Source organism: Mustela putorius, unplaced genomic scaffold, assembly GCF_011764305.1.
Source record: "Mustela putorius furo isolate JIRA1106 unplaced genomic scaffold, ASM1176430v1.1 tig00000174_pilon_pilon_pilon, whole genome shotgun sequence".
NCBI classification, from domain to species: domain Eukaryota; kingdom Metazoa; phylum Chordata; class Mammalia; order Carnivora; family Mustelidae; genus Mustela; species Mustela putorius.
This window is the reverse complement of record NW_025421304.1, coordinates 11,085,255-11,157,343: the sequence shown is the minus strand read 5'-3', so window position 1 is coordinate 11,157,343 and position 72,089 is coordinate 11,085,255. Positions and strand designations below refer to the sequence as shown.

The window sequence follows — 72,089 nt, the reverse complement described above, 5'->3', positions numbered from 1 at the left end:
ACCATGAATCATGGACCACTACACGAAAAACTAGTGATGTACTGTGGGGTGACTAACATAACACAATTAAAAAAAATGCTACTATAACTAATATGTGCGTTTAACAAGGTTGCAAGATGTGGTATCATTATGTAATTTCCATTATATTTACATATGGTAAAATGAATACTTGGAAATTAAAATGTAAAAAGATACTGTTGCTAACAGCATCAAAAAATATGAAATACTAAGAAGTTACTGGGCATAACTGAACTGATATCGTTTTAAAAGTCAGGAATACTTGGGCATAAATCATGTATACATCATTACAAAATTTCAGAACCATAAAAATAAAGGATCCTGAAAGTTTTCACAGGGACGAAACAGATCGCCTGTAGAGGATTGAGAATCAGATTGGCGTTAGACTGCTCAACAGCCAAAACATAATGAAGCAAGAGGAGAAGGGGAGGGTGATGTTATTAGTTACATTCTCATCCAACACAGCAAGAAGTAGCTAGACATTGTTTAAAGGTGGCGAAAGACCAAACAAAAGTAGGAGCATATTCTATAGAAATATGGAGCTTACCACCAGAGGGCCTACAAATAGAATGGGCTAAAATTGGCTGCCTTTGGGAGTAGGACTTTGCGGGGAGGAAAATGGTGTAGGAAATAAATACCATGGACACATGATGACATCTGAACCCAAAGCAAGGTAAGTAGACTCTAACGTCACATGGAAGCACTTTTCAAAGTATGGCCATGACATCTGTCACTGCCGGTTTCCAGTTGTTTTCTTCTTCTTCTTCTTCTTTCTTTCTTTTTTTAAAGATTTTATTTATTTATTCGACAGAGAGAGATCACAAGTAAGCAGAGAGGCAGGCAGAGAGAGAGAGAGAGGAGGAAGCAGGCTCCCTGCTGAGCACAGAGCCCGATGTGGGACTCGATCCCAGGATCCTGAGATCATGACCTGAGCTGAAGGCAGCGGCTTAACCCACTGAACTACCCAGGCGCCCTCCAGTTGTTTTCTTCTTAAAATAAGCATCAATTCCACTGAATACATTTCCCCATCCTTCCTACTCTCCCTCCCCCCACCTTCCTCTCCCTGTGAAAAACAGCATTTACTGGGAGTGACTCTGACGGAACCGTTCTTACTTGTGAGGCTCACTGGTCTAGGACCAAACAAAACCCAGCAGAGTAATGACACTCACAAAAGCCTGCAGGCGCCCAAAGGGCTGTATAGTCAATCAATTCAACTGAAGGTGATGTATTCAATCAATGGCACTTTAAGGGGAGATAAGGCAAAGCCTGTGTTTTGGAAGAACAGGCAACTTGGCCTCAGAATTATTAGGAAAACAACTAGGGACATATCCTGTGCTCTCTCTTAGACTAAGCAGACTCTACTCCACTGGGATACTCCAATCCATTGGCCATACCACTATGTTCCTGAATGTGGGATAGTGGTGATTCCCGACATGATTTGGGGCAGCACAGCCTCAGACCTCATTTCAATCCTCTCTCCATTCTATTTACACCAAAGAGAAAATCTTAGTTTGGTACTATTCTGTATTTAACACCTTCTTCCTCTTTGTAATAGTTGGCTAAATCTCCCCCTCTGTAAAATCTTTATTTATTTATTTTTTACTTTCTTTTTAAAAATATTTTTAAATGAACACATAAGGTATTATTTGTTTCAGGGGTACAGGTCTGGGAATCATCAGTCTTACACAATTTACAGCACTCACCATAGCACATACCCTCCCCAATGTCCATAAACCAGCGACCCTATTATTCATTTATTTTTAAAAAGATTTTACTTATTTGAGAGCGAGAGCCGAGTTGGCGGGGTGCGGGATGGGCAGAGGGAGAAGCAGATTCCCTATTGAGCCGGGAGACTGATGACAAGGGTTTCAACCCAGGACTCTGGGTCATGACCTGAGCCAAGGGCAGATGCTTAACTGACTGAGCCACCCAGGCACCCCTCCCCCCTTTTTAAATAAAGAGTTTTTTCTACTTATCTATTTATTTATTTGAGAGAGAGAAAGGGAGAGCATGAGCAGGAGGAGGGGCAGAAGGAGAGGGAGAATCTCCAGCAGACTTCCGACTGAGGGGAGCCAGGTTCAATCTCACAATCCTGAGATCATGAGCTGAGCGGAAGTCACAGAGTTGGACTGAGCCACTCAGGCACCCCAGCTAAATCTCCCCTTTTAACAACAGCTCGTGGGCCACAGGTGCAGAGTATTTCCCTAGTACGGAATTACTGTGTTTGTGTTTATTTTCACGGTTATGATCTATTTTACATATGACAAGTAAAACAACTGTGGTAATGATAAAGGTTAAATTTATCCTTTTCAATAAATTTATTTACAATCACAGAATAGGTGATTTAAGAAGAGTATTAAGTAAATAACAGCACAGGAGGAAAGTTATTATGGCAATATTTGTAAAGGTGGTTTTCAAATCACTGAAGTTTCAGAGACAGCAGTCTAACCAAAGTTCTGTCTTGGTTTAGCCTCCTTTTCATGTCTCCTTGCAGGACAGTGGAACACAGAGGGACGAATGGCCTCCTTTAGGCTGGATACCAGCAGCATTTTCTGGGTGAGAAACTCTGAATTTGTGCATGCTTTTTAATAATCTCCCAATTAAATGCAACTGTTGTGAGATATATCCCAATTTGAAGTGCACAATAAAACCCAGAATACAGCCTTGGGAGTCGTGGGCCCATAGTTTCTGAAAAGTAGATGGCAGGTAAACTGCTGAGTTGGGTTTTTTCCCCTTCCCAATTATAGCTTTAAAAAAAAAAAAGTAACCTCCCACATATAATTGCACTTGCCATCCCCATAAATACGCTCCCTCAAACTTTAAACCCTCAACCTAGATAAAAATGTGGAGGAAAAGTCGCACATCCCAGGTAGGCCGCTGCAAACGGATTTTAGTAGCAATTACGCTTTCCTTCTCACATGAGCCTCGCCTAAAGCTATGAATGGTGGGTGGCAACAAGGTCATCCAACCTCTCCTGGATATGATTAGTTGGAAAAGGAACCAGTGTACCATGTGGTCAGGAGGATAATCGCAGCATGTTGACAAGGAAATTTGGGGAAAAGAAGAGAAAGATTGAGAAGAAAGAGTGATGCATGGCTGGGTCAGTTGGTTAAGCATCCGCCATTAAACAACTAGACAGATTGTGCTCAGGTAATGCTCCCAGGAAGAATCCCTGCTCGGCAGGGAGTCTGCTTCTCCCTCAGACCCTGTCCCTGCTCATGGTTTTGCTCTCTCTCTGAAATAAACAAAGAAACAAACAAACAAATAAATAAAATCTTTAAAAAGAGAGAGAAAAAAGAAATCTAAGTAAAAACCAATGGTGACAAAAAGATAGCATAAACAAATTTAAATGAAGGCCACGGTCTGAGAGATAGCGATGTATCTGGCAGATACAAGATTACAACACAGTGTGTGTGTATATATATATATATACACATACATCACACACACACATACACACACATACACACTGTGTATATATATGTCCATATATATACATACACTCACACACACACACATATATATACTGTGTATATATATATACACATATATACATATATATAACAAGTGGCTTAATCTCATTAGTAATGAGAGAAATAAAATAAAAAGACACCATTTTGCATGCTTTCAAGTCAGACATTTTAATGTCTGATAATACAGGGGAGGATGCAGAGACATGTAAACCCTCATACTTTGCTGGCGGAATGTAAATTGGTGCCTCCAGTTTGGAGAGCTCCCATTAAACCACAAAATGTGCATGTTATGTGGCCCAGCGATCCCGCCTGCAGGTATGAACCTAGAGGAGCATTCTTGTGTGCAAGAAGTCAAAGACTACTGCAGCATTTTTCATAGCAGAAAATTGGAAAAACAATTAAATGTGCCTGTCTAAGATAAAAGTGAAATAACTACAGCATAGGCACACCATGAAATATCATGAAGCAATTAAAACAAATGAAGTAGATCTATATGGGTTAACATGGAAAGATCTCCAGGAAATATTAATGAGTTAAAAAAAAAAGCAGAAAGATATACAGAATATTATACCAATGTAGGGGGGAAAAAACCTTTTTAAGAACAATCCTGTCTAGTTGTTTAATGTTATTGATTTGCAGGCATTGTGCTTAAATGTATATAAGACATTTCCAAGGATGCAGACTAAACTGAGCCTGGTTGCTAAAATGGGGTGTGGAGGTATTAGGTATTAGGGAACCCATATTGGTGGTCAGGATCCAAGGGGACTTTAACTTCTCTGTAATGTCTTAATTTTTTCAAGGAGCTGATATTTATGTGTTACTTGAGTAATCTAGATTAAAAAAAAAAAAACGTTTAAAAAAATAACAGTAATGCTCTGTAAAAGACACAGAAGAGAGAGAAATCAGCCAAGCAATAAAGAGTGCCTATTATCCTACTGAAATGCATAAGAACATCAAGTGTCTTAAATCCATCACGGGGAAGGCTGTCCATGTGGGGTTGCCCTCCCTTTGTAAAGGAGTCCTCTCCGTGACTTTGCAGGCTCCCAGGCTTCTGGGCCATGTCTTCCTCACTCAAGGTGACTAAGTTTGCAACCTTGGCAGCAAGACTTAAAGCCAGTCTAAGAGCCCTTGATTGGAGGAAACACAAAATGAAAATACGCACATGGCATGAAGGCATCTTTCTCTGCTCTTTTATTAAATTGTTATATCCTCATGCAGCACTTCAGCAGGCAAAATCAAGTCCCCTAATGTGGTTTCCTTGCAATAATACTGTAAAACAATACAAAATGGCAATACCTCCACCATTTGTTAGGGTGGAGGTCTCAGATCTGCAGTCTTTTCTCAAGAACCATCATTTGGTCAAATGCAAAGCTATTAGAAAGTAGAGCCTCTTCCTAAATGTCTTGAAATTCATGTCCTTTTTAATTGCCTGGAATTTGTGTCACTCGTGTGAAGAAGCTATAAACATACACAATCATAAAAACGCATTTAGACACCCTGAACAAAATCAATGCCATATTATTTTAGTTTATTATTCCTTGTAGAGTTCACACTGGTCTTCCTACTTTGATATTTATTTATACCAAAGAAGCGAAAGAACATAAATGCCACACTTGGGATAACGCTAATGCTAGAATTGAGTAGAATACATACAGCTTCTGCCTTAATTTAAAAAACTAAAGCAGTCTTTATGAATCAACCTCACATAATACAGGACAAAACTGAAGGTCACTGTATTATTCATTTAAAAAGGCACTGATAAAGATTAAAATTAAGGTTCATGAGATTTGAAGAACTGTTAGTTTGCATAAATGGCTTCTTCCTTCTTAACAGGGCATGAAGGAGTGGGCGAAATGATAAATAGCATAAGAAAGAATATACTTTTTTTTTTCTCCCCCTGGGCTTTGTTATTCTTCTCTCTTTGGAACCTCTAAGCTCTTTATTCAAGAGGTCCTCTGCTATTCACAACTTTGCTGCTCTTATGAAAAATTAATGATTGCTTTCTCTTCAACAGAAAACTGCCTTATTTTGCAGAAGATTAACAAAGAGGACTTGGTGCAGAAGTGAGTCCCTCAGCAGGAGAAGCTTCTCTCACACCAACCCATTTATGGCTGAGGGAAAATAGCCCCGTTAGTTCAAGGATAGCAGGTAAATAGATGGTGTGCAGCCTAGTAAGATTGTAGAACAATGACTACATCCTCCACAAAAGGGACGTGCCAACAGAACCAGCCTGCCCCCAACGGCAAGCTGACCCCATACCCTGCCCACTGACTTCTTTACGCAGCACAGGCTGTGTTTGCAAGCTATTGTGTGGTAGGCGGATTTTCTGCTAGGGGGTTAACAGGTGACAACAGTTATCCCATATGCAATAGCAAGAAAAAAAAAAAAAGAGAGAGGATGCTTTTAGATAAGCTGCCAATGCTCAGAAAACACTTCTGAAAACATCATAGGTAGGATTGCATCATTCTTGAATGGAGGAGCTGCGGGGAGGGGGTAAGCTTGTTTCAGAATGATTTACCAAGGTAAGGAGAGTGTGTAGATTGCCAACATAAAATCATTCGAGTTCGTATCCTGTTATATGTGTACATCAGTCTTCATTTTAATATCCCGCTATTGTCGTCAAAGGAATTTCTGGTGAATTCCACTTTCACCATTTGAAATCTTGTATTTTTCTATCACTTTACATGTTAATTTCACTCAATCTTTAAGGATAGCATCTCCTTTATAGTTGAAGAAATTGAAGCGTTGGGAAGGTTGTGTCAATTACCAGTCAGTTAGTGGGGGGTGTCGAGTCTCAAATTTAGCTCTTGTCACTCCAGACCCAGCGCTCTATGGTCAGCTGGTGGGAAGGGCGTCCACAACCAGGCATGCAGTCGGGAGGGGGGGGCGGGGGGGGGACACGTGACACTGTGGGCAGAACAAAGGGTTCACCAAGCTGCTCTAAATACATATGAATGAGTGAATTCAATTGATCCACCATTTGGTATTCCTATCGCCTTGGCCTTCATGGAGCTTACAGACAACTGAGGGAGGGAGAAGTGAACAGATATTTATACCAAACAATTGTACAATAATGCTTGTGAAGGGCCAGACTTTGGAGATGTGGTTCAAAGTTTTATCTTCTGTGTTTCGGTTTTTAAATTGTTTGAAATAGGCAAGCCCTGAGCTTGGGGGAGTGAAAAAGGTGTCACAGAGAATCTATAGAAGCATTCTGGGTTAATCGATGCTCCCAGCAGTTTTTGTATTTGTACATTTTCTGGTATCACTAATGGCCTGTCGCACGACAGTTAGGGGAATTAGCTGCTCTTCAGCTTGAATATAGTTTCCAGAGAGCACTAAATCTACAATGTGTTTCCTCATTTATAAGGATCTTGTAAGATCTGAGAAACAGTGACTGCCAGCATCTATAATGTGCTTGCCCTGTGCCAATTACGACTCTGGGCTGCTCTGATGTGTGATGATGCTTATCCTTCATACCAGTCCCATGACCAGTGCTATCATTACCCCCATTTTATGGAGGAGGAAACTGAGAAACACAGAACAAAAGTGGCTTGCCAAAGGTTTTTGTTTAGTAAGTGGTAGTGCTGGGATTCAAAGCTGGTGGACTGGCTCCAGCCTACTATGATTTCTGTCTGAAAAGAGACATTATTTCAAATGTTTTTAAAATAGTCTGAAATCATTTGCAGCACAATAATAGGTGGCAGATCTCAATAACTAGAAAAAGCCAGGAAAAAGAGTCCTGAATAAATGCTTTCAAAGGGTATACAATAAAAGGCAAAATCAATTCTTACCTTAAAATCTATTACAAGGATTTTACCACAGTCAACATTTTATTATAAGATATTAAAAAATCATTACCACAACAACACAATATTCAAGACAATATAAAAATGAACTCTGTTCCTTAAGGAAAATGCTATAAATATGCACAGATAATATTTTTCTCCCAAAAATGACAATCAGTCCATAAATCATCAAGTCATACACATCAGTTTTCATCTCTTTTCCTAGAACTTAACACATGAAGACTTAGTAAAATTTGCAATCAGTTCAGCAGGAATGAGAGAAGCCTATTAGAGTCTAAGATTTAAAATGTGTGTATGACAGAATAAATCACAAAAAGGTTAAAAGACAAGTTATAAATGAGGAGTAGATACCTGCAACATATCTAGGAAACAAAAGATTAACCAGAAGTTATAAAGAACTCCTATAAATCAATAAGATAAACAATTCAACAGAAAAAAAAAGCATAAATGACATATTTAAGGATTTCACAGAAAAGGAAATGTGAGCAGCCAGTAAATAGGGAAGGATGGAGAACTGCACTAATAATTAGGGAAACACAAATTGAAATCACAATAAGCTACGTTTTTCAGATGGGCAAAACTTTTAAGTTGGCCAGTATCAGGTGCTGGTGTAAGTGTAGGAAAAGGAATGCTTTTATACACTCCTAGTGGGATTGTATATGGAGGTATTGTAGAAGTACCCAGTAAATGGGAAAATGAATAAATTCTATGATCTTATGATGTTTGTCCCAGAGATGCACTAGGGGGGATGGTCACTGCAGTATTCTTTGAAATACACTGGACATAAATATCCATCAGCAAGGAAATGGGTAACTAAATGGTGGGATGTTTATATGATGTAATAGGGACACCAATCTAGATTTAAATTAGTAAAATTTTACAAAGCTCAAAAACCATAATAAGTGAAAAAAGTTGCAGGACAGGATTGTTGATATAAATATCAAAAAACCCACACAAAAATATTATGTATTTCCAAGAGTTTGCATACACACACACAGACACACAGACACACACACACACACACACACACACACACACACAGTTGACCTCTAAACAATGCGTGGGTTAGGAATGCCAAAAATAGTAAAAAATCTACATATAACTTTTCACTCCCCCAAAACTGTACTAATAGCGTACTGTTGACCAGAAGCCTCACCACTAACAGTCGACTAACACTTACTTTGTGTGTTATATGTATTATGTATTATATGCCTATGTATGATATGTTGTATTCTAACAATAAACTAAGCTAGAGAAAAGAAAATGCTACAAAGAAAGTCACAAGAAGAGTATTCTACTCTATTTATTTTTAAAAACTGTGTATAAGTGGATGATGCAGTTCAAGACAATGTTGTTCAAGGGTCAACTGTATACACACATAAACATATGCAAACACATATACACACATACACACATATACATATATGTACATATACATGTACACTATATGTGTGTGTATATGTGTATCTCTCTCTCTCTCTCTCTCTATATATATATATATATGTATGTAAAATGACTGGAAGGATATATACCAAATTCAGATTTCTGTGTATTTCTGGAGAGTTAAGGCAAGGGGACTGTAGTTGGAGGGACACACAAAGGGAGATTTAACTTAATAAGGTTGTTTTTCTTTTCTTTTTTTTTTAAAGTAAGAAACCTATATAACATAACTTATATAACTCTTAAATAAAATTATATAATTTAAAAATACTATATACATTAAAAAAGACTAAATCAAATATGCCAGCAATTAACTCCAGATGGTGGAAATACATCTATTTGTTCTTTTCCTTTTTAAAAAAACTTTCATATTTTTTCAAATTTCAAAAATAAAAAAATGTAATTTAAAAATCAATAGAATCGTAACCTATACTTTTCAGCTGAACCTGCAGTGTTACACTCTACCTCTTGTCATTAGCTCTTCTCTGTTATCACTATTTTTTTTTTAACAAACTTTGGCTCTTAAACAGGACAAATTAGGATCAGAACACTTTGATCCTCCATTTTTTTCAACAAAAGGGAACATGATGTGTTTGGATTTTTTTTTTTTTTTTTTGCTTCTTTGAGAGAGTTTTGAGATCAGAAAGCTATATGTTTCATTAAATCATGGGTGACACTTTGGAAGATGAGCTCATGGGTTGCAGCATTTCATGGAATTCCACAAAAATTCCACAAAAATGTCCACAAAAAAGTAAATTCCATAAAAATTTGAATAATAGTTGCAACAGAGCGTTGAATAACTCTTTGCCACTCTGCCAGTCAAAACCGACATGCGCTATAGTATAGCTGTTCAGAGTTCAGCTGTCCAGGACAGTAAGGAAAAGCTCTTATTTAATTAGAAATTAAAATTAATTGAAAGTAAATAAAATTTAAAATACAGTTCCTCACACACACTAACTACATTTCAGATGCTTATGCGGCTAGAGGCTACCTTATTGGACTGTTCAGATATGGAACATGTCCTTCATGGCAGAAAGTTCTATCAGACAGCACTAATATAGAGCACGGGTTCCAGATTTCCCAATTCTACTACTTATGAACTACCTGGTCATAAGCCAATTTCTTGATCTATTTTACCTCTGCCTCACTTGTAAAGTGAGGAAAAACCTAACACCCTCTTCACGGGCTTGTTGTAAGGATTAAAATGTAGAGCTTATATTAACATAATCATCATATAAATAGGAAGCTATTCTTTTCTTTCAGCTGTCTTACTGATGGTAGGAAAATGCCACAAAGGTCTTATCATGTATCACTTCCAGAGCATCAGGAGATGGCAGAGGAAAAGCAATGTTCTAGTCAGACGGAGAAGATCTTTATTCACCTTTGGGCTCAACAGTCAGCGTGGCTCTGAATGTTTTCCTAACACTGGGACGTAGTTTAATAACCTTTTCTGCTGTAACTCAAAAAAATTTTCATTCATTCATTCATTCATTCACTCAACAAACATTTATTGAGTTCCTGTTCTATGTCTGACACTGTTCTAGGTTTTGGGCTGTATCAGTGAACAGAATAAGTAAGGATGTCTACCCTTCTAGAACGTATATTCTAATGTAAAACATAAACAATAAGCATGATACATAAATTGATTATATTGCATGATAGAAGGTTAAAAAAAGGTACTATGGAAAAAGTAGAGGAGCTACAGGAAACCTGAAGTTGGGATCAGTTTACAATTTTTAACAGGGAAGGGTAGGGCTCACCTAGAAGATGTCATCTGAGCAATTACTTAAAGGAGGTGAGAGAGTGGGCACTGCAGATATTAGAAGGAGTAACAATAGCGTGCCAGGCAGAGGTAAGAGCTGGTGCAAGGGCCCTGAGGTGGGAGCACAGCAGAGGCTGGGGTGGAGCAAGTAAGGAGGAAAGGGGTAGGAGAAAGCTCAGAGCTGGGTGATGAGAAGGAGGTCCGCTGGGCATTGCGAGGACCTGGGCTTCCACTCGGACTGAGATGGGATCCTCTGGATGGTTCTGAGCTTGTTCTGAAGGATCATGATGACAACTGTATTGAGAACAGACCACAGGGGTGAAGGGTGGAAGTGGGGACAAAGTGAGGAGGTCCCTGAAAGAACCTCTGCAGCAGGGGATGATGGTCTTTGGGTCATGGTAGTAGCAGTGGAGGTGGTAGGAAGTGGTCAGATTTGGGGTTTTGAAATTACATTCCAACAGGTTAGATGTGGCGCTTGAACAAGAGTAGTGAGAATCTGTTGCAGTCTGTATAAAACTTGTGTGCTGTCCTTATTTGATACTTTGAACAAAAAGCCCAATCCCAAGACTTGTATTTGTTACTAGGAGGTAACTGCCAGGAGACAGTAAGTAAAAACAACAGGGGGGAGAAGAGTATTATCATCTGCTCCTGCTTATCTGAAAAGAGGGAGGAATACACATATGCAGGCATTTCCTCATATTAAAAAAGTAAAAGGATAAATCATATTTTTAAATGGTTATTTATAGGGAGAGAGGGGGAAGAAAACACGGGGAAGGTAGACATTAAATATACTTAATTTTGTAGATTTGACTTTGCAACCATGTAAATATTTTTATAATTATAAAATAAAATTACAAAATTATTAAAAATTTAAAGCAAAATAACCATGAATATATTTGGGAGGACAGTGACACAGATAAAGACTATTCTAAGTGACTCTAAAACACAATAATTTATGTCTCTGGTGGGATATACCCTAGAGAAAAAGAGAAAAAAACTTAGCTGTTTTCATTAATCATACTGTTGATAGTAGTTTTTGTATAATTAATCTGAGGCTGATTGTGTGTAGTGTGGGACATAGCAAATTAGTAATTACATCAGGGTTATTCAGAACTGGGATTTTTGGCATAAAAGGAGACACTTCATGGTTGTAAGATCCATAAAGTAAAGTAAAAACACTTATTGGGGCACCTGGGTCACTCAGTTGGCTAAGTACCTGACCCTTCATTTCAGCTCAAGTCATTATCTCAGGGTCATGAGATTGAACCCCACATTGGGCTCCAAGCTGGGAGTTGAGACAGAGATTCTGTCCCCCCCACCCCCCCGCTCCTCCTCCTCTGCTCATGCATGTACATATACTCTCTGAAACATAAAACCAAAAAAAAAAAAAACCTCACTGTTGTCTTGAATTTGAATTGGATATATCAGAACGGATTCATCACTTTAAAAACAAAACAAAACAACCAACCCACACATTTTCTACCTTTGTCCACTGCAAACAGTAACCAAAACAGAAGCAATGACCTTCTATCCAGAAGCTTCTACCCACTTACTATCCAGATTTTGTGGTCTCCAAAAAAACACTCCCCATTGAAAGGAGCTTAAGAGAATTAGCTGCTTCCAGATCTGGGGCAGAATGTATATAAGATGAGCCTGGAACATACCAGAAAGCAAAGAAGCTATCAAAGAGAATCAGTATGATGTCTAAAGAATTCCAGAGCCAACTTGAAAATCCACTGGGCAAAGAAAGAACAATTTAAACATCAATAAATACAATAATTTCAATTGAAGTTATATATTTAAAATAATATGCAAAACATATCTAACACAAAGACTCTTAATAATATTCACAATTATTTTATACTATTATAATAGTAACCAACACAATGTTCATTGGTTACCTTTGGAAGACGTAAGGGAAATAACTCATTATCTTGACACTGGTATGTAAAGGAAAGAATAAAAGACCCTCTCCTACCTTTCCTATATGAATTAGGCTCCAAGGCAATCAAATGAGTAAAGAGGGATTTTTTCTTTAGAGAATATTTCAGTTAATAAAAGAAGAAACAACAGAATTAGAATATTGCCATTTTTGTAGTCCTAATAAATGAATAGATATAAGCAATAATTGTCAATGGCTGTTAATATCACAAAAACAGGGACTGTAAGACCTTGCAAACTTCCTGATGAAGGTATAAAATACCACCTGTGAAATAGTCTTGCTACCCACCCCCTCCCGGAGGCAACAGCAACATCACTCCTGTAAATGATGAAGTCAATTCATGGAAATGGAGGAGACGGAGAAACAAGATGGACAACACCAAGAGGGGGCAGTGGAATCCTGACACTGTTGGGCAAACACCCAGATTTTTTCAGCAACAATGCAACAGCCACCAAACCGGAAAAATAAAAAAGAGATGATGGAGGATTAAAGAGACATAGCAAATGAATTCAGTACCGGGCTAACTTAGATCCCAGCCCAAACAAACCTACAGCAATCAGAAATAAGATACCTGCTTCCTAAAAAAAGACCATCAGGAAAAAGTGAACACTAAATGTATATCCAATGATACAAAGACACTATTAATTTTTTGTTGTATTCTTTTCCTGGTAATGTTTGTTAGGAGTGATAATGTTATAGAGGCACAGGCTAGAATAGTTACAGAGGAAATGATAAGATGCCCTCGGTTTACTTCAAAATAATCCATTGTGTGCTGGGGGTGCTGGGAAGTGGGGAGGAGGATGGGCACAGGGATATAAGGGAGTAAAAATGAGATTGGAACCAGAGTGAAAATTTACTGAATTTGGGTGATCAGCATGTGAGTATTTTTTCCTTATAATTTTGCTGTTGTAGCTGCCTCCTCTGATAAGAGGGCATAGCCCTCTGGATTCCACCCGTCTTCTCATTCCCATATTCACTCTACCAGCAATACCAAAAACCCTACATGAGGAGTATTTTTTTTTTAAGATTTTATTTATTTATTTGACAGAGAGAGATCACAAGTAGGCAGAGAGGCAGGCAGAGAGAGAGAGGAGGAAGCAGGCTCCCTGCTGAGCAGAGAGCCCGATGCGGGACTCGATCCCAGGACCCTGAGATTATGACCTGAGCCGAAGGCAGCGGCTTAACCCACTGAGCCACCCAGGCGCCCCATGAGGAGTATTTTTGAGGCCTCCTTCATTCCATTCTCCCAGCTACGACCCTAATTTCAACCACTACCACCTCTCAGCTGGTCCACGTCGACTTTCTCTAAGCGGATTCCATGTCGCATTCTACAAAGTAAGTATAGAGAAAGTAACTGTGTTGATACATTTGGCTGGGGCTTCACACCAGTGTTGACAAGAGTGGGATTTAATGGTGAGGAGGAGTTGACCGGACAAGATGGGGAGGGTATTCCCTGGGAACAGCAGAAGTATGAGGGTCTCCATCAGCCCCACTGGTGTAGGGATACTGAGCAGCTCAGTGTGACTGCAGACAAGAAGCAAGGACCCATAAGCCTGGGAATGACAGATGACAAGGGATGAGTTACAAAAGGTCCTGGATGCCAGATCATGTTTTGCTTGTCAACCCAAGGGTGATAGCTGTCATGGAGGAATCTGCTACAGAAAGTGACATGATAAGATTTCCATGTTCAAGAGAGCACTCTGGGGGCAATGCAGAGAAAGATGGGCTGGAGACGCCTGCATTTTGGACTGAAGGACCAGTGAAGAGGCTACTGTAACCCTCCAGGGCGAGAGATAACAGGTGACTGAACTAGAAGTGGAGTGGGAGGAAGGCCAAGGCATGTGCAGGGTGAATCAGTAGACTGAGTGGTAAGTGAGCAGGAAGCCTAGGTCCCGCATTCCGAGAGAGGATTGGGGCTTTTTGGGGACAGGGTAGGGGGCCACAATGTGTTAAATATTGCATATGCTGGTTTTGAACTGCACATGTAAGTATTACATATGTTCACTGGTGGGAAAGCCAGGCTGAGGCATCCAGCAGCCAGCTGGATATTTGAGGCAGGCTGAGTAAGAGGATCTGCATGACAAAAATTTACTTTTCTACACAACATGAAGCCCGAAGGAAAGTATTAAAAGAAAATGATTTTTATCAAATTCCACGGCAACATAGCAACAGCAGAACAAGCCATTATAGGTAGTAAATGTGGAAAGTCGCTGAATCATTTTAGAAGTAAGCAGTCCAAACTGGCTTTCAACAATCTTTCACCTTCCTTCCCTTCTTCCTTGCTCAGTTTCTTTCTGGTCCCTCCTTTTCCTTCTTTCCTTCCTTTGTACAAGTAGCAGTTAAAATGGGGATGGAAGAAGCTCAGTTACCCGACGCAGGTGGCTGTCATGGACACGACCCAGGTTTGCAGCTTTGCAAAGGGGACTTGTTCTCACAAAGTGTGATGTAGCATGATGTGCTCTCCGTATACGACTGCCTGGACCTTGGAAGAGCAGTGCAGGAAACACCATTTCAAGATCCCATCCTCAACAACTCATAAGGACACAGCTTATACTTATGGGCTAGGAAAAAAAAAATCTTTTTTTTTCTGCCATACTGTCAATATTGGTAGGGGGTAGGGAGTGAACAAGGGATGGAGAAAGAAGTGAACACAGAGTAAGGGTGACTTCCACTCTTTGTCCTGTGTATTTCTCTATCATTTGCATTTTATTTTTATTAAAGATTTTATTTACTTATTTGAGAGAGAGAGAGAGACACCGAGAACGAGCATGAGCTGAGGGAGAGGGAGAGAGAGAAACAGTCTTCCCACTAAGCAGGGAGCCCAATGCAGGGTTTGATCCCAGGACCCCAAGATCTTAACCCAAGCTGAAGGCAGATGCTTAACCAATTGAACCACCCAGGCATCCCTCTATCATTTGCATTTTAAAAATAAGATCTCAATTAATGTAGTTTTTAAAAGTAAGAAATGAATATTCTTCTCTTACCTAAGTATCTCACGATGTACCCCCATTCCTCTGATTGAGACTTTGGCATAATGAAAAACCACTGATTTCTGTATTTTGCAAAGGAGCCCATAATATACTTGAAAACATGATGAAGGTTTTCCCACAGTATTCTTTTCCAGAGTAAATAGCCAATAATTGGTTGTTTTTGCACAAGCTACCATATACTTCAAAAACCTCGAGGGTTACATTGCATGAATCTTTGTGGGGGCTTATAACTGGTAATGCCATGGGGCTCATTTTAAAGACAATTCTTATACCCACTTTCTTTAGAAGGCTAGATATTAATGAGGCAGAGGCAGAGATGAGCAGCAGGGAATCTCATGTGCTAAGAAATTATGTGTATAGGATATCTGCATGGAAATCTGGAAAGGGAGAATCATGATATGTGTGCACAGGTCACATGTCCTACTCTTTTCTCCCAAGTCTGTGAAGGAAAAAAAATGGACTGGTTGGCATTCACTAACCTTTAATGATAGAGATTGTTGAAGCATACAATAGAGCATTCTAAACGGCAAACAGGAGGAAAACAGAATCTTGTTAAACTCCATAGGAGAAGGACACTTTAAGATCATCTATCTTGTAGGCTGCGGTACTAAAAATGTAAAGTGACCTCCCAAAGGAGATACCGAATAAAACGAAAAGAAAAAATGTTGGTGACATATTGATTAAACCTCGTGTGCTGCATATCTTTATTTGCTCCTCCAAATCCACCCCCATCCTTCTCCACCACGCTCTGCTCCACCAGACTGACAAGTATGAACAGCCAGAATGGGCTCCCCATTCTCTGGCCTCCCACTGCGGCCAATGGGAGCGTTGGCAGGGGTTCACAGGAAAGGAAGGGGAAGAGTCAGGGCATTTATAACTCTGCTCTCTCCCTGAAGGGTTGCTGAGAGGTGGCTCTGTCTCTTTTGCATGGTCTAGGCTCCCATCAAGAGACACACACACGCACCCTCTAAGTATCTCTCCCCCCACTACCTCTAGTAACTGCTCCTTCCCCTTGTCTCTTTAGACCTAGGGTGGTAACAGCTCTTGTTATTAGTCCTAGAATACTACACTGCCCCTTATGGTTTCCCTATAACCTGCTAATCCTTTGTCTTTTTTTTTTTTTTAATAAACATATAATGTATTATTAGCCCCAGGGGTACAGGTCTGTAAATCGCCAGGTTTACACACCCACAGCACTCACCATAGCACATACCCTCCCCAATGTCCATAACCCCACCACCCTCTGCCTACCCCCTCCCCCTGACCCCCCTCAGTTTGTTTTGTGACATTAAGAGTCTCTTATGGTTTGTTTCCCTCCTGATCCCATCTTGTTTCATTTATTCTTTTCCCACCTGCCCCCCCCCCGCATTGCATCTCTACTTCCTCACATCAGGGAGATCATATGATAATTGTCTTTCTCTGATTGACTTATTTCGCTAAGCATAATACGGTCTAGTTCCATCCACGTCGTCACAAATCTGCCCATCCTTTGTAAATATCCCCTTTACTTAATTTTTCAACAATCCTCCATTTTAAGCATGCCAATTTTTTTTTTTTTTTTCCTGCTAAGACTCAGACTATGCTAGCAAAGGTAACTCTTAGTCAGGTCCTTGGTGTCCTGAAAGAAAGTTCTAATAACACCTGTCATTCTTTTTGCACTTTCTTTAAACTCACATCCTTCCTGGCATCTGATCTGTCTGGGATTTCCCTACCTCATGGTTCTTGATGGGTGACAGAAACCAACCCCTCCGGAAGCCCCATGCTCACTTTCCCAGCCTCCCCTGCAGCTAGGCTCAGATATGTGATCCAGGCTCAACCGACTGGATGGAGTTTGACTCCTGACATGACATGGGACAAGCAGGGACTGCAGAGAATCCATTTTGGCTGGAGCAGCAGTAGAACTGGGAGCTCCAACAGTTTCCAGAGGGAGCAGCGGAGTCTAGTGTGTCAGGCCTGGGCTGGTGCAGGTGGTGGGTCTGGTAGAACCTGTACCCAGCAGCAGTGGCCACATGGCTCCCTGCAAGGATTTTCTGTACTGCTCGACTACTGGATTCCCTCGCCGCCACCCCACCCCGCGTCTGTCTCTGTGGACCTTCCAGAAGGCCTGTGAGTAACCCAACAGCCTTCAATTGATTTCTTTTTTTTTTTTTTTAAGATTTTATTTATTTATTTGACAGAGATCACAAGTAGGCAGAGAGGCAGGCAAAGACAGAGGGGGAAGCAGGCTCCCCGCTGAGCAGAGAGCCCCATGAGGGGCTCCATCCCCAAACCCTGAGATCATGACCTGAGCCGAAGACAGAGGCTTTAACCCACTGAGCCACCCAGGTGCCCCAATTCATTTCTTTCTTGCTTGAATGAGTCAGAGTTGTTTATATTGCTTGAAACTAAGAACTCCGCCTGCAAAAAAAAAACAAAAAACAAAAAAAAAAAAACCAAAAAAGCCAAATCTTTTTGACTTAAAGATTTTGGCATCCTAAAAATTCTATCTCGTGTTAAGTTAAAAATAAGTCCACATTTGAGCATTTCCTCTGTTTCGATTACTATGCTAGGTGTTACAAGGCTAATTAAGATCGACAACCAACAAGAAAAACACTCTAATGGAAACTTAGCTGTTGGAGTACAGATGCGGAAGTGATTAATCCTGTCTGGGAGGGTTTTAGACATTTCCAGATAGTGACAATTTCCAGTAGTGAATTGGGTGGGTAAGGGATGGTGATGTGAAGTTACTTGGCGTGTCCAGAGAATGAAAGTGAGGTCAGAGTAACTGGTGTGGAGCAGAGCAAAGGGTCACTGGAGATGAAGCTGAGAAAGTGAACTAAGGGCCAGTTACAAATTGTCTGAATTTTATTCTCCAAGCAAGCAGGAGAAGCCATGCCATGGACTCTGAAAGATGGGTTGGAGAGAAGAATAGAAGCAAGAACCCCAGCTTGGTCTCACAAACGGCTATGATCACAGCAGAGGGAATGGGATTGAGAAGGAAGGCAGAGGTTTGAGAAACAGTTAGAGATGCAAGTGAAGTTTGCTGCTCTGCTGGCCATAGGGGGATGCCAAGATGGTCTCAAAGTTCTAGCTTGAAGGAGTAAGTGGGGGCAACTCATCATGTAGTACAGGTTGGGTGTGGAGGGAGGAGAAAGCAGCACACCCAGATCTTTTCTTAAGGATGTACGAATACAGGCATTTTCATATACCGGGATCTTGCCTCTAATCACTGCTCTGGACAAAGAAAGGATGGAGTTCCTTCAAACCTGGCTGCTATCACTTTATTTACCTGCTCTTCTTGGGGCTATTATACTTGCTAGGGGTATACCACAGCCTTAAATTGCATGATCATCTGGGATGTTCGATGTTGGTAGTGAGGAAAACATTATTCCTTAGAAGGACTCAAAGTAAGCTATTTAATTCTTTCCACACTAACCTCTTTCTTCTTATAGGGTGCAAGTGTGACCAAGATCCACTTATCTAGTCCACTCCCAGACCCACACGAAAGCCATTGGGAGGTCACTGGACCACAGGGTCAACACTAGCCCTCTCCCTAGCTCATCTGCTGTTGACCTTCTGCATTCCATTCTTAAACCTGATTTCTCCTTCCAGATGCAATTCTGAGAGCTGACAGTTGCAAACTTGGCTTCCTGATACATCCTCTTTTATGTAAACTTATAAACTTCAAGAACATATTTGACTCTTTCCCTTGTGATACTAAGCCTCATTCTGGATAGCATTTTACCTTTGTTGTGAACAGTAAAGTTCTGCTAGTTGCTTTATTGTTAAGAAGTGCATAGACATGGGGTCTGATGGATGGCACCTTTAGACTTGGATTCTAAGAAGGGGCTACCACTGTGCACTTGGCTAAAGGAAACACATTTTTACCAGTGAATGGCTTTCATTTATCTAATTCTCAGCCAGCACAAAAAGCTAAGGCCACGTAATAAGCACTACCCTACAATGCTACACATTTCTGAAGGCACAAAACAATGACTGGTAGCTGTAGAAATGTTTTCTGGAAACCAAATATAAGAACAGCTTTGTTACTGCTTACCTACGGAAACAGAAGACACATAGTTCTTTATTCATTTTTGCTCCCTTCTTGAACAGTCGTCTATAAGGTGGTGTTATTCTCTACTAGACCATGAGCTCTTTTGAGGACAGAATCAGGTTCTAATCCATATGTAAACTGATATCATCTGGCAGAATGAATGTAACACGACAGGGACCAAATAATTGATTGGTTGAATTAATCAATCATACAAGGTGAGAGAACTCACACTGGATGGGGAGAGTTCCTCTCAGCCACGATAACTGGGCAAGTGAAATTGTTTTGCCACTGGCAGTACCAGAAGCAGAGTCAGTGACTATTATCATGGAATAGGGGAATTCCGAATGAATGGATAAATTAGACTCCTGGATAAGAAAGTAGTCATCAAGCCAACAGTGTCAGGATTTTTTTAAAGTCATAACTGGGCTATCTAAGCAATAAATTATAAAGGCTGAGCATGTGAATAAAACTTGATATTGTCATAAATTTTATGACAAAGTTAATCAGGTACATATTTAATGACATGCATAATTATTATCATGCAGCACTGTAATAGACATTAATAACAAGCAGTCCAAGACAATGCCTGTAAGAGTCTGTACTTGTGTTCAGCCAAGCCAACTGGTTGGCATTTTCCCTCCCTCCTTTTTAATTGTTAATTCTTTGTACCTACTATAACTATCAGTAGTGAAGGGCTTTTAGGATATATGAATAATTTAATCCTCAGTGCACAGACACAGAAGCCCTTACTAAAGAGTCTCGGTAGTAGGCTCTCTGCACCTCTACCACCTTCTGAAGCATATGCGTGCTCTGCCCACAGCGACACCTCAATGTATTCCCACTCTAATGGCAGGATCTCTGCCTTTATGAAACAAAGAAACTAAAGAAAACCTCTGTGACCTGAAGGGGTACACTGGACTTGTTGGCATATAACAACCCTCATCTTGAGGCTCTCACCAGTGATGAAAGGGAATTTGTGGTAAGATCATTACTCCTTAGCCCTCAGGGCAAGGGGCAGTCCTGCTGAGGTGCTCCCAGAGGTGGCAATGGGCTGTCCACAGTGCTAAGTGACTTATGAATGGCCCCTCTGACAGTTTTCCTTCCCTTGTTTCACTTCTCCACTCTCTCACCAGTGCCTCATGGAGTCAGCTTGAATATATGTCCCTTGTGCCCGAATCCTTTTCTCCAGGTTTGCTTCTGTCCCCCAGATAGTATTCTGTCTTACTTTGGGGCTGCAAGTCGGATACATTGCCGTTCTCTAATGGCTTTCTTACTCTATACACACACACACACACACACACACACACTCTCTCTCTCTCTCTCTCTCTCTCACCTATCCTTTCTGGACACAGCCATCTGCTAAAGAGCTGTGCCATAAGTCTGTGCTTCTCCTGAGGGCAGCTCTTGTCATGTCATGGGATCCAGGAAGATGAAAGAATGTGTGATTATTAACAGGATGGAGAATGCTCTCTGGGTTCCTGACAAGTTGGAAGGGGGTGAGGGCAAGAGTCCACCTGGCTCAGCAGAGATGGGAAGAGAGAGAGAAAGAGAGAGAGCGCACGTGAAAGCAGGAGCTTCTCAGGTGCTGATCTGCAACAAGTATGCAGTCCATGTGTCTTCGGGTAATAGGTCTCCAGTGGTCCTGACATCTAGACCAACTCCCAGCTGATTCTTCTCAGGGAGGAAACCAGGACAGTCCAGAGACTTTCATTCTGCAGTTAAAATTTTGGCACAAGCAGCTTGATGAAGTCACGAAAGCACATTCATGCTAAAGTGTAAATGACTCAGAGTTTCTTTTCTATTTTTATGGTGGGGAGATGCTGATGAGCAGAAGGATACTAATGAACAAAAAGGAGAAGAAACATCCCTGTCGAATAAAAGCCAGAGCAGGGGGAAGGTAGTGGTGACCAAGACAAAGCACCCCTGTTACATCCGGCCAGCACTACCTGTTCCAACTCTGGGGGGCGGGGTGGGGACAAACAGATGCCATGTGTAGAGGTCCGCCATCCCTGCTGCAGTAGGGTGCAATTCAGAGGGATACAAAGACCACAAAATGTTTCCATCCAAACTAGAAAGACCAATATATAGAACACACCCTCGCCAGGGGTCAGAAGAAACCTGAGGAGCTGCACTGTTGTAGGAAAGACGACCATCTGGTACAGAGTTTATAGACCAGTGCCACTGTTCATTACCCTGTCATTTGGGATAGGTCACTAGAAATCTCTGGACTTCAGTTTTGCCATCTGTAAAATAATAATAATTCTGCCCATACTGCATATTGGTGATGAGGCCCATGGGATGCATGTCTGGAGGAGATGGGCTGCATAATGGTTAGGACCAACACCTCGGGAGTCTGGCTAGTCAGGTGGAAACAGCACATTCCAGCAGGGCCCTGGGAGGCTTTGGGCAATCTATTTACCCGCGGTTTCCTCATCTGCAAAATGAGACTTAAAAAATAATTGTTAAGATTATTCCAGTGATAGATTAAAACATGGCATGTAGAGAATTTAGCCTGGTACTTGGTACTTGTAGTAGCTGCTAAAAGCAATATGTAAAATAGACAGTATGACAAGGATGTTTAAGGTGCTGAGGATAAACCATTGTTGAAAGTCCTGAGTCCAGAGGGTGAAAATCAGAGCACAAGGAGGTAACTGACTTGAATATGTAAACGTGGTATGCTTCTCGTTGCTCTGGACACCGTGGGCGTACCCTGCAATTGACACTTGTTTAGTTGCTCAACTAGCTGTCACAAGGCCTAGCATTTAGTTCTAGTTATCAGATTATTTGTTTTGAATGGTATTTGAATTACCACGTTCTAGATTCTTCTGGTTGGTAAAGTCTCCTTTGTATTTTGTGAAGAGGCTAAAATTGGTGTATGTATATGTATACCCATATATATATACACACCAATTTTAGCCTCTTATATATGAGTATATATATATATATATATACACACATACACACACACACACACCAATTTTAGGCTCTTATATACCAATATAAATTGGTGTGTGTGTATGTGTGTATATATACACATATATATATAACACTGGTGGGTGCAAAGGTGGGGAGGGGAAGGGGGCAAGAGAGTAAAGGAATTCTTGTTAAGCGATGAGAAAGAAACATTCGTATCTCAATGAGATTTTTAAAATCTGAAACTTTAATCTTTGAAATGACAAGGTAATATAAATTGATCCACAAATAAACTCACTAGGTCATCAAATGCAGTTAAATCCCCAATTGGTAAGAGCAGTGAGTACAATTTACACATTTAAGTCCATTGGCTCACCTGGCACGGTGTCAATTTACTTCTCAGTAAAGTCAATACCAGTTTTGTAAAAGGACATATATATATATATATATATACATATATATATATATGATTTTATTTATTTGACACAGAGAGAGAGAGACAGCGAGAAAGGGAACACAAGCAGGGGGAGAGGGAGAGGGAAAAGCAGACCCCCCCCCGTAGAACAGGGAGCCCAGTGCGGGGCTCAATCCCAGGACCCTGGGATCATGAGCTGGGCCCAAGGCAGACACAATGACTGAGCCACCCAGGCGCCCCTAAAATTGGTATATTGATTTATAGAATAGGTGTGTCATTTTTCATAAAACCATGGTTCACTATAACATGGTACCTGTTGGAAAAGACTTCTAAGGGCAACTGGACTTTGGGGAGAACCAATAAATAGAAGAGATAGGACACCGTTTTAGGTATTTTTCCTTATCAGATCATTCTGCTTTAAACATTCTGGTTTAAACTGCTGCCATTCTCTTTCCTCCTACTTTGTTAAATAAATGCCTGAGTACATTTTAAATTTACAGAGTTGGTTAACAAAAGAAAATGTAATTTGATAGCCAAATTCATATTAAGAATTATACACTAAGAATTTATAAAATGCATAAACTAAATACGTACACACTTTTTTTTCTTTTGTACAAGTATGCTCACTTCTGCTCTACTCCCAGGCACATTCTATCATGCTTAGGTCCTCACATAATATGAAGATAAGCAGATGCATTTTTAGGAAGCAAAACAAGAGTAAAACAAAAACACACCTTAAGCAAAATCTTACGCATCTCATATTAATTATTAACCAAGTTTTAAATTTTAATAAATTCAGAACGTTCAAAGTTTAGATGTCTGGGTGTTTCTACCCCAAAACGTGATCTCTGAGGGACTTCCATGTCTGTGTAATACAATGATCACAAGACACTTTCCAAAATCACTCATCTGAATACACCACATGAAGAAAGGTCATATTCTATCTTGTTCGAAACCTGTAGGAAAATGAGCTTGGTATTTATAAGATGAGGCTTTCTGAGTAGTGTCATAGACATGTCAAGCCAATCAGCTTGCAAATGTAAAAGGAACACTGGTGGGTGCAAAGGTGGGGAGGGGGAGGGGGCAAGAGAGTAAAGGAATTCTTGTTAAGCGATGAGAAAGAAACATTCGTATCTCAATGAGATTTTTAAAATTTGAAACTTTAATCTTTGAAATGACAAGGTAATATAAATTGATCCACAAATAAACTCACTAGGTCATCAAATGCAGTTAAATCCCCAATTGGTAAGAGCAGTGAGTACAATTTACACATTTAAGTCCATTGGCTCACCTGGCACGATGTCAATTTACTTCTCAGTAAAGTCAATACCAGTTTTGTAAAAAAGCATATTGGTAAATTGTATATTTATGTGTAGGTGTCATCATGCAACCTGGTACAGAGTAAGCATTCTTCCTGGGATTAAGAAATTTGGATGGTACCGGGGGCCTGGGTGGGTTCAGTCTTTCAAGCGTCTGCCTTCGGCTCAGGTCAGGATCACAGAATCCTGGGATTGAGTCCTGCATCAGGCTCCTTGCTGAGTAGGGAGCTTGCTTCTCCTTCTCCCACTGCCCATCCCCCTGCTCATACTTCTTCTCTCTCTCAAATAAATAAAATCTTAAAAAAAAAAAAGAAAGAAAGAAATTTGGATGGTGTGAACATTAGAAAAATAATGCCTTATTGTTAAGCTGTGACCAAGACTGAGGCATGTCAGTGTTACTTTCATCCACTAAAAGGTTAAAACCTAGATAATAAAAGATAGTTGCAGTACCAGTAACATTTCCCAAAATGTCAGATCACAAAAGTATCACTTACATAATTGCTTGTAGTTTATTCCTTTGCTTTCCTCTTTTCTCTGTGCATCTTTGTAACATTTTTTTAAAAGTGGAACTATAATTGTTGTCATGTGAACAGCTGTAGAAATGATTAACAGGTATGGAAAAACATAACAGGAATGCCAATAATCTGTTTCTGGCAGTAATATATATGGAACACTATTTAGGAACCCAAGAAGAGAAAGAAGCAACAAGGGAGAAAGGTTTATCATCGTAAAAACTAAACCTCATTCCTCCATAGGAAAAAAAAAAAAAAGATTTCATATTTAAAGTCAGTGAGAGCTAACTCCTATCTAGAAACACTCCCCCACATCACTGGAGTCAGCAGGAGTGCCTTGCTGGAGGGGCAACGTTGCAGGACAAAGTGGACAGGATTTTGGAGCCAGGGAACAGAAAATAACCCACCTCTGCCACCTTGGGCAGCTCAGTTTAATTCTGCCAGGCTACATTTTGGCATCCAAAAATTGGATATAACTACCTAAAAGCTTTATATGAGGTGAATATATGTTTCTCTGTGAAAGGTTTGTTGGTTTTTAAATAGAGAACACTGTGTAAATGCAGGCTATTGTTTTGTAATGCCAATTGTCAAATATACTGCTTAATTCTATCCAACTATACAAACCAGTATAGGTTCCTAATGGTCTTTTCAACAAAGATCTATGAATAGAGTGATTTTCCTAATGGGATTAACCTGATGTTTTTCTTAAACTTGTAACCTTGAGCCCACCCTACAAAACAATGCTTTGACTATAGCAATGCACATAATAAAGGATATCCTAGCTTCTAAGATGTCACACATTCTTCTCCAAAGAGAACTACTCTTAAAAGAGATATGTTTTGGAAAGAAAAGACTTCTACTTCTAATTATAAATGATTTGTTGATAAATGCAAATCATAGTCTGAGAGGCATTCCTGCAGGCATTCTCACGTGTATTTTGCAAGTTTAAGGAAGAGGGTTAATGTCCTGATGAGATCAATGCACCTTATGTCTATTTTAATACTGTTAAAGGAAATTCCCTTCTTGGCATTTAAGAAAACTGCATCAAAATAAGTTCAAGAATGGGAAAACACCAAAACTGTAAAGAAGGTAAAAATAATTGTTATCTCAACCAAAGATAATAATCAATCAACATGCTGATATATACTCTACCGGTCATCTTCTATAAATACATCTTCTAAAAATGCATCCTGTAAATATAATTTTGCACCTGGTTTCTTCCTATTGAGTATCAAATAGACTTTTCAGGAGTAATTGTTTGGAAACTGTCTCAAGTACATAAGGAAATATGTTTCAATTGAAATTATTCAGTGGCCAATGGAAATATCATGAAAAGTTCCTATTTTTTCTCATCTCATTGAATAGAAACAATGTTCTCATTTCTTTTTTTTTTAAAGATTATTTATTTATTTATTTATTTATTTATTTATTTGACAGAGAGAGATCACAAGTAGGCAGAGAGGCAGGCAGAGAGAGAGAGGAGGAAGCAGGCTCCCTGCTGAGCAGAGAGCCCCATGCGGGACTCAATCCCAGGACCCTGAGATCATGACCTGAGCAGAAGGCAGCGGCTTAACCCACTGAGCCACCCAGGCGCCCACAATGTTCTCATTTCAAAGGAGTGGGAATAACCAAACTGATTTAGGACTCTACTTATCTTCTAGTTAAAAAAAAAAAAGTATAGCCCCATCTGGCAACAATATTATGGGGAACAAAAGAAACAAAAGAAGAAGAAACCATCTAAATTTACACCAGGGTCATTTCTTCAGGCGACCAAAGCCCATCTATTTCCCAACTCCATGCTTCAGGCTTAAAATGGATTTCTCTGAGGCAATGACAGAATTTTTGCTAAGTGACTAGGATATAAACACCCTTTTGGTTGCACAGTGAGACATATGCTCTAAAGAAAAATGGTTCAAAATAGGCAAGTGGGTTTCTCTAGAATAAATGAGAGCCCTTGTAGGCAGCTTCTTCTTCAGAGCCTCAGTCTGCATTCACTTGGTAACTCTGGCTTCTCCACGGGCAATGGCAGCACACTGTTTTCATGATTCCTTACTCTAATGAACTGCTATAAATTTTTTTTCAGTATTCCAGAGAGCCCTAACTTCAGCCTTTAGGCAATGCTGAGGAGGCACCCTATATTCTAGACTCACCTTTTGCAAGGTGTACTCTCAGCATTGTGGGAGATGTCCATGGGAGAATATTCTATTTAAAGAACTACTGTCCTAGCATAATACAAAAAAATCACTTATGAAGATGCAAGAGACATGGAAAGCTCTCAGTTATGTTTACACAAGCACAAAGTCAGAGCCTCCCTTCCCTATTTCCTAAGGCGGTAGGGAGGAGCCTACTCAGTTGGGAGGAAGGACATAAAAAAAGTATTCATGTAGTCCTTAGAGTGGGAAGACTGAGGCTCCTCCCAAGGGGAAGTATACATACACTTCCTGAGCGCAAGAATGTGCAGTAAGGTCAGACAGGCATTGACAGAAAGTGGGGAGGGAAGACCTTAGCGGGAGAACAATCTCCATGCCCCTATTTTTTACCTCAAGCACAGACATCCAATTCTTCTCTTAGCATTTTTTAAAATGGAGTATCTTTAAAACAAGGAATATTTAAAGGGCACATTAAATTTTATTTTTAAAACTTTTCATAGACTAAAAATAAGTAAACCACTCTCAATTGACAAAATGTGCCGATGCAACATAGTAAATACCTTCACTTTTCATTTATAGGCAGCCAGATTCATAGTCTTTGAAGTCCCTTGAATTTCAAAATTGAAAGGACAACATAAATTTATAATGTATATGATTTTCTGATTATATTTTGAGATAGAAATGAGAAAAAATTTTAATGTCATTTAAAAAAATAGCCAACTCCTGAGTTGGGATATTTCAGGATATTTCACACACACACGCACACAAAACTGTAGGCTCATAATTGTATGCATCAATGAGATGGGGACAATTTAGCTTCTTTACTTATGGTGAAAAGAACATGGTTGTCACAAAATCAAATTTCTTCCCAGATATCTTCCAGGGCAGGAAGTCTTCTGTTTTATTCACTAATAAATTCCTAATCCCCACAATAAATACTTGTCACATGTGGGTGGCCAAAACACATTAGGTGAATTAATAAATAAATATTGAAAATATAAGTTTGGTGCATGATGTGTTTGTGAACCTGGGTCAATTGTGTATATTGTTACTGGAGTATATAAATTGTCCTTGTTTAAAATATGTGCATAAGGACTTTCAATGGAATATATCTACGCAGTATAGACATTTTAACAATGTTTATTCTTCTGATCATGAGCATGGAATGGTCTTCCATCTTTTTGTGTTTTCTTCAATTTCTTTCATGAGTGTTCTGTAGTTCCTTGAGTACAGATCCTTTACCTCTTTGGTTAGGTTTATTCCCAGGTAACTTATGGTTCTTGGTGCTATAGTAAATGGAATCGATTCTCTAGCTTCCCTTTCTGTATTTTCATTGTTAGCGTCTAAGAAAGCAACTGATTTCTGTACACTGACTTTGTATCCTGCCATATTACTGAATTGCTGTATGAGTTCTAGTAGTTTGGGGGTGGAGTCTTTTGGGTTTTCCATATAAAGTATCATGTCACCTGCCAAGAGAGAGTTTGACTTCTTCATTGCCAATTTGGATACCTTTTATTTCTCTTTGCCATCTGATTGCTGTTGCTAGGACTTCTAACACTATGGTGAACAAGAGTGGTGACAGTGGGCATCCTTGTCATGTTCCTGATCTCAAAAGGAAGGCTGCAAGCTTTTCCCCACAGAGAATGATATTTGCTGTGGGTTTTTCATAGATTTTATGAAGTTATGTTCATAACATAAAAGTTATGTTCCCTTTTATGAAGGAATGTTCCCTCTATGCCTATACTAGAAGCATTTTAATCAGGAACAGATGCTGTATCTTGTCAAATGCTTTTTCTGTATCAATGGAATATATCTACCAAAATCAAAGACATTATTGCCTGAACTTTTGTGAAGCAACAGAAGAAAAACCACTGGCAAACAGCTAGGTGGGTGCCTGGTCCACCTCAAGATGAGTCTGGAGCAAGCCTGGGCAGTGGAGGTGACTGCCCCGAGGTTCTAATTTTGGCATTCCTTCTACCTGGGCACCCAGGCAGGAGAATGGTAGCTCTCATGGATTGGATAGCACACGCCAGGTTCAGGCTAATGTGAATTATCTCATTTCATCCTTAAAATCAACCCTTAGGATAGATGCTCATTTTATTCTTACTTGTTTGATAAGAAAATTAAACACAGAGAGTTATACAGCTTATCAAAGGTCTCTTTCCTACTAGGGATGGGCATGAGGTTCTAGACTCTGCATTCTGACTTTAAATGAGCCAACACAAGTACCATTGTGTTGCATGGAGTGTCTCAGGGAGCTTACACTCCCTGGGCCCCAGTCTGTAAAATGTAGGCAGCTAACTTGATAAAAATTAAGGGGCAACATTTAAGATTCCAGACACTCCATGGTGGGGGGGTAGGCAAAATGGGTGAAGGGAGTTAAAAGGTACAAACTTCCAATTATAAAATAAATAAGTCCTGGGGATGTAATGTATAGCATGGTGACTGTCATTAATAATATTGTACTGTGTATTGGAAAGTTGCTAAGAAAGAATACCTTAAAAGTTCTCATCACAAAAAAAAAATTTATAACCATATTTGGTGATGGATATTAACTAGACTCATTCTGATGATCATTTCTCAATATGTAAAAAATACTGAAAAATTATGTTGTATAAGTAAAATTAACATAATGTTATGTGTCAATTTTATTTCAATTAAAAAGGACACTCCAGGTTAAAGATCCAAAATTATTATATTTATTTATCTAAACAGGCCATAGAAGTCTCACTGAAATAATACTCTGTCATCTTGATATTGTTGGTGCATAACTATTAGGATCAATTTCATAGTAAGTGAGGATGGACCATTCATGAAATTTTATAATACAGTGACGAAACCATAGATAAATTTGGTACATCAATAGTTACTTTAAAAGAGTTACCCTATGCAGTATGTTACTACAACAACCCCAAGAAATAGTAATTCAACTGGGCTGCTTTTCTGGACCAGTAAACCCCAAGATTTAATAGACACTTTCATTAAATTTATTCTAAATTTTGTTGCCACTTATGGATAGTTTACTTGCCAAAGATTGCTTTCTAATTGCTTTATGTTTCCTAAGTAGGCTTTATACTGTTTTGGTAAGGACTTCAAACACTACTGGGCAGTGTGAAATGGATAACTGAATTAAATGGCTAGGGCACACCTGGTTGGTTCAGTCCATACAGCATGTGACTCTCAATCTCGAGGTCATGACTTCCAGCCCCACACTGTGCCTAGAGATAACTTAAAAAATAAAAATCTTAAAAAAAAAGTTTTTTAATGGACTAAAAAAGAATTCCCTCATTAATACCTATATATTGGAATATACTTTATCATGGTTTCCTTTCAATCTGGTATTTTAAAACCTAAAATATTACTTATGTCATATAACAACAATAAAATCCTCATTTGTTGAGAATGTGCACAGATAAAAGTTTACAAATTTAAATAGTAAATAGCAGTATTGTCATACTTTCCCCATAATAAAACACATTTTGGTAAGGTTTTCACACTTTAAAAACTCAAAATAGCTTTATGAGTTTACAAAATGATACTGTATTTTTCTCAAGATATTAACATATTCTTGTATTGCAGTTGGATAGGATGTAATTTACTTGGAGTATTTAGCATTTATTACTTTAAAGAATATTTCTTTTAATTGCATGGAGCACTGGGTGTGGTGAAAAAATAATGAATACTGTTTTTCTGAAAATAAATAAATCAATTAAAAGAAGAATACTTCTTTTCATATTTTCACTTTAATATTCTGAAAATAGCATAATTACATCTATCAGAGGTTAATTTTTAAAGCTTGACATGAATGGTTTTATTTGAAATATACAATCTTAGTAATGTCATCTATCTAAACTGGTTTTGTAATAAGTTACAGTTTAATTCATAGTGATTTTTTATGATACAAGAAGTAATTAAACCTAAGGATTCCGTAAGAGGATGAAATGTATCAAATCTGTTGGTTCTGGAGGTGAAACAAGGTTTTGTTCTGGTACAGTGTATCACTGAGATCCCAGGAGGAAACAGAATTAAACTCAGTTCAAATGGAGAGATTTTTTTTTTTTCATTGACATGTATGGTTATTGGTGTCTAGTTTTTTTTTTTTTAATTTTTTATTTTTTATAAACATATATTTTTATCCCCAGGGGTACAGGTCTGTGAATCACCAGGTTTACACACTTCACAGCACTCACCAAAGCACATACCCTCCCCAATGTCCATAATCCCACCCCCTTCTCCCAAACCCCCTCCCCCCAGCAACCCTCAGTTTGGTTTGTGAGATTAAGAGTCACTTATGGTTTGTCTCCCTCCCAATCCCATCGGTGATGCAACATGGGGGCTTAAGTGGGTAGGAGAAGAATAAATGAAAAAAATGGAGAGATTTTTAAGGAAGGGACAACCTACAGAGGTGTTGGCAGGGTCAGGGGAATCAACATGAGATGCTAAGAACCCAGGGACTGGCAGATCCCCCATCCTCAGGCAGAAAAGAGAGTGGGAGAAGAACGCTGCTCACATGAGAGCTCGAGCCCAAGAGAGAAGGAAGGATCACGGAGCTTCTCAGGGTCATTGCTTCATACCACCTGCACTGATGCAGGGTGAGAGCAGGAAGAAATATCCCAACTTTCTCTCCCCTTCTCTCTGATCCTCTGGTTATACCTTCCATTGGCCAAAACAGAAGCCAACTGGAAGGAATCAGCTTCTTGGGGCCAAGAAGAGGAAGAAGGCAGGGAGTTGCTCAGTGGTAGGGGAGCCCAACAACATACCTATCACTGAGGCCTTGATGCAAAGGAGCAGAACTATGCATGATCTTCTGACTTAATTTCTAAGAAGTCTACCGGAAAATATCATTTTGGGCAAATAATTTTTAAAAATACAACAACCCTAAACAAATCATCTGATTAAAAGTGGGCAGAGGACCTGAAAGCACACTTTTCCAAAGAAGACATACAGAGGGCCGACAGAAACAAGAAACACTCGTCCTCAGGGAAATGCCAATTAAAACCACAATGAGGTATCACCTCACACCTGTCCGAATGGCTAGTACCAAAAAGATGAGAAATAACAAGTGTTGGTGATGATGCAGAGGAAAAGGCATCCTAATGCACTGTTGGTGAGGATGTAAACTGGAATAGCCATTGTGGAGAATAGTATGGAGATTTCTCAAAAACATAAAAATAGAAATACCATATGATCCAGTAATTCCACTACTGGATATATACCCAAAGAAAAGGAAAACACTAATTCAAAAAGATATAGGCACCCCTATGTTTACCACAGCATTGTTTACAATGCCAAGATATGGAAGCATTCTCAGTGCCCATCAATAGATGAATGGAGAAAGAAACTGCTTTATACACACACACAACCACACATACACATATGTGTGTAATATACACACACACATATATATCTATATGAATACATATATATGTATTCCATTACACACACACACACACACACACACAAACACACACACACACACACACACACACACACACACACACACGGAATATTACTCAGCCATAAAAAAGAATGAGATCTTGCTATTTGCAACAACATGGATGGACCCAGACAGTATTATGCTAAGTGAAATAATCAGAGAAAGACAAATACTATATGATTTCATTTATATGTGGTATCTAAAAAACAAATGAACAAACAAACAAATAAGCAAAAAAACAAAACAAAACAGGGACAGACCCATAAACACAGAGAACAAACTGGTTGTTGCTAGAGGGGAGAAACGTGGGGAGAATGGGTGAAGGGGAGTGGGAGGTGCAGGCTTTGAGTTATGGAATGCATAAGTCATGGGGGTAAAAGGCACAGCATAGAAAATATAGTCAATGGTGTTGTAAAAGTGTTGTGTGGTGATGGGTGGGAGCTGCACTTGTGGCGATCACATCATTAAGTATAGACTTGTCCAGTCACTATGCTGTACATATGATACTAATGTGACATTGTGTGTCAGCTACACTTAAATTAAAAAAAATTAAAAAAAATTCCTTTTTCTTCTGCATTCCCTCCTTCAAGTTCTATTTAAATTCTTCCTTTTGTTTACCTCCTGGTAACAGAAATCTCTGATTCAAAGAGTCCTCCAGTTAAGCAGTCTTTCTCTAAGACCCCATCCTGAGAGCACTCTGAGCACTGTCAACGAATGCAAAATCCAGGAAATTTCCCTAAGATCCCTATGAAGGCTGGTGATAACTTTTTCCAAATGTTAACCCAGGCGCCCACCAAAGATGACAACGCTCACCGTTTCTTTGACAAATGTCAAATGCATGTGAAGTACATCCCTGAAATATTTATTAATTTCATGTGTGTATGGAATTTTTGCACATTTTCTGATTAATAGGGTAAATGTAAACAAATATAGAATAATCAAAGCAACCAAATGAGAACGTAGGCAGATCCACTACTAAGACTTCTGAGTACATCTGGAAGTCTTAAATGGAGGTTCTCCAGGTATGCATCTCTGACTACCACAAAACAAGGTCCTAGAGGGCAGGAGGCATGTGTGATTCATATCTGCACTAATCACAAGTCCTAAAACAGTGTCTCATGCATTGCAGGCACTCAATAAATGTTTGCTGAATTGGCCAAACCTTGGTTTGTCCCCATAATCAACCACCCCAAAAGCACACAGATAATTACTTCTTGGAAAAATTCCAGCTATTGTTTGATGTTACCTATGTAACTTTTCTCTCAAGAGCAGCTTTGTAGGATTACATTATTTTGTTTTTTTTTTCCTTTGACCTTAACGGCATGACCTTGAACAACAGCTTCATATAAAATTCTTACCAGCACATACCACAGCAGATTCAAGGTATTGTTTTAAAAATGGCGCCATTATCTCTCATTTTAGAAGACACAAAGTCTCTCCTTCTGAATAGAGCTAGAAAATGCATAATTTGGTATTAACATACATAAGAGGTAAATATATTATGAATATATTCTTTGATTTTTTTAAGATCCAAGTTTTATTTATTTATTTTTAAAATAATTTTTCTATTTTTTATAAACATATAATGTATTATTAGCCCCAGGGGTACAGGTCTGTGAATTGCCAGGTTTATACACTTCACAGCACTCACCATAGCACATACCCTCCCCAATGTCCACAAGCCCATCACCCTCTCCCTAAGGATCCAAGTTTTTTTGTTTTTTTTTTTTAAAGAATTGAAATGTTACCACAAAACTGGCCTTCATTCAAAAGTAATCTTGCATTTAATAAGTGTCCAATTATTAAGTATATTTTGTTTTTTGGGGTTTTTTTTGTTTGCTTTTTTTTATCGTATATTTTGTAATGTAACTTTTAAAACTTAAATGGCAAAAATGTTGCCTTTAAAATTAATCTGAGTAGGCAGAAAAAGAAAAAAATAAGACATACCAGGAAGACAGGTTTTGGTGAAATTGAAAATCTTATTTCATGCTTGGTACAACTTAGAATCATTTTACATACTCTATAGTATAGATCCAAGCTTTAATTTGAAATGACCTTGACCCTTGAAATCCTCAACTTAACACTTCAGAACAAACCAGCCATTCTCTTCTGCTTTATGGGCTAAATAATAGTGAGTTATACTGTTTGGACCTTTGAACCACAGGACTAAGAAATAAAATGCTCTTTGATGTACATAAACACTAGAGAATACATTTTTATTTAATAAAAGGATGAGTTCATTGCACACCCAAAGACAGAATATTCCTCCTTTTCTGAAAATGCTCCCTTATTCCAAAGTAGCGGATTGCTTTTTTCCCACGGTTTCGGGTGGGTGGGATCAAGATAGCAGTTATATTCATTTCGCAAAATGCACCGTGGTGGGAAATTCAGAATGTAGTGAACGGTAATAAACCTTTTACTTCACTGAAGCAGAAGGCTGAATTTAAAGCAGCAGGTAAAGGATGTAACAGCAACAGTATACATTCATTATCTGCAATCTTATAGGTGCCTAAATCTCTACAATGCATTACTTTAAAAGCTTCAGATCAATGGATTTTATAATACCTTACCAATATTTCAACACCTGCAGAGTCTTGGTAAGCTAAACCCTATACTCTCAAATTTCAAATATGATCTAACTCAATCTTTTTATTTTTCAGATGTTCTCCCTCAAATTTCCACTTGTTTTTAATTGATCGATCAGTAAATGATAAAGAATTTCAGATGCCTATCCATGAAGAAATGAAATTTTTATCTTTTTAGGAGCCCTAACAAATGAACAGAAAAGAGTCAATTCCAACATAACTGTTATCAAAATATCCTCTTAGAATAGAATGTTACAATTACTTAATCATCATACTTATCTGGCTTTACCATTCAAAGTGCATTCAAGCTTCAAGCTAACCCTTAAGTAACGTCATGGTTGATAGCATCTAATTTCATGTTTATTCATGTTTAGCCGACTTCTTGAAGATGCAAAAGGACCAAGACAAACACAGCTATTGTTTTGGCTAAGGTTCTTCATCACTGCTGCTTTTGGGTGAAGTATATTGCAGCTGACCCTCGGAGAGAGACTAAAATAGACGTGTTGCTTCTGCCTGCCCAGCATTCTTTCTGCAATATTCCTTTGGAGAACCCACCTAATCCAGAGAGTGTGCAGCTAACACCAAATGCCTTTTCAGAGGAAGACAGCTGAATCCAATTTTATACAGGAGAAGAGCCCCTTTTCTACATTCAGAAAGGGGCAAGCAACTCAAACTGCCCTTGTAAAAAGTGCCCTGAGATTTTTGAGAAGTCATCTCTCTTTCTTGCTAGGACTAAGTAGTAGTAGCATCTAAGGGGCTATCATTAGGAAACTTGTCTGAAAATGAAGCCCAAACCAGAAAACTGATCTTGATAAACTCGATTAGTAGATCCAGCCATATTTCCGATGGCAAGATGTACTCATAGGCTTTTTGCATTAACTTGATACTTAAGCCAGTTTGAATATGCTTCCTTACTCACAGCTAAAAGAATCCTGAGTCTAAAATGAGACAACACTAAAAAATAAACATGATGGCTTTTGAGGTTTCTAATGGATTTTCCTCCCTATATATATATTATCTTATTTAATCCTCCCAAATTGGGAAAGTAAATATCTATTAACATTAAATTAATATTCATTATCTTCTGAACACATACTATTCGGAAGAGGGATGGAGAATGCTAGAAGACTGAACAACCTGAAGTCGGGTGACCACAGAAGTATCCCTTATATGGGAAAAAAAGAGGAGGTTACATATCTCAAGGCATTCGACAGATATCAAATGGAAGATAAGAAGTATATAACAGAAGCAAGAGTACCATAGTTGCACTAATCCTTCAATGATAAATTAGGAAGCTCTTGAAATAGCCCAGGCTAGACAAATGGATGCCAAATAGGTAGCCCTATGAGAATGGTTCAAACAAGAGGACAGAGATGGAGTCAAATTAGATGTGGGGGTCCCAGGTGGGTGCAGCTGTTGTCACTGGAACAAGAGAAAAAGGAAGGGGCAGAGTTTGGGAGGTGAGGAAGGAGACAAGGTATGGGTCAGTTAAACATGCCTCTAGGGTATATAAGCAAAAAGGTCCAGCAGGCCCCCAGGACGGTAGGCCTGGGCTGCAGAGAGGCTGAGATGGGAAATGCAAGATGGAGCATCACTGGCATATGGGTGGCAGTTCAAGCTACAGCCTCTCCATGAAGAGAAGAGGAACAAGGAACTGGCGATCGACCATCTCCAGGTAATCTCAGTCCTGCTTGTGAGCTCCATGAAAACAGGCTTTCCCGGACAGGGCCGGTCCTCAGGAAACACCTGTGAAATGAATGAGTGTAGAGTATACCGTTGGTTCTGCGGGAGTGCTTCTCCAGGGACCCTCTGCCGCCGCAGCTGCCAGCTCTACTGGATGGCGGCTCTACTGGATGCTGGCTCATTATTCAGACCTCACCTCTTAAATTAGTTCATGCTCTCACATTAGGTGTCATCGCGGCTAGCAACGCTTTCTGGGGATGTCTCAAAAAGACTGGAGTTGAAAAAATTATTTTTGTGTCTTTTTAATTTAAGCAAAATCGTTGCCTCTTCCCCCACCCTTTCCCTTTCTCCTGGCACACTCAGTGGCCCTGACAGGCCTCCAATCAGAGGCGGGTGTCGGAGATGGGGCTCCTGCCAGGTAATTCTTTAGACAGCTATCAAAGTCTCAAGGAAACAAAGGGAGCTTGAGAAGCTGAAAGGCGTGGCTACTGGAGATTCCGAGACAGGTTTCCCCGCGTGGGGGAGCGCGTACCCTAGGGGCGGCAGACCCCACTGGTGGCAAACCCTGAGGCTGAAAAGAAGTGCACTCAGTCCGCGCCCCCCAGGTCTTGCCAGATCCCTGGGCTTGCGCCCGGCCCCGCCTGCCGCACCTCGGCTCTAGCTCCGCTGAACACGCAGATTCAAGGTCGCCCGGGGGTGACCGCAGCGCTAGGTGCCCCGGTGGCCAGCATCCCCACCCGCTTCTGCTTGGGGTCCGGAGCCGGTGATTCTGCTACCAAGAGGTCCGCTCGTCCTTCTGCTTCCGCCTGCGTTCATCCTTCAGGTCTCCGCCCGCCGGCTCCTCGGGCTGCAACGAACCCTTTCTCTTACCCTCTCCGCCGCTCCCTTCTGCCTGCTACTTGGCAAAACTGTATCTTTGTTTCCTGCGCGTGTGTGTAAAGTTTTAACCCAATGCACGAGGCAAAAATTCTTGTAGGGTCGAAATTACTCTTGAAAAATCGCCCATAAATCACAGGATTTGGCGTCTACACGCAGTGCTAATGGGCAGGTACACGTGGATAAAACAAGCAGGAAAGGGGCACAGTACATAAAAAATGCGGATGCAATATTAAATTGCAAGTGCAAAAGAGAAAATGCGACCAGGTAAATGAGACTGCGTGCGACGCCACTGTATTTGTCACTGCCTACTGTGTTGGACTGTAAGAGGCACGGAGGCAGGCCTCGTCTGCTTTGGTTCACCGCGGCATCCTCAGCGCCCGCCCCAGTGCCTGGCACTTCGTACACATTCAATGATCTATCCCGAATAAATGAGCGAAAGAAAGAAGGAATGCACACTCAGTGGGACTCCGCGGTTCGGCAGGCAGGCGAGGGCGACTGGCTGAACTCCATCGCAGTGGCCGTGGGCCGGGGAGACCGGCGCTGAAACTGGTCTGGAGTCCCCCAAGCCCGCTCCCCACCGCGGCACCTGCACCTCCCCTGGAGGCTACCGTGCACGCCCCTCCCCGTCCCGCCCTGCCGCGCACGCACGCGCCCGGCAGCCCGGCCGCCCGGCTAGCTCGCTCGCCGGAGCCCACCCGCGCGCCGGCTGCCCCTCCCGCCTGCGCCCGCTGGGGGGCGCTCCCCTCCCACCCCCGCGCGCCCACACGCGGGCGCCTCTCGCGCCCCTGATTCTATTCCCGACCCGGAGCGCGCGCGCCGCCTCCTACCTGCGGGCTGGCCATTGGAGGCGGGCGGAAGGGCTGAGGGGGCTGAATAAGACGCTGGCAGAAGGCGGGAGGCGAAAGAGCGAGCGGCCACGGCGGACAGTCCGGGCACGGGCGCACGGGCGCGCGCGCGCGCGCGTCCCCAGTCCTCGCTCCCACAGTCGACTCCCGGCCAGAGCCCAACCCCGCTGCCGCGCGCCGCCCGCCTCGCCGCGCCTAATAACAACGGCGCCCGGGGTCAGGTGGCCGCGCGCGGACAGGGCCGCCATTGGCTCAGCGGGGAGCGCGGCGCGTTAGGATTGGTTGGGGGGCGGAGCCTAGGCCAGTGCGGGGGCGGAGCTGTAGAGGGAGGCGGGCTAGGAGGCAGCGGGGGCGGGGCCAGGCGGCGGTCCGCGCCTTTGTGCCTGGCGCGCGCTCTCCGCCCGCTCCGGCTGCAGCGCCGGCTGCATCAATAATTCAGAGCGGCGGCGGCGGCGGCAGCGGCGGGTGCGAGCAGGAGGCGGCGGAAGCAGCGGGGACCGAGCGGTAGCGGCTATGCATCCAAGTACGGCTGGGCAGCCGCGGCACCCCTGAGGCCCGGGCGGGGCTCCGGGAGCATCGCGCCGGGGGCACGCTTGCCTCGGAGTGCAAGGAAGAGCAGTAGTGTCCGGAGCGGCGTCTGCGAAGCTGCGCACGGAGCTGAGGAGGGGGCTTCGGAGTGGGGCTGGGGCGGGGGGGCGGCTGGCGCAAGCAGCCCCCGGGGTGGGGGGCGGGGTGGGCGCCGGCGTCGCGATGCTGGGCGTCGTGGAGCTGCTGCTGCTGGGGGCGGCGTGGCTGGCGGGCCCGGCCCGCGGGCAGAATGAGACGGAGCCCATCGTGCTGGAAGGCAAGTGCCTGGTGGTGTGCGACTCCAACCCCACGTCCGATCCCACCGGCACAGCTCTGGGCATCTCTGTACGCTCTGGCAGCGCCAAGGTGGCTTTCTCTGCCATCAGAAGCACCAACCACGAGCCGTCCGAGATGAGTAATCGCACTATGATCATCTACTTTGACCAGGTGAGTGCTCCGTGCAGATTGGTTTGCCGGGTGGAGGAGAGGTAGAAGGCTGATGTTCAATCCACTCCAAGGCTCTGCAGAGGCTCGGGGACAGGAGTTCGTGACTGCCTCTTGTCTACTCCCTTTCGTTCCCGTCTCGTTATAGGTACTAGTGAACATCGGGAACAACTTTGATTCTGAACGCAGCACTTTCATCGCCCCGCGCAAAGGGATCTACAGTTTTAACTTCCACGTGGTTAAAGTCTACAACAGACAGACCATTCAGGTCAGCCACCGCCTCGGGGTCAGGCCCCAGCCGGGTAGGGGGCTATTAGCTGCAGGAATGAGCGGCCCCTATGGGGGTGGGTGATAGAAGGAGCAGCTCCATGTGTCTGGGGTTGCTTGGTTGGACGAGTAGCAGGGCCTCACAGTTCTCAGGCTTTTGCTTTTTCCCCCGGCTCTTGGAACCTAGTCTCCTTCCCATACACAGTTTCCTGCCTTCACCTTCTGGGCCTCCCCAAAGAGGTTCTTTCCTTTTCCACTGGACTGCAGGGATTTCCCATAGCGTTTGCAGGTTAGCATCAGAGACAGTTCCCTCTTTCCAGCAGCTTTCTGCGCCTCTCACCTTCAGCACCACAGACTATATCCCCATCCCCTGTCCCACTCAGAAGTCTGGATTCCCCTGTGTTTGCCTTCAGCACCAAGCTCAGGGGGGATCCTGGCATCCCTTTGGGGATGGACTCTGGATTTTTGAACTACCAGCATCAGAGCCCAAGCGGTTAAAGGGTGGAGAAAGAAGGGAGGGGGTGTAGAGCTACTGCCTCTGGGCTCCAGGCTCGCTCCAGCCAGCACTCACCGGCTCTCCAGGTTCTGAAGGTGTCCAGGTTTCCTTTGGGCAGAAACGGAAGGCAGGACGCACAACTGGGGAGAGGGCGCGGGGCCTCTGGCTGCTGATGCCACAGCAAAGGCAAAAGCAGGCAGTGGGGGCACAGCTGGATCTGGGATAGGAGCTGAGCCCCGGTTTGGGGAGCAAGGAAAGAGTGCAGCTCTGGGGAAATTTCTCATCAGCCAGAACCCTTGCCCAGCTTCTCCACTGTCTCCACAGTGTCCAGGCAGCTAGGACCGGGAGGAACCAAGGTTTTTGTTTGGTTTGTTCTCCCAGAAACTCCAGTTGCCTGCGTTTCTCTTTGAAGAGGGGATGGGGGGGCCGAGTTGGGGGGGGGGGACAAAAATATCAGGGCACTCCAGCCGTCTATGGATTCATTAAACTGGATAAAAAAGTGCAGTTGGGATTTGCTTGGCAAGCTCAAGGAATGAAAGTGACTCTTTTTTGGGGGGGGGCAGCCCCTTCCTGTCCTCCAGTTTGGCTGTCTTTCACCCCATTGGACCCGCAGCAGTAGGCTGAAAAGCCCCTTTTTCTACCCCCACCCCTTTCCACCATGTTCCCCGGCCTTTCTAACTCTGAGCCAAGCGGCGAAGGTTACCGTCTTTACGGCCACTTTGGTACGGGCCTAGGTCGCCTCTCTGAAGCAGGCCTTTCTCTTTCCCAGGTGAGCCTCATGTTAAATGGGTGGCCGGTGATTTCAGCCTTTGCTGGTGACCAGGACGTGACCCGGGAGGCTGCCAGCAACGGAGTTCTAATCCAGATGGAGAAAGGTGACCGAGCATACCTCAAGCTGGAGCGGGGGAACTTGATGGGGGGCTGGAAGTACTCGACCTTCTCCGGATTCCTGGTGTTTCCCCTCTGACTGGCTCATTGCCGGAATGGAGGCACGGAGAGGGCGAAGGCAGGAGAGAGAATGAGAAAGAGGCTGAAATTTAGAGGACTTGAAACTTCCTACATGTTCCCCAGCTGTATCCGGGTAAAAGGTGCGCGCCGGGGGATCGGACTACTCTGTCCGTTTCCTCAATAGAAAAAGTAAATTCCGCTTAGCTCTGCGCACTCCCATTTCCAAAAATAAACTCGTCTCCCCGATTCCGGTTGAAGTAATCAAGAAAGAGAGACTGCCTTGTCATTGTTTCTACCCCCATGTTCCTATCCCTTACAATTTATACAAAAGAAACTGTATTTCACTGTATAACGTGAAATATCTTCCTCCTCACTCCCCTATGAATCTTTCCACCTGCTGAAATCTAATATGCCCCTCCCCTCTTTTTAGTTTGGAGAGGGGATAAGGTTTTTGTTCGTTTTGTTTGTTTGTTTGTTTGGTTTTATTTTGAAAGGGGGAGGTAGTTTTAATTTGGCAAATATTGCTCTTAAAATACAGCTCAAGAGTTAATTAGCTGAACATACTTTGTGTTCTCCGCTGCTTGTTAGCAGAGAAAGGACTCACCTTCGGGGTGACTGGTTCAAAAATATATATAAATATATATCATTTGTATTCAAAGAACTCTTCCCAGTGGAAACTGGCTGTATTTCCGTATTTCTATGTCCTATTCGGAGTGATCGTGAAAGGCTGCTTGATGTCTTGATGCTTGTCAATGCCCTCGTGTTCTGTGGCTCACTAAATGCCAGGAGGTTCTTCCGGACGCTTCCTCGTCCTCTGTAACATACGTGTGAATAGCCAAGATTTAATTTTGCTTTAACCCAATAAAGTTGAAGTGGGACTTTTATTTTTCTGGAACAGCTTTCTAAACTCCGCATCTTTCCCAGCTGCGAGGTTTGGGGGCGGGCTGTGGAAGGGCGAGGCTCGGAGGCGCGGGAAGTCGACTTGGTGAGAAACGCAACCCTTGGTGAGAACGGCAACCCGAGAGAGGCCGGGGCTCGAGCGCATCCTTGCGAAGCCAGCCCGCGCTCCTTTCTGCGCCAGGCCTAGAGCCAAGCCCCGCATTCGCCCGTGCTCCCTGCTTTGGCCGAAATCTTGCGAGGCCCGGCGCCACTACCAGCCTGGAAGCGAAGTTTGGATTTTTTAGAAGTCCAAATGCATCAGGGAGAATCCCAATTCGAGGAGCCAGCACGACTCCCACGCCTCTGCCCCTGGATTTCCCCAGCCGTCCGCCCCACAGTTCCGGGAGCAGCGTCTGTTTTATACCAGCGCCTCTGAATTTGAGTCCGCCCGCCGTATTACCGGGGCGCCCAGGACCTGCGATTGCGCTCAATGCAGGACTTTCATTCAAGAGGTTCGTCCAGGAGTTTTGATTGTATCGGAACATATGTGAAAGCAAAATTGAAATAAACGACTTCGTTTTAAGTCTGGAAGTCTGACCCAGTCGCTTCAGCAGCGAGGGAAGTAGGGTGTCAAGAAGCGGGTGGCTGCAGGGGCCTGGGGCAAGAGTCTGGGCCTGGATAGGCACCTCTGGCTTTGATCCTTTCAGAGTTCTTTGTTTTTTGTTTTCCTAGTGGAGATTCAGGGGTGGATTTAATTGGCTCCTGAGGGGTGGAGAAAAAGGGGGTAATAATAGCACAATAAGCCATATTTCTCCTAATTCCTGCCGTTCCTCTAATGGAAACTCGCCAAGCGTGGGGCCTTCCTCTAAACGGGGACTTGTTCCTCCTTCGCACTCAAGCCAGGGGGCCCGCATCCCTAACCCCGTGCTCCGAAGCCCCAGCAGCCCGGGGGTCCCCAGGGAGATAGCTAGGGACTTCAGGAGTGAGGAGTGCTTTTCTCCCCCATTCCACAGCTCTCCCGCATAGTCAGTTCCCAGGGAAGTAGGGATAAGGTGCAATCCAGAACCGTAGAGAGAGTTAAAAGGAAAAGCTGTTCTTTCAAAAAAGGAACATAAAAAAAAAAAAAAAAAAAAAAAAGCTTTCTCCGCATTCTTCCGGTTGGGAGGGAGAGATCACGGAGAACTGGAGTCTTGGGCAGAACTAGCTCCTTGCAACCACTCTGTCCCTGAACAGCCAGTCTGCCAGGCATGCACCCACGGAGCACCAGGTACTCTCTTCTCTGCCTAGGATGAGGGCTCACGGGCCATGCCGGTTGCGTAGTTACAACCCAAGGAAGCAGCGCCCTTAACTCAATGTCAGCTCCCTTGTGGTGGCCAGTCGCCCCTCTTCCTGGGGAGGGTACCCCCAGCGTGCCTGTTCCGGCTGTGGGACTACCAGGCTGTGCTCCAGCTGGGTGATTTTGGCAAGTTCTCCTCTGGCCTCAGTTTGCCCAACCATATAGAGACAAAGAGGAATTCAAAAATCTTCAAGAATCCCTCCTGCTCTCAGATTCCAGCCGTCCTCTGTCTTGAACACAGGCCTGCAGTTCTTTGGCCTGTGTTTAATGAGCCCTGGCTGTCCCCTGCTCTGATCTGGCTCCTGGGGGCTGTCTCCTGAGTGCTAGGCCTGAGGCTGGGATGGAGGCAAAGAGGAAACCTGCCTATCCAGGAACTCGGGCTCACCTGCAGCCGGAGCCCCAGCTCTGAAGCCTGGAATGTGAACCAGAAGGGAGCAAGTGGGCCCCAAGTGGGACAGGGGGGGGGGGGAGTTATCCCTTGATTCTGTCCTGGCTCCAGCCGAGGGAGGGCCCCTCTCTTCCCCAAGGTCTGATTTTTGGCATTAGAGATGCTTCTCAGACTGGCTCTAGCCACTGCTTCCTCCCCCTGCTGATCCTTTCCCTCTGCCATTCGATGAGCCCATCTCCCACTCCCGTCTTCATGCCTCTGCACCGGCTGTTTCTCTGCTCAATTGGAAACACACTTTCTCTACTCTACTTTTCAAAATCCTTTCTGGGGATCTAAGCCGTTCGAGGAAGAACCTGCCTCCTCTGGGAAGCCCTTCTGTAGCTGCTTTTCCAGGATTCACTCCCCCTTCTTGCTCTCCCACCAGGCCTTGTTGGCACTGGTTGGCAAGGGAGATATCTGGGCCTGGGCCTGCCTTCTGCTCTGCAGTGTGTGACAGGGGTAGTGGTACCCACTTCAGCAAGCTCTCAGAAGTGCTAAGCAGGCAGTTCTGCTCCAGAGGCCCCAGTGGAAATGTGGGGTTCTCTACCACATCCATCCCCAAACTGCCCTTATCTTCAGGCCTGAGTCTCCCGTTAGACTGAGCGGAGATGCGGACCGCTCTCCCCAAGGACCAGGAGTTGGAGTTAAAGGCCTCATTGGGGCTGGGTCCTTGTCAATTGGGCCACCTCCCTCACCTCCGGGATAGAGGTGGGGGTGATCCTTACCTGTGCCTTCATCTGAAAATTGTGCTCCAGCTGAGAGGGAACCGGACACTCCTAACTGGTATGTTGGGGACTGAAAGGGACAGAGACAAAAAAGGCTGAGGGCTCAGTAGAGACTACATCCCTGCCCCCAAAAGAGGCCAGGGAGGAGGCTCATCCTAAAACCTACACCTCACCATGGTTCCCTTGAATGCTTAGAACCCTGTAGGCCCTTTCAGATCTCTGCCCTGTCTCCTGCTTTCATTTCATATAAACCTGATCAGAATAGAGCCTGTGGGGGTTCAGGGCCACCCCCTCGTTTAGCCTCCTTCTCAAAAGTCTCAAAGACTCCTCCCCTGCCCAGGTCACCTTGGTTACTTCCTCCTCTCCTGCCTCCTGGAATCCTTCCTCACCCGAGAGAAACAGAGTGATTACCCCTTCCTGGCCTCCCTCTTTGCAATGTGGTCTCTCTTACCTTCCCTCCCCCACCCCCCAACCTCAGTTTCCTGCGGGCCTGCAGCAGGTTAGGGTTCTGGTGTGTGTGGCGGGGTGGAGGAGGAGAGGGAGGCTCAAGGAGGTTTCTAGGACCTAAGGAGCCCAGACCTGACTTCCAGGCCCGGGTTTTCCTGGAGGCGCAGAGTGTCGGTGGGAGACTCCGGGCCAGCGCCGGATCGCTTGTTAGAAGCCGGGGTCACTCTCGTGTGCTGTCTGGAGCGGCGCGGCACCGGGTTCTGCTAGGTCCTGCACGGGCCCCCTAGCTCGTTCACTCGCCCGCCACGGCTTCCACCGTCCCCAGAACTGGGAGCGCGCCCTCAGAGCTGCGCTGGAGCGCTGATGCTCCAACCCCGGGTGGCCCGGCTCCTAATGAGAACATAATTACCCAGCTGGAGAGGGAAACTCACCCCACACTAATTGTGCCTTGGTTGGGGGCAGGAGCGCGGAGCGAAGGGGCGAGACGCTTCCTCGGGTCCCAGGCGGGGTCCTGAAGTCCCAGGAAGGGTTGGGGATGGAGGAGGGAAGTGGTCCTTGGGCCAGGCGGACCGCGTGGAGAATGAGAGACCATGAGCTGCAGGCGCGGCCCTTTACTCCGCCCCTGGCTTGATGTGCTACCCGGGACTGCTGTCCTCGCCCGGCAGCCTCCGTGTCTGAACCTGTTCCCTCAATTCCCAAGTGCGAGGGGTGGGCTAAATATCTAGGGTTTGGCCCGAGGTATCTTTTCTGATCAACGAGTCGGTGAGTCTAAGCCTTCCGCCTCGCCCCATCCAGCCATATAACTCCAGGCGTGCGCTTGGCCCAGTCCTTGTCACCTCCACGGGCTTTCAAACAAAACTGAAACCTATTACCGACTCTGACTCTGCAGGAGGCCAGCAGTACCCTGTGAACGTGAGGTCAAGCCTGGAGGGAAAGCGCAGGTACACCTCCCTTTGAGCCAATTTAATTCGGAGGAGAAGGTTTCCCAGGGGCGATTACAAAGATCTCTTGATCTTTTTGCACAGAGCTTCTCACTGAAGATACATCCGCACTGTCTCTGAGCCTCAGTTTGCTCATATTTCAAATGGGAATAGTAATGCCTTCACAACAAGGTGGTTGAGAAGACAATGCTAAAATGTGTAAAAATACTCAGCGCTGCTCTAGCCCCGCTTATAGTGGGTGCTGAATAAATGATAGCAACAGTATAGTAGGCTGAATAAATGCTAGCAACAGTAAGGAGGAGTGGACACCTGGGGTGTCATCCTATCACAGAAGCAGGACATAGACGAATATCCGTGTAGATCCCTACATCAAGTAAATTATAGAACTAAAACCAGATAGAGAGAGGAACACAGAACACGTGAATGGTAGAATTAAGATCCCATGTCCTTTCTTTTCCCTGCACACCTGTCTCCCACACCTCCACCCCTCAGTCAATAATGAGAACAGATACCTCTCTTTCATCTTCCTCCCTGTTGCTCATATATTTGTATGGGGCCACTATGGATGAATATTCTCTGGTTGCATGTCTGAATCCTTCCCCCCTTAGGGCATGAGCCCTGTTCCCCTGTCTGTTTTCCTTTAGAGGGCGAGTCCCTCTAAGGTGGGTACTGCATTCTGTTCGTCTCGTTTGGCCCAGTGCCTCCCATGCTGCCTGGCACAGAACAGGTGTCTGTGATGATGTCATGAATGAAACCAAACTGTGCCTGGTGTGACTGCAGGAAATGAAACCAACCAGTGAAACTGCCCTTCCGGGGAACTTCCCAGATCCTTCAGTCCCCTTTCTCCCCATCAGGGGCAGGAATGCTGGCATGGAAATGCTTCCAGACCCTGTGCAGGCAGAAAAAGCTTCCCAGGCATGTGTACTTGCTCCCAATTCTCCCATTTTTCTCTGAGCTCAGCCTGTCCCCAAGGAGTGCCAGCTTTGACCCTGGAATAGCAGCAAGCAGGGACACCAAGAAAGAGGCCAAGATTAGAGGTATGAGTGGTGTTTGAATTTGTTGCTAGGTCTTTTCACTGGGAAAACACTTTTAACTGGGAACATACGTCAGGCAGCAGCGAGGAGACACAGTGTAGCTGAAATCAGGAAGGAGAATTTCCTGATTATAAGGAAAGGATTTCCAGTTGGGTAATCACAGCCCAGAGCCTAGGGAGGTCTTTGTTCAGCTTGCTAAACTCTGAAGAGGTCAGGGAAGAAGTGCAGGGGAGGGATAGTGAGTGAAGGGATTGACCCCTGCCTGACCTGAGCAGGGTCCAGTCTGACCTTCAAGGCTACACTTGAGCTCCTTCCACCTCCCGTGCAGTTTTCTCTGATCCCCACACATCAGGGCCTCACTCCCTACTGACCACCTGAACTCTCCTATTCAGATGACACCCTGGCCACAACTCTGCTGGGCACTGAGCTCAATAAGGATAAGCCCTCCTCTGCTGTTCCTTACAGAGTGCCTAGGACCTGGCACAGTGTCAGGGCTGGTAGATGCTTTATACATATTCCTTGAATGAATGGGTGAGTGGACGCAAGAATGGGTGGGCAAAGAGAGGGTTGCTAGTTGCATCAGGGGTGTATCTGCCTTTTCCACCAGACCATGAACTCTGCAAAGGTATTTACCTTGTTACTGGTAATTGTAATTTATAATTACATCCTCAGTGCCCCATACAGTGCTTGGAATAGGGTCAACATGAAAAGTGTTTCTTGGATGGATGATGGATAGATGGATGGATGGAGGAGGAATTACAGTACTCTGGCAATGAGACTCCTTGGACCACGATTCTGAAATACAGGTTTGCCATGGTGCTCTTCTCTAAATCTCCACCATCACCTTGGACAGTCATGTGTGTTCTAGAATGGAATGGAATTGTACCTGTTGTCTGGAGTTGACCTTATAGCACAAGTTGTCTTTGATGCCGTTGCTCTGCCCCACCTCCAACCTGCACTTGGAAGGCAGGGACCGTATTTTATTTTCCTTAAAGGGCAAGAATACCCTCCCTTTCTTCCAACACCTAATGATATGATTCAGTATTGGTTGATTGGTTGTTTCACCCAGGATCAAGACATGAAGTCTCTGGAAAAGGGTGGAGTTGAAGCCTTTGATTATGGTGACCATGATGCTAAAGCCCAGAAGGGTTTTCAGTGGTGCGAGAATAGTAGGAAGGTGTCGACAGTAGCCACACAATGCCTTACCAATGAGGGAGTTGGTATTTCCCCAGCAGACCCTAGTTTGTGGTTAGCCATGGAGTATTTGGGTTTTTGGTCTAGCTGAGAGCAGAATGACCTCTGAAATCCCCTCACAGCATTGGCTTCTGCTTCAGACCATGGAGGTGGAGTGGGCTCAGTTGGTTTCCTATAAAGAAAATCAAGGATTCCGCAAATGCTCCTCCTTCCTCAGACCCAGTGTCCAGCTGGGAGTTCAGCCCAACAAAGAGTTCTCTAGAATGCTCTGCTAGCCAGCAGCAACCTGCTTACTCAGGTGAGGCTCCAAGAGCCTTTTCTTCCATCATCAGAAATTACTGCCTACTTTCAGGGAAACTTTCAAAGAGGGAAGAGGGAATTACTAACAAAGGAGAGGCAACTGGGCATCTCATTCTCCTCATTTAAAAGGAAGCTGTGTGCTCTGCCCAGATCTGGTATTGGATAGACTCTCCTTTGTATTCTGAGAGACTCAAAAATAAACTCCCCAATGTGTACTTCTGCTGAGAAGTTCAGATGATTTTATAATGACTGAGTGGCTCCAAATGTGCAGCTGATGTGGAGGCTGCTATTTTACTAACTCATCTTGATCAAAGTTGGTCAATTTAGGTCTCAGAAATGTTCCAAATGCTCTCTCTCTCTCCCTCTTTCTCTCTTTTTGAAGGAGTTCATTTCAGGTAGATGGATTATTTACTTATTCCGAAGATGCAAAGGGAGAGGGCATGTTAGCAATACCAATTGAGCTGTGGGTGCGGGCTCACAGCTCATTCTTCACGTGGCATCTGAGTGTCTGGTGCTTTTCCTTCCTTCTCCTCTGGGCTCTCGGATGCTGGCCAAGTGGGAACTTGCTTGGCAGGTTCACCAACGTGTGGGTCTAAATGATCTCCTGCATCAATCTGAGTGACAGGGGTGCTCCTTGAGGCTATAAAGTTGGCAGTTGTTTTCTCTGATTGTCTAAATATGTCCCTCTCTCTGTCGTGAGAAGCTAGGGTCCAGGCTGAGGGCAGAAGCAAGTCTTTCCCCCAAGGAATGAAACCAGGGTCCCATGTCAACGGGAAGTCTATGCAATGCAAGATTCTCTGGGTGGTAGTTGGTGTCTTCTGAGTTTCCAGCTTAAAACTATTCCTAAAATCCTACCTTTAAGCCTTAGCCCACAAGAACACTATGTGGTGACTAGCTCTTGGAGCTGCGATATGAATCTTCTTTTGCTCCCTCTTAATTCTCTCTCCTCTCAGTAGCCAGAGTGAGCTTCTCGAGCATAAACCAAACCACATTACATGAATCCTCTGCTTGAAACCATCCAGAGTCTTCACAATGCATTGCGGCTCCTTGTAGTGGCTTGCCAGTTTTCCATGATCTGGTCCCTATTGACCCCTACAACCTCATCTTCTGTTGTTTCCCTCTACTGATGAGTAGCTCATTCCATTGTTAGTTCCTACAATATGCCAAGCTCTGTCCTGTCTCAGAACTTCTATACATGTTGATCTTTTGGGGGCAAGAAATACGTTTCCATCCCCGTGCTTTGCATGATTATTTCCTCTTCCATGTTTCAGCTGGCCATCCTTGATAATTCTCTCTTCCTCTCCTACCAGTTGAGCTTCGTTACATCTTCCCCAAATGCTCATTTACCTGTATACCATCTCTCCCTTCTTGGAACAGGCACCTAATCTGTCCTTGGTGTTACCTTGCCTTTGAGTTTGGAACAGAAGCTGGAATGGTAGGGGCTTGATTCATATATGAACAACTGAATGGTAAATCCTCCATCCAATCATATTTCCCAGATCTCAGGGTTTCTGCTCTATCAGGGCAAAGCCATTTTCTCCTCAGGTAGAAGCTCGAGGGAGCCATTAAACATGTCACCAACAAGAAGCCATATCCATCCAGAGAAAGAGCACGCTGAAAACCATGAAGCCAGTGGTGGAGGCTAGAAAATTGGTCTCTTACTATTCACAGGTCCAATGAATGAGTCTTTTGCTTGTTAATATCTGTTGTTAAAATCACTTAATTCAGCTAGCCTTGCAGTTGAGCTAGGAAAAACTGAAGTGAGGTGTGGATTATTGAATTTTTCCCACTGAAGTAATTCTGCAACAGACAAGCACAAAAAAGAGAATGAGGAGTAACGGGACCTTGGTCCGGGGCAGGGGTGAAAAGCAGCTTGGATGCTGTTCCCAGAACTGTAACTCTGCTTGGAGCAAAGGAGGGAGGAGAGAGAGGGCTGGAGAATCATATGCACAAGAGAGCAGACAGGTTCTTAACTCTCCCCAAGACGGGAGAAGGGAGCATCAAAGGCAAAGATGGCAGCAATGTGAGTCTAAGGCTTTAGAAAGAAGACATATGTGCTCAGCCTGCAGAATACCCACTTCAGAAGTATCGAGGTAGCCTGGAGTTGCCAATCAAACATTTATGCAGCAATATTTAGCTCACAATCATTACACACATGTGCAGCACAGGCTGTTCTGGACAGGTCCTATAGAGAAGCCCAGGTAGGGTGCCTGTCTTGCCCATGGCCCAGTTGAAGGGAGCACAGTGCAGAGATGGATAAGAAATTAGGTTGTAGGGCTTGGCTATCTGTCTTGTTTGCCTTAATTCTCTCCCTCCCACACCACTGTGGACTCCTCATGGACCAAGTAAATTTTCATGACCTTTGGGTTTCAGCCTCCTTTATAGGGTGGAGTAAGGGGTGCTGGTTTAGGAGATAGCCTTTGAATAAAGCAGAGCTGGTTTTGAGGGCTGCTTTTATCACTGGACTCATCAGTAGTCTAGAAATTCAACTCAAACCACACTTAGTGCCACCTTCCCCAAATAATGTATTGGCTTCCATAACTTAAAAAAAAAAAAAAATCAAGGATGATTGAATTCAGGTGTGGCTGGTCCAGGCAACTTAAACCATGTCACCAGAGATCTGCCTCTTTTCACATCTGGATTCATTTCCAGGCCCCCAAACAGGGCAATTTGTCTCCAGCAGCCCCACAGGCTCACATCTATCTATCTGGTTTCCTCATTAGGAAGAGAGCCCTTTTTCACCAGAACTCCAGAAAAAAACAAAACAAAACCTAGAGCTAACGAATATCAGACTGAATTAGTCAGGTGTCCTGTCAGAACCAGCCTCATTAACCAGATAAATAAAATTAGCTAACTGACTAGGTATGGAGCTAGGTTGGAGGTAGAGGGGGGAGAGGCAAGCCTGTCTAGGGGCAGCTGGTACCAAAAAATAGTGGAATGCATGTGGTGTGAACAAAAACAGTAGATGTCTACCACCACTCCTTCTCCCTGGCTGTGTGGCTGAGTAAGGGGTTTAATATTTCTGAGCTTTGGTTTCCTTATCTGTTAAAATGGAATAAACAATGATATTTAATTGTGTTAGGATTAAGGAGGTAATACCTATGAGAGATTTAATAGGGCAAAGGATGTAGTAAATGCAGAGTAAATAGTAGTTATTGTTATTGGTCCCAAGACAACTTTTGGCTATGCACCCTGGCAATGTTATTTAATTAAATCACAAAGATATCATTTTTTTTTCTCCTGGAGAGAGCACAAGACCCTTGTGGCCTAACAATGCTTATTGAATTCAGATCATCTGGGGATCTTGTTAAAATGCAGATTCTACAGGTGTTGGCAAAGATGTGGAGAAAAAGGAACCCTTGTGCACTGTTGATGGGAATGCAGACTGGTGTAGTCACTCTGGAAAATAGTAAAAAGCTTCCTCAAGAAGTTAAAAAATAGAACTACCCTATAATCAAGTAACTGCATTACTGGGTATTTACCGAAAGAATGCAAGATCACTAATTCAAAAGGATACATGCACTCCTATGTTTATAGCCACATTATTTACAGTAGCCAAGATATGGAAGCAGCCCAAGTGTCCATAAATTGATGAGTGAATAAAGAAGATGTGGTATATGTATACAATGGAATATTATTCAGCCCTAAAATGTAATCTCACCATTTGCAATGAGATGGATGCAGCTAGAACAGTATTATGCTAAGCAAAGTAAGTCAGAGAAAGACAAATACCATATGATTTCACTCATATGTGGAATTTAAGAAACAAAACAAATGAGCAAAGGGGAAAAAGAAGAGAGAGAGAGAGAGAGAAAGCAAGGAAGTCTTAATTCTACAGAAAAAAAAAATAGATGGTTTCAGAGGAGATGGGGGTGGGGATGAGTTAAATAGGTGATAGGGATTAAGGAGGGCACCTGTTGTGAGGAGCACCAGATGATGTATGGAATTGTTAAATCACTGTATTATATACCTGAAACTAATGTAACACTGCGTGTTAACTAACAGGAATTAAAATAAAGTTAATACAGTTTCTGATTCTTCCAATCTGAGTTGGGATTTAAGATTTTCCCATTCTAATAAGCTTTTTAGAGTTGACTCCTTTTCTGGAATTTTCCAATCCTAATTGTCTTTGCAAAATTGAATGTAATGAATTCCAGACCACACTTGGGTAGCAAAGACCATGCATATCCCACAGTTATTCTCAAATATCAGTCAATAGATGTGTTGTATCAGAACCACCTGGGGCTTGTTTGTTTGCTTGTTTCTTTTGTTTTGTTTTTTGAGGGGAAGAGAATTTACTGGTGTCTCACATAACGCAATAGAGACATAAGTATGAGAGACAGAGATTGCTTCAGGCATAATTTGATCACTAGTACCTGATCACCTGGTCTCTGTCTCCCTTTTTCTTATGCTTATTTCCTTTTATTCCTCATTCACATTATAGCTGCAGAAGCTCCAGCCCTTTCATTGTCTTTGCTTCATCTATCCCAGAAGTTTGCAAAAATTCTCATGGTATCTTATTGACTCTGAAAGGGTTCCACGCTAATCTCTAAATTGCAGTTTAAATTTCTATTGGAAAGCAGTGAAGGTTTTGATTGGTCAGGACTGAATCTTATCCCCCTTGTGATGTCAGAGGAGGGGCTCCTTTACTAAAGCTTCTAAAATGAAGAGTGTGTGTTGTGTGTGTGCGCGCGCACAGAAGGATTCCCAAAATAAAATTGAAAGCTAGCACAGAAAGTCAAGGGCCACCCAGTCTCACTTCCAACCCCAGGACTCTTATATCCAACTTTTTCACATAGCTAATGGTCATCTCAGATATGACCTGCTCAAATGGAGCATCTGATCTTCTCTCCCCAAGTCTTCTCCTTTTAATTTTCCTAATACTGGTTAATGACAACCCGAATCTTCCGATAGCCCAGACCAGAAAGCCTGGCATCATCCTTTATTCTTGCTTCTCTCTTATACCCAACATTTAATCCATCCACAAATCCTACCAGCTCTACCTTCAAAAAAATCCAGTAGTCAGCTAATTCAGGTTATGAGCATCTTGTCCTTGGACAGCAGTAGTTGCCTGGCTTGTACTCTTGCTGCCTATGTCTATTCTCCCCACAGCAGCCATAGTCCTATCCTGGTAAGATATGTCAGAACATGGTGCTCCTTTGCTAAAACTTCCAAATGGGTTCCCTGCTCATTTAGAATAAAATCTAAACTATTTATCGAGGCCCTTCAAGATGTGCGCCTCACCCAACCCCACCTGACCACTTGCCTGGCCTCATTACCATTCACCTTGGAGCTTATTAAAGTGCACCTGCCACTTCCTTTCCCAGATATTCTGTTTTGGTAGCTCTGGCTTGGGTCCGAGTGTTTTGCATTATCACAAGTGTCCTGTGTAATTTTGATGTGCGGCCCAGTTTTGCAAACAACTGCTCCCAACATCTAGCCCGGGCTAAGGCATGGAAAGAGTGAAAAAATATCTGCTGAATTAGCATCTCGTCTTTCCCTTTGTGTGTGGTCTTCAGGCTGAAGCAGAAGTGATTGGGGAACAGGGTTACCTATAATTTCCCGTAATGAAATCCGATTATACATAGTTTGTTATTTCTATAATGCTGAAGAGATCACTTGAGAAGTGTAATTAGCATCAGCTTGCTTCACAGGAGAAGGGGTGTCCTGCCTGTGCTGCTGTTGGCGAATATGTTTGCCTCTCTGTAGGATGCCTGGGAGGCTGTTTGGTGACCACATCCTTCACTCTCACTTAATGGTGACAGCCCATTGCAGCCCACGGTGTTTCTGCCTGGTATCAGCACTGATAATGAAGGCAGCTTCACCAGAGCCCTTGTACAATCTGTCCCCATTGGAGATCCTGCCTGCCTGACTTGTGTCATTTTAATTTGACCCTTCACACTGCCAAAGCCACCTTGCTTGGTGTCCCTTCCTGCCTATTGCCATTCTTGGGCCTTACTATCTCCCGAGGTGTGAGCTCCCAGCTTCTTCCTTTCTTCACCCTGCCTTCCGGACCTTGCAATCCCAAATCTCATGACCTGGTCTTTGGGGGCGGAGGGGGGGGCTGCTTCAACTTCTACCAGTTGCTATAGCTGTCCCTGTAACAGGCTCAGAGCTCCCTGCTGCCCTGGTTTTGTTAGGATGTCGGCTTAATTTCCAAGTGTAAGAAACCCTGCATCAAAGGCCTGAGTCCATAATCTTCTCATTGAAGCCTCTACCTGGAGTTCTGGAAAGTGTCTATAGGACACTTTGACTGTAAGAAACAGAAATTGGCTATTTTAAGCAGAGAAGAAATTTCTTAATATACCTTATGGCAGCAAAACCTAGAGAAATAGGCTTAGGAAAATACAGGAAGCAGGGCAGCCCTGCGGGGAGGGTCTTGGGAGCAGGAACTAATGACAGAGCCTTTAGAAGCCCACCACCAGGATGCATGGGTGATAGTAATTTCCATTCCTTCGTCACAAGGCTCCACATTTAACATCCCTTGAGAAAGGATTACCTCACAAGTTCACCCCTCATCTGCGGAAGCACTGTGCATCATGATTGCCTATCATACCAGAAAGGTTGATAACACAGCTGAAAAAGTTCCTCAGGATGAAGCCTAGCCAAAGTGTGGGCTCCAGGGCTAGGGCTGGGTTCGTGTCCCAGCTCAGCCATGATTCATGGTATAGCTCTTAGCAAGTTATTTATTAATTTTTTCTGGGCCTCAGTTTTCTCATCTGAGAAATGGGGGTAATAATATCTACTTCATAAGATTCAGATGAGGCTTAATTAAATGAATATATGTAAAGCGATTCAAATAATGCCAGCCACACAGTAGACAACCAGCATTAGTTAGCATAGTTAAGACCAAAAGGAGGGGGGCATGGCTGCATGGATGCTCAGAATGCTCTCTCCACAGGATTTTTGCACATCCCTCTTCAACCTCTAGCTCAGCGTGGGTGGTATCTGATCAGGAGGAAAGAGGCCTTGGAAACTTCCTGGCCCATAAGTCCAGGGGACCTTTAAGGGGGACAGGTCAGGACAAAATATTGATCAGCAACATAGGCTATAGAGGCAACCTGACCTTGTTCAAATTCTAGCTCTGCTACAAACAGTTGTGTGACCTAGGCTAGTTATACAGTGTCTCTAGGCTGTATAGAAAGCAGGATAATTAAAGTGTACTTCTTTGGGAAGGTCCAACCACTCAAGCCAAAAATAGTTTTTGGGCCCCTCTGAGAAGCCAGACACTGTTCCAGGAGCCGGGATTATAGCATGACCTAAACAGACACAATTCTGCCCTTAGTCCAGCTATCATACAGAGTTGTATAATTCCAGAGTGGTAGGACTATGGAGGAACTACCGGCATATGCAGCTGTGAGCTATGAGGAGGTCTCATTTTGAGCTGAGTTTGAATTGTGACTCGGAATGAGCCAAGCCAAGGCTGGGGGGGTAGGACTGAGCACACCATTCCAGGCAAAAGAAAACATGGGCAAAACTCCCAAAGTGTAAAACATCACAATCCGTGGAAACATTGGAAGGACTGATAAAGGGCCAATGCTGCCACAGATCGGGGAGGGAAAGGGAATATGTATGGCCTGAAGGGTCAAGAGTGGAGGCAGGTGATCTAGTGACAGCCATCTGTGGCAGCTGTCCAGGCTTAGCGATAGAGATGGCTAGGACTGTGGCAATGACAGTGAGGTTGGAGAGCAAGTAGATAGATTCAGGAGATATATGGGAGTTAAATCTTTATGATTAGTGATGGGTTAGGATACAGAGGTGAGCGAGAGAGGGTGTCAGGATGGTCTCTTTGATTTCTCCAAGATTTCTGGTTATGCTATAAGATGGCAGTGTTGCCACTCCCAGAGAAGAGAGCTGGATCTGGGGACAGAAGGGGGTGTGGGGTCAGTATGGGACGTGTTGCCTTTGAAGTCCCTTGGAGACATCATACATCCATGTAAAATAAATAGCTAGATGGCTAGGTCTGGAAGCCAGAGGACAGGACTCAGCTGGAGGAGCAAACTTGGCCCTCATAGGCATTAAGTTAAGTCAGGAGCTCTGAGAAGAGATGAACTGGCTGAGGGGAGACATGGAGACAATTTGGGGGAAAGGTCTTAGATACAAAGACCTGATGCAGAGACTTAAATGATTGTTGAACACATGTGTGTGTGGACACGTGCACTTGAGTACATGTGTATACATACGTGTGTGTGCGCGCGCTCCTTTAGCCAAATCTCTCCTCTTTTTTTTTTTTTTAAAGATTTTATTTACTTATTTGACAGAGAGAGATCACAAGTAGGCAGAGAGGCAGGCAGAGAGAGAGGAGGAAGCAGGCTCACCGCTGAGCAGAAAGCCCGATGCGGGACTCGATCCCAGGACCCTGAGATCATGACCCAAGCCGAAGGCAGCGGACCAACCCACTGAGCCACCCAGGCGCCCCGCCAAATCTCTCCTCTTGAGGCTGCTGCTGTGTTTGGCTTCTGGCAGGGTGAACCTCATCTCATATTTGCTCCTGTTATCACCTAATAAAGGCTAAGATCCAGAAGGGGCCACTCCATGGTGGGGAGAGGAAAAGATGGGGAGGTATGAAGGTGGTCTTATGAAGCTCCTTTCACCTCTACCTACCACAAACACAAGTCAGACCTGACACTGATTGAACTTAAATTCTTTCTTTCTAAAGGCTTCCCTGGAAGAATTATGAGCCCAGCTTCCCCTGACAACACCTGCGGGAGGATGATATTGGCAATGGCATAAAAGCAGAGGAGAGAGGGAAGAGCAAAAGAGGAGCATTTATCCTGAGCAGGGTCCTGAAGCACCATCATCTTCTGAGCAAGACAGAGAGAAACCAAGGGTTTTAAAAATAGAACCGCTACATTGCCTCAGGCAGGGAAACAACCCAGACTAAAGCCGACCTTCCTGATTCTAAGCAACTGATCCCCACTGAGGCAAAGAAGGTCCCTGAGCCCTAGAGAGGAGATGGAGGGCAGCGGGCAAAAGGAGAGGGGCCGTGATTGGACTCTGGGCCCAGAGCTTTGTCCTGAAATGGCCAACGTGTTCTCTGCCTTGAAGAGAGAGCAGGTTCATGGGGCATGTGTGGCCTTAATGCAGAGAGTGATGTCTTTAGAGATGGCAAGGCAATTGGCAATAGGGCAGGCTGTTCTGGAAGGGACCAGAACATCTGCATGCTAGCATAGGTTACTGTCTATAAACCATTCTCAGAAGGTACTATTCCCCTTCTTCAAATGATGGCAGGGTTACAAAGTTAAGGATGACAGCTCTGGTGCTCTGGGGAGGCTGAGGGACTGGGGAGGAGGTAGGCTTAGAGAGTACCTTGATAGGGAGAGGTTCCAAGTCCCATGGGAGCCTGGAGGAAGTAGAGGGCTTCAGAGAAAATATGACTCTTTTGTTCTCAGTAGACTTTACTTTTTAGAGTAGTTTTGAACTGATAAAAAAAATTAAGAAGATAGTACAGAGAAGTCTCCCATATCTACTTACCCAGTTTCCCCTATGACTAACAGCTAACATTAGTATGGTACATTTATCACAATTAGTGAACCAATATCAATACATTATTATTAACTGAAGTCCATGCTTCATTTAGATTTCCTTAATTTTTACCTGATTTTTTTTTTTCTGTTCTGGGATCCCATCCAGAATGCTGCATTATATTCAGTTGTCATGTCTCCTCAAGCTCCTCTTGGCTGTAACAGTTTCTCAGAACTTCTCTTGTTTTTGATGACTTTGATAGTTTTGAGGAGTAGCAGTCAAGTGTTTTGTAGAATGCCCTTTTATCCAAATTTGTCTTATATTTTTCTCATGATATGAGTGGAGTTATGGGTTTTTAGGAGGAAGACCACAGAAGTAAGTGCCTTTGCTTTTTTATCACATTATGTCAAGTGTACATCCCATTCCCATCAGCATGTCTTACCATGTTGATATAGACCTTAGTCACCTGGATGAAGAAGTATTTGTCAGGTTTCTCCATGGTAAAGTTAACCTCCTCCTCCTTTCCAGACTGTATTTTGGTTTTTAGAAAAGATTTATTTATTTATTTTAGAGAGTGAGAGAGAGCACTCATGGTGGGGGGCAGGCAGAGGGAGAGGGAGAGGGAGAATCTCAAGCAGACTCCCTGCTGAGCGCAGAACACAACACTGGGCACCATCTCATGATCCTGAGATCATGACCTGAGCTAAAATCCAGAGTTAGACACTTAACTGACTGGGCCACCCAGGCGCCCTTCTAGACTGAATTCTTTGGAAGGAAGTCATATGTACAGCCTATGTTTAAAAAGTGGGGAGTTATTCTTCTGCTTCTTGAGAGCTGAGTATGTACATGAATTTTTTGGAATTCCCCGCAAAAGAAATTTTGTCTCCTCTTCCTCATCTACTTATTTATTCAATCGTTTATTTATATCAGTACGGGCTTCTGGATATTTACAGTTAGGGTTACAATCTAATACTACATTTTATTGCTCATATCACTGCAGCTTTGGCCATTAGAAGCTCTTTCAATTGGTTCCTGTCTCTTTGACATGCCCCATTTGACATACATTTTTAACTTCCTCACATTTTTTTGTACTGTAAGATGCTCACGACTTATCTTGGACATTTCTCACCCCAGTCCTAGAATCAACCATTTCTTCAAGGAGCTCTAGTTCCTTTATTAGAAACCAAGATCTGGGCAGCAGGTGTGCTCATTGCTAACTGGGCTGTCATTGCTCCTGGGTCTCTCAGCTGACAGAGCAAGAAAATATATGTATGTATATGAACCCATGCATATACACATATTTGTAACTATTTCTATCTGTAACCATTTCTATCTATATTAAATGAAAGGTGAGTTCATACTGATGTCTCTAATCTGCTATCAATCACATGGATCACTGTGGCCTTCTCCTCTTGTTTATATGTAAATTCCCACACTAACGGAGAGAAACTTGGCTCATACCACCTAACATCCATATACTTAGTTGTTCAATTCCAATGTACACCTACAGTGGTTTTCAGAATTATTAACTTATGGTACCTGTATGGGAAATAACTTTATCAAGGAGAGCACAGTTCTTATGCACTTAAGTTCTTCTTGACTTTATTTTTACAGACTCTGTTCATTTCTAAAGTTACCTAGGTCAGCACCTTTCTGCCCACTCTTCTCTGAGATTGTTCCATACATTTGTAATATTGGTAGACTCTTTTTTCACAATCTATATTCCTTTTTGTGGTTTCCCCAATCCCTTAATTTTTAAAACCCACATACACATACACATACACACAAAGTTCACTTTTTGTGCTGTAAACTCTTATGAGTTTTAACAAATGCATAATGTGATGTATTCTTTATTAAAGTATCATACAGGGTACTTTCACTGCTCTAAAACTCTCCTGTGCTTTATATATTCATCTATTCCCCTTACACTCCTCCCAACTCCTGAGAAAACATTTTTTTTTTTACTGACTTTATAGTTTCATCTTTTACAGAATGTTGTATAATTAGAATTATACAGCATGCCGCTTCTCAACTGGCTTCTTTCACTTAGCAATATATATTTAAGGTTCTTTTTTTTTTTCTTTTCATGCTTGACAGCTCATTTATTTTTATTGATGAATAATATTCTGCTGTATGGATGTAGCATTTTGTTTATTCATTCACCTATTGAAAGGCATCTTGGTCACTTCTAGCTTTTGGCAATTATGAATAAAGATTCTATAAGCATTTGCATGTGGGTTTTTACATGGATATACATTCTCAAATATTTGAATATATACTTAGGAGGATAATTGCTGGATCATGTGGTAAGATCATGTTTAGTCTTGTCAGAAACTACCAAGCTATCTTCCAAAGTGACTGCACCATCATTTCCTTCAGCAATGAGAACTCCTTTTTCTCTGTGTCATCACCAGCATTTGGTATTGTTAATTTTTTGGAGCTTGGCCATTCTAATAGTTGTGTAGTGGTTCCCAATTATTGTTTTAATATATAGTTTATATATATAATTATATTTAATTTAATATATAATCCAGTAATGGCAAATGATGTGTATTTTTTAGTATGCTTTTTTTCCATTTGTATGTTTTCTTTAGTGAGGTATCCATTCAGATCATTTGACCATTTTAAAATTGGGTTATTTGCTGCATTATTGTTGCATTTAGAAGTTCTTTTTATATTTTGAATACAAGTTCTTTATCAGATATCTTTTGTAAATATTTTCTTCCAGTCCATGGCTTGTCTTTTCATTCTGTCCACAGTATCTTCTGAAGAGCATAAGTTTTAAAATTTAATAAAGTCTAATTTACCAATTTTTTCTTTCATAGATTGTGTTTCAGGAGCTGCTCTTAACTTACCACCAAATGCATAGTCACCTATAATTTCTTGTCCAATATTCCAGAACGATTTGTTGGAAAGATGATTCTTTGTTGACTTGGCTTTGCTCCTTTTTCAAAGATTGATTGACTACATTTGTGTGGGTCTACTTCTGTGCTCTTTATTCTGTTCTATTAATTTATGTGTCCATTCTTTCACCAATACCACCTTATCCTGATTATTTCAACTGTAGGATTTTTGTAAATGTCCTTTATCAAATTAAGAAGGTTCTCCTCTATTTCTAGTTCCTGAGAGTTTTTATCATGAAAGGGCGTTGGATTTTTTTCACATGTCTTTTCTGGATCAGTTGATATGGTCATATGATTTTTTTCTTCTTTAACCTGTTGATCTGGTGGCTCAGAGAGAGACTTGGGCATTCTAAAAACGAGAGGGATTATTTTGATTGATTTTTGAATGTTGAATCTGGCTTGCATACCTGGAATAAATGCCACTTGATTATGGTCTATACTTTTTTTATATGTTGTTGGATTAGATTTGCTAATTTTTATATCTATGCTCATGAGAGATATTGCTCTGTAGTCTTTATTTCTTGTAGGGTTTTGGTATTAGGATAATCTGATCTCATGGAATAAGCTAGGAAGTGTCTTTTCTTTCTATTTTCCCAAAGACTATAGAGAATTGGTATGACTTTTATTTTCCTTCTCAAACCCTAAGTAGAATTCACCAGTGGAACCATCTGGGCCTGATGCTTTCTTTTGGAATGGTCATGAATTATTTGTCAAATCTCTTTAATAAATATAGTCATTAAGTATTTATTAAATTTCTTTAATAGATATAGATTATCTATTCAGATGAGATATTTCTCCTTCTGTGAGTTTTGACAGCTTGTGTCTTTCAAGTAGTTCATCCATTTCATCTAAGTTATTGATTTTGTGGTCATGCTTGTTCCTTTATGATTCTTCTTAATGTCCATGGAATCAGTAAAGATGCCTCCTTTTTATTTCTGTTAGTAATTTGTATCTTCTCTCTTATTTCTTATTGAGCCTGACTAGAGATTTATCAGTTTTTTAAAGATTTTATTTATTTATTTGAGAGAGAGTGAGTAAGAGAGAGCTTGAGAGAGTAGAAGGTCAGAGGGAGAAGCAGACTCCCTGTGAAAGCTGGGGCCCAATGCAGGACTTGATCCAGGGACTCAGGGATCTTGACCTGAGCTGAAGGCAATCACTTAACTGACTGAGCCACCCAGGCACCCAAGATTTATCAGTTTCGTCAATCCTATCCAAGAACCAGATTTTGGTTTTATTGATTTAAAATTTTTTTCTGTTCAATTTAGTTCTAATTTAATATTTATTATTTTTCTTCTGCTTTTTTTCTGGGCTTAATTGCTTTCTTTCTATAGTTTCCTAATGTGGAAGCTTAGATTATTGTTTTTAGATCTTTCTTCTTTTCTAACACATGCTATAATTTATTAAATTATAATGTTATAAATATCTCTGTAAATATTGCTTTTGCTGCAATTCACACATTTTGATAAGTTGTATTTTTACTTTCATATAATTCAAAATATATCTGAGTTTCTCCTGACACTTCTTCTTCTTTAGAAGTGTATTATTTAATGTCCAAATATTCTGGGGATTTTAAAATTATTTTTCTGTTATTGACTTATGGCTTAATTCTATTATTGTCTGGGGACACATTTTGTTTGATTTCTCTTTTTTTAATTAAGTATAGTTGACACACAGTGTTACATTAGTTTCAGGTGTTAAAATATAATGATTCAATAAGTTTATATGTTATGCTATTCTCATTATAAGTGTATAGCCACCATCTGTCACTATACAACACTATTCCAATAGTATTGACTATATTCCCAATGCTGTACTTTTCATCCTTGTGACTTACCCATTCCATACCCAGAAGCCTGTACCTCTCACTCCCCTTTACTCATTTTGCCCATTCCTCCACCACCCTCACCTCTGACAACTATCAGTTTGTTTTCTGTATTTATGGGTCTCTTTCTACTTTTTGTTTGTTTTCTTTTTTAGATTCCACTATAGGTGAAATCCTATGGTATTTGTCTTTCTTTGCCTGATTATTTCACTTAGCGTAATATCTTTTAGATTCATCCATACTGTTGTAAGTGGCAAGATCTCAACCCTTTTTGGGGCTTATTAATATTCCTCTGTGTGTGTGTGTGTGTGTGTGTGTGTGTGTGTGTGTGTCTGTGTGTGTGATGTCTTTATCCATTCCTCTATCAATGGACACTTAAGAAGCTTCCATTTCTTGGCTATTGTAAACAATGCTGCAATAAATGCAGGGGTGTATATGTCTTTTTGAATCAGTGTTTTCATTTTCTTTTTGTACATACCCAGTAGTGGAATTAGTGGATCATATGATATTTCTATTTTCAATTTTTTGAGGAACTCCTATTTTGCTTGATTTCTATTTTGAAAGTTTGCTAAGGAGTGTTTTATGGCCCAGAATATGGTGTATTTTGGTGAATATTTCATGTGGACTTGAGAAGAATGTTTAGTCTGTTGTTGGATGGAGTTCTACAAATGTCAATTAGATCACATTGCTTGAGTAATAGTCCATTGTATATTTGGGCCACATCTTTATCCATTCATTTGTTGAAGGGCATCTCCACTCTTTCCACAGTTTGGCTAGTGTGTGCTGCTATGAACACTGGGGTGCATATGGCCCTTCTTTTCACTACATCTGTATCTTTGGTGTAAATATCCAGTAGTGCAATTGCTGGGTCATAGGGTAGCTCTATTTTTAATTTTTTGAGGAAACGCCACACTGTTTTCCAAAGTGGCTGTGCCAACTTGCATTCCCACCAACAGTGGAAGAAGGCACCCTTTCTCTACAGCCTCTTCAACATTTGTTGTTTTTGCCTTGTCAGTTTTTGCCATTCTAACTTGTATAAAGTGGTATCTCAATGTGGGTTTTTTTTTTGATTTTAAAAAAATATTTATTTTTAAATGTCTTTTCAGAGTTCCAGAATTCATTGTTTATGCACCACACCCTGTGTTCCATGAAATATGTGCCCTCCTTAATGCCCACCACCAGGCTCACCCATCCCCCATTTCTTCCCCTCCAAAACCTTCAGTTTGTTTTTCAGAGTCCACAGTTGTTTTTTTTTTTTTCAGAGTCCACAATTTTGATTTAAATTTCCCTGTGGCTAATGATGAACATTTTTTCATGTGTCTGTTAGCCATTTGTCTTCTTTTGAGAAGTGTCTGTTCATGTCTTCCATCAGAAAGGATGAATACCCAACTTTTGTATCAACATGGATGGAACTGGAGGAGATATTCTAAGTGAAATAAATCAAGCAGAGAAAGTCAACTATATGGTTTCACTTATTTGTGGAACCTAAGGAGTGGCATGGAAGACATTAGGAGAAGGAAGTGAAAAATGGGGGGGGGGATTGAGGGGGAGATGAACCAAGAGAGACTATTGACTCTGAGAAACAAACAGGGTTTTAGAGGGGAGGGGGTGAGAGGATGGGTTAGCCGGGTGATGGGTAACAAGGAGGATAAATATTTCATTGAACACTGGGTGTTATATGCAAACAATGAATCATGGAGCACTACATCAAAAACTAATGATGTACTGTATGGTGACTAATATAATGTAAAGAAAAATAAAGGTTTCTACAGATTTAGTAAAAAAAAAAAAAAAGATCAAGTTGCTTGATAGTGCTCTTCAGGTCAACTATATCCTTACTGAGTTTCCACCTATGTGATCTATCAATTGCTGAAGATCAGTGTCAAAATCTCCACCTATTAGAGTGAATTTATCTATTCCTCTTTGGAGTTCTATCCATTTTTGCATCATGTCTTTTGATGCTCCGGTGTTAGGTGCAATGCACATTTAAGACCCTGTTATTTTGGAAAAATTAACCCCTTATAATTATATAATTGCCTTCAGTATTTCTGATAATTTTCCTTGTTCTTGAGTTTCCTTGTGCATTATCTTTTTTTTTTTTTTAATTTGGATGAGTGTTAGTGTGCTATATCTTTTTTAACCCATTTACTTTTTGTTTGTTTGTTTGTTTTAGAATTCAATTTTATTATGTCATGCAGCTGTAGTTTTTAACAGTTAAAGACTTATTTTTAACCTATCTATGTTTTTATATTTAGAGTTGGGTTCTTAGACAAAATATATTTGGATTTTGTTTCTTAATTAAGTCTGATTTTCCTGTCTTTTAATTGGTATATTTATTGATACCAGCCTATCTTGTGTGTAACTGTTTTCTGTTCCTTGTGCTTGTTTCTCCTCTCCTTCTTCTGCATTCTCATGTTTTAATTGAGCATTTTATAAGATTTATTTATTTATTTATTTATTTGACAGAGAGAAATCACAAGTAGATGGAGAGGCAGGCAGAGAGAGAGAGAGAGGGAAGCAGGCTCCCTGCAGAGCAGAGAGCTTGATGCGGGACTCGATCCCAGGACCCTGAGATCATGACCTGAGCCGAAAGCAGCGGCTTAACCCACTGAGCCACCCAGGTGCCCCAAGCATTTTATATGATTTTATATTCTCAGCTCTCTTTGTTTATCAATTATACTTCTTTTTAAAAAAATTAGTGCCTTCCTTAGAGTTTGAAATATACATTTACAAATGAATTAAGTCTACTTTCAAATAACACTATTGTGACTTTTGACAACATGAGATTTAGGGGAGCCAATTCCCGTGATTTGAAAATCTGTATATAACTTTTGATTTCCCCAAAACTCAACTATCAATAGCCTACACTAGACTGAAATCTTCATAGTCAGTTAACCCATATTCTGTTTGTTATGTGTATTATCTGCTGTATTCTTACAATAAACTAAGCTAGAAAAAAGAAAATGTTTTTAAGAAATTCATAAGGAAGAGAAAATACATTTATAATACTGTATTTATTGAAAAAAATCCACATATATGTGGATCTCTGCAGTTCAAAACCATGTTGTTCAGGGTTCAACTATATGCCACTTCACAGATAGTGCAGTTTTACTTTATGACAGAATATTCCCAATTCTGCCCACTAATCACTTACAAAACTGCTGTTTTTGATTTCATTTATCCAAATACTATAAACATGTACTATATTGTTTTATTTGAAAAAATTATTTATTAGGTCAATTAAGAATATGAAAAATAAAAGATTTTACCTTTATTCCTTCTTTAATGCTTTTCCTTTGTCATGTAGATCTAAGTTTTTGACTTATATTATTTTCCTGCTTCCTGAAGAAATTCTTTAAACATTTCTTGCAGAATAGATGTGCTAGTAATGAATTTTCTGTTTTTGTTTGCCTGAGAGAGTCTTCATTTCCTCTTCCTCTTAGGGGATAATTTCACTGGATATAGAATTCTAAGTTGGTGATATTTTTCTTTCAACACTTTAAATATTTTATTCCATTCTTTTGTTATTTGCATGGTTTCTGATGAGAGGTCCACTTTAATTCTTTTTTTTTTTTTAAAGATTTTATTTATTTGTCAGAGAGAGCGAGCGAGAGCGAGCACAGGCAGACAGAGTGGAAGGCAGAGTCAGACGGAGAAGCAGGCTCCCTGTGGAGCAAGGAGCCCGATATGGGACTCGATCCCAGGACGCTGGGATCATGACCTGAGCCGAAGGCAGCTGCTTAACCAACTGAGCCACCCAGGCGTCCCTGGTCCACTTTAATTCTTATCCTTGCTTCTCTGTGGGTAAGATGTTTATTCTTGTCTGATTTCTTTCAAGATTGTGTCTTTTGTTTCCTGATGTTTGAATATGATACTCATAGACATAGAGGGTTTATTGTTTTTATTTTGTATTTATCATGCTTAGTGTGCTTTTGAGATTCCTTGATTGTACTTTGATGCCTATCATTAATTTTAGAAAGTTCTCAACCATTTTTACTTTAATTTTTCTTCTGCTCTATTCTCTTTTTCTGCACCTTCTAATATTCTGTTGACATGTATGTTAAACCTTCTGAAATTGTCCCACAGTTCCTGGATATTCTGTTATGGATGTTTTTCATTCTTTTTTGTCTCTATATTATAGTTTGGGAAGTTTCTATTGACTTGTCTTCAGGCTCACTAATTCTTTCCTCATCTTTGTCCAATCTACTGATGAGCCCATCAAAGGCATTCTTCATCAGCATCCCCTTTTGATTCTTTCTTAAAGACTCCATCTTTCTGTTTACATTATCCACTTGTTCTTGCACATTGTTTATGCTTTCCATTAGAGATCTTAACATGTTAATTGTTATCTTAAAATTTCCTATCTAAAAAATAAATTTCCTATCTGATAATTCCAAAATCTGTCACATCTGAGTCTGGTATGGATGGTTGCTTTGTCTCTTCAGCCTATGTTTCTCCTGCCTTTCATGATGTCTTATAATTTTTTGAAAGTAGATATGATATGTCAGGTATAGGAACTGAGATAGATAGGCCTTTCTTGTAAGGTTTTATATCAATATATCTAGATATTTAATGTTTGCATAGGTGTCGTGCTTCAGATTATTCCAGTATCCTTGTTTTCGTCTTTCCTATTGTCTATGGGTTCTCCTAAAATCTTCTTAAGTGAATTGGAGCCATTGCACCTCTTTCAGCTGTGATTCAGTGTTATTACATTGGAACCCTGTTACTGTGGTTTAAGGTGTGGGGAGAGGGTAGGCATTCTATAATTTTATGATTCAATCTCAGTGTTTTAGTTTCTCTGGGCTGTGACCTTCACAACAGTTTCTCACCTTTCTTTCTCTCTCCCCATCTTCAGGTAAGATAGGGAGTCTAGAAGAAGCTACAGTTGGGTTAAGTGCCCTTTTGCCTTTGTGAGATAAGGCTCTGGTAAAATTCTTTTAACTGGAGAATAGGCTTTTGTTATGGAGAATGCACTGGACATATTTAAAAATGTTACTTCTCCCTCTCTTTGCCAGAAATATGAGGGATTTGTCTTGGCTGTTCACCATGGGAATCTGGTGAGGGTTCTGGAATTAAAACCCATGAAAGTGTAAGAAAAAATGTAAGACTGGCCTCCATGATTTTCTCACTTTCAAGCTAGTTCGTGCTCATCCTCCAGCAATTTAATATAAATATATTGGTTTAAGGATCCAGTGGCTTCTGCTTCAGGTAAGCTGATTTTTTTCTGTGTTTTTCTGTATTTGCCTGTCTCTCCACATTTTAGGCATCGGTTTGCCCTACAACCTCAGTTATCTAATGGGTCCAAAAAATACATTGATTTTAGAGTTATCTTAGCTTTTTTCTTGTTGTAAGGATAGAAACAATGACATCTAAGCTCTTTATATGTCAGAACTAAGACGAGAAGTCTAAGATGTGACTTTTTAGATGGGCCCTGAAGGATTATTTCCCCAATAGTCAAGGTCATTGGTTAATACACTGAGAACACATGAATCCACCCAGACCTGTCATCCTTGGACAATGTCTCTACCTTTCCTCCTTTTACTCTTAGGGAGTTATCACCAGGAATTTACTTATAAAAAGAAGTCATGTTAGAATGACCATTGGCTGTGTTTTGACCACCCAATCATCCATTCACTCTATCATAATAGCCCTCATTTTCTTCAGGTAGAGATATAGCCCTTCCCCAGCCCTTCCTCTAGTAGTAGTATGTATGCTTTGGGTGAGCTAACTCCACTCTTCTCTCCTTCCTACAGATGTGTAGCTCTTATCTGGTCCATCAGAGTCATAAGTTTTCCTGGACAGAGTGATTTGTCCCTGTGATTCAGTTGGAGCCAATGCAATGGGAAAAAAATATGTTGGGGCACCTGGGTGGCTCAGTGGGTTAAAGCCTCTGCCTTCAGCTCAGATCATGATCCCAGGGTCCTGGGATCGAGCTCCACATTGGGCTCCCTGCTCAGCAGGGAGTCTGCTTCCCCCTATCCCCCATCTGCCTCTCTGCCTACTTGTGATCTCTGTCAAATAAATAAAGAAAATATTTTAAAAAATTATAAAAAAAAAGAGAAAAGAGATATGTTGTATAGCTATGAGCAGGCATTATGGAATTAAAGGGGATGAGCTTGTTGATAATCACACTAACATACAGGAAGTTAAATGTGAGCAAAAGGAAAACCTTGTCTTGTGATATTGTTAAAGTTTTTGTTTCCACCTGTGCCTGAAAAATGCTTAGATTTATAAACTTTTCACTTACAGGATTCTTTAATTACATGATTTCCTTATTTTGCTTAAGTCATGTGGGTTGGGTTTACTTTTTTTGTTGACCAAAGTCTTAAGTGTTATAGAAATCTATGGTCAATCAACTATATTAATACCAGAAAACAAGTCTTACTTAAAGAGATGACTGTTTCATGGAGGATTTCAGACCTCACGTGGATATATAATTCACATGATTATATATCATGTGGATATATAATTCTGCCAAATGCATGCTCATACTCAAGGTGACTGTGCCTCCATTATGTAGTACTGGGCTGAGTACTTGTTTGCTGAGATATCATATATTGGAATTCTTCTCATCTTTTTGTTATCTTCTCTTTACCCAAATTTACTTGGTGGTTTTCCCAGGATCCTATTCATTCATGTATGGGATTTTGAGATATCTGAGATATTTTCTTGAAGATGAGTCTGCCTTTCCATTTCATTTTATATCCTCAGCCTCTTCACACAGACTTCCATTTAATGTGAAGTTAATCTAATTCCTGCAGCTTTTACTCTGAGGGAGACAACCAGATCCATAACAAAATACTACAGACTGGTGGCTTAACAAAAGAAATTTATGTCTTTCCAGTTCTAGAGGCTGAAAGTCCAAGAACAAGGTATTGGCAGCTTTGGTGTCTCCTGAAGCCCCCCTCCTTGGCTTGCAGATGATCACCTTCTTACTCTGTTTCCCGTGCTCTTCTCCGTGTTCATACATCTTTAACATCTCTCCTCTTATAAGGACATGCTCATACTGGATTAGAGCCCTAAACCTATGGTCTCATTTAGCCTTAATTAACTCTCTAAAGGCCGTATCTCCAAATGTAATCACTTTGGGGGTTAGGGCTTTGATATATGAATTTTGAAAGAATACAATTCAGCCTATGACACCACTTTTTATCCAGTTTCAGTGACTTTTCTTCATTCTGGGTGGAGTTTAATTGCTTTAGTCAAAGATGATCAAGAGAAGTTCTAGTGTGGAAAATGCTATTAAGCAAACAGGTTATGTATCTTGTCTTCATGCACTGAGCCAGCAGGACTTCATCTCATGGCCTAGAGGGCAAATAGAAGTTAGACTGGCCTTCGATGGTATGGTTTGTCCCCACTGATCTTTCTCAAGCCCACCCACTCCTTCTCCCGTAGCCATCTGATGTCCCCCATCCAGGTTTCCTGCCCCTAGAAAATGCCCCCATGTTCTCAACTAATGCACACCTGCCACTTGAGCCTGCCCTTAACTATCTCTCCTGGGAGAAACAATGCTGTAAACTAGTCCACATGGAAAGGCTGGTGATGGATAACTGCTTAAAGACTACCTCTCCCAGGGGCTCAGATCAGAAGCCAAATGAGCAAAATTCCAGTGGAGGAGTTTGAGGCATTGCAGAGAGGCTGGTCCAGGATCCTTTCTGTTGTCCTTCTCACTATACCATGAAAGGTCGCTCTCACGGAGAGCATGAGGTAGTCACTGGGCAAGGAGGAGACAGCTGAATAGAAGGCCAGCAGTAAAGATGCAGGTTTTAATCCAGATGTTGGCCCTGATGTGTTACAAAATCTCATGCAAACTCTTTCCCTTTTCTCCAGCCTCAACTTCTCCACCTTCACAATGGAAAGAAAATAAAAAAAGTCCTGTCTGGCTCAACTCTCCTAGGATACCAAGAATGAATGCCATAACAGACAGAAAAGTGTTTTAGATAGAAAATGCCATAAAAGTAATTCAAGGTGTTATTATTTTAAGGTGCAAAATCAGAACTTATAAAACCAGGCATAAAAATGTCCTGGTGAATATATTTTCATTCTAGAGAAAATTAATGGCTACATCTTGGGCTTGAATTTTCTACAGCGTCAGTCCCAGAATGTTGGAATTGAAAGTGTCCTCAGCGATATTTAGTTCCACTTCTTCAGATGAAGAGTCTAAGGCCCAGGGAGGGAAGGGACTTGTTCAGGGTCACACAGCAGGTTAGGGATTTATTTGGGCCTAGAAGTGTGTAGTTGTTACACCTTTTCCTTGATTTCATTCTTACTTTTCATGGGATGCTGAGAGTGGCAGGGCTAAAACATATGAATCATCTCTAAACGATACCTGAGACTTGTAAATCCCATTTCAGCATCTGAGTGTATCTGCCTCTGATGGAGATCTCTGACTTGCTGGCCCAGTGGACTCTCAGATGAAATTCCTACCACAGTTGCTGACCTCAGCTCTTCAGCACTACAGACTGGCTTGACCTGGAAGCTCTACTACAGGTCACATCTCCTCCACTGGACTGGATCTTGTACAGTGTGGCTTGGTCTGGTTTGAGTGCAGAGGTAATTGCAATATATTGAGGTTTGGTATTGTAATAAAAATAGGGGCCATTACAGCTAGCATTTATGTCATTAGTATTTAGTGGTGGTGTGTTGCAGCTTTTTTAGTGCTCATAAAACTGTCGCTGCTTGCAGATATGTCACGGTGCTGATATAAATTTAAAGGGTTGGAAATCCATAAGTCATAAAAACTAGATAGTAAATAGCAACAGAACAGGGTGGACAAGAACTGTTGCATTAGGCATGCAAATGCTTATGGATTTGCATGTCTAGTGCTTGCATTAGCATAATGAGAAGCACATTTACATTACAGATGGACTTGATTAACTAGGCCCTTGTAAATAAAGTCTACTCAGCCTAAATAGAGAGTGTTCAGGCCCCAGAGAAGGGATAGTTATAGGAGCTAAAGGGCAAGTAGAGTCATTTCTTGCTTCTCTTCTGGCACTGACCATTAAGATATTCAGAATCACTGATAATGCCCAGATGGGAAAGCATTTGGACTCATTTGATGTAATAATAACAGCCAACACGCACTGAGCACTTACTGTGTACTGACCACTATTTAAATATTTTACATGTATTAGCTCACTTAATGCTCACAATAACCTTATTATTATAATACCCATTTTGCAGATGGAGAAGCTGCAGTGGAGAAGATCTGGAGAGGATAAGGGAATTTATTGAAGTCCAACTATTAGTATGTCACAGAATCAGGATACAAACCCAGGCAGTCTAGCTTAAAGCCTGTGCTCTTAACCTCTACACTAGCTGTCTTGTATCCTCTCAGTTTATACAAGCTTGCAGCTAATACTGTTGAAACATCTGCTACATACCAGACTCCAGGATACTGCTAAAGATAACAACAACAAGATAAAGGCTTGCTCTCTTCCTCAAAAGCCCCTGTAGTCTAGTTCTAGAAATTGAGAAGAAAGCAAAAATTCCTACAGTGTGCTCAGGAGCTTGTAGAAGGACAGTTGCCTTCTAGGAAAGCTGGGTCAAAAAAGGCTGCTCAGAGGAGATACCTCTTAGACTGAGACTCAAAGTATGTGTAGGAGTGAGGAATGGAAGATTAGAGGATTTGCTTAGGAAACTGTAAGCACAGAGTCATGGAAATGGGTTGTATTCTTAGACCCTAAGTCATT

General features: G+C 42.0%; 1 protein-coding gene across 1 annotated transcript; it reads left to right on the top strand.

Moving 5' to 3' along the window:
• Positions 1-38,562: 38,562 nt before the first annotated feature.
• Positions 38,563-41,193, top strand: CBLN1 (cerebellin 1 precursor). The gene is made up of 3 exons (XM_004744577.2): positions 38,563-39,216; positions 39,362-39,481; positions 40,746-41,193. Exons 1-3 carry the CDS (start codon positions 38,953-38,955, stop codon positions 40,941-40,943), a joined length of 582 nt encoding a protein of 193 aa, XP_004744634.2. The 5' UTR covers positions 38,563-38,952; the 3' UTR covers positions 40,944-41,193.
• The last annotated feature ends 30,896 nt before the right edge of the window (positions 41,194-72,089 follow it).

What these genes read in the sequence shown, in the direction of transcription:
- CBLN1 (XM_004744577.2), top strand. Translation starts at nt 38,953, where the DNA reads ATGCTGGGCGTCGTGGAGCTGCTGCTGCTGGGGGCGGCGTGGCTGGCG. An exon ending in TGATCATCTACTTTGACCAG is followed by an intron (nt 39,217 to 39,361) that starts GTGAGTGCTCCG and finishes GTCTCGTTATAG; the next exon opens with GTACTAGTGAACATCGGGAA. An exon ending in ACAACAGACAGACCATTCAG is followed by an intron (nt 39,482 to 40,745) that starts GTCAGCCACCGC and finishes TCTCTTTCCCAG; the next exon opens with GTGAGCCTCATGTTAAATGG.